The following is a 72,089-nucleotide window of genomic DNA, read 5'->3' on the forward strand; positions in this document are numbered from 1 at the left end:
GGAAGAGTACAAGAATGTGTAGAATTATGTGCTAAATTGGGCATAAATATCAATCAGGATGACATTGATCATGATTTGGAGAGATACAAGGTGAGGTGTGAACATGTGGCCCAAGGATCAAATAGAGGGAGAAGCAGTGGAGATAACGCTAGGTCCTGGAGGCAACTGAGAGGGGGGGTGAATTAGTTGTTTAATAAATTCAAAAAAAAAACAACTTAATGCTTAATACCGGTAAACCAATCTTTTATATCGATAAACAGTTTATCAGTTAATTGCAATACCGGTAAGGATTAATGCATGAAACAAAAAGACAAAGTCATCTACAACACATAACACCAATATTTGTACGTGGAAACCCTGTAAGGGGAAAAACCACAGTGGGAAACCTTACCCACAATCAGATGATACTACAGTAGATAGTAAGTGTATACAAATGGGGTTTGCACATGCAGAAAGGCCAAGTGCCTAGAGCTCACTGCTCAAACACAAAATAGGACTCACAATGACTACAATTGGATGGTTAAATCCAATAATGATGTACTGCACAAAATAGCATCTTCATATGTTGGATTCAGTACCGGTGTAGTTCTGATATGCTTTCAAGGATATTACAATAAAACCAATTTACAAATAAATTAATGCCTAATGCAATAATGGATTCAACAAATTAGCTTAATGCATTTACAACAATAATAAATCATCTCCATATGATGCCATGCTAATCTGGAAAAGATAAAACTGTCAGTGTATAACCTGGACCTATTTGTCGGTAACATCAAATATGCTAATACAAATATGCCAATAAACAAATCTTAAAGACAAAGTGTCCAAATGATGTCTTCGACATAACCAAGTGTTTTCCATGCCATTCCAAGTGCTGGTGAGCATTATATCCTGCCAGTGTGCTAGATACTGGTGACTGTGCATGAGTCATTTGCTTGTCGGTGAATGTTGTTGATTCTCCAAAGTGCCAGAGTTGATAAAGTTTAGTAGGTGTTGACATCAATGACAAAACCATACCAAAATACCAACAATCTCCCCCTTTGGCATTGATGGCAACACAAGATGGAAAAACCATCAAAGTGCCAAAATGGAAATGCCAAATACCAAAAGCCAACAATCTCCCAAAAGAGATCATAACCAGAAATCAAAATATAGATACAAAGAGTAAAAATCTCTCCCCCAATGAATAATCTCTCCCCAAAAGATAATGTCTTTTTTATATCAATCTCTCCCCCATTGACATCAAATGGCAAAGTAGAAAAAACATTTTTTAGATACAAAATACCAACCAATTCAGTATACCAACTACTCCCCCTGAGAAGTAGCTTCCTCATCAAAGCCGGAGTAAAAGATTTCTCTGTTAATTCTGTCGGTTGATGACAAACATCAACTTCCTAAGTCTCTACTAGTGGAGGTACTCTGAGATATTCAAAAGTCTCCTTAGGCAGAGGTTTAGTGAAAATATCTGCAATCTGCTCTTTAGTATTCACATAAACCATTTTAATTTCTTTTGCTTCAACATTTTCCCTTAGAAAATTCAGTTTGATAGAAACATGTTTGCTTTTAGATTGTAATACCAGATTCTTAGATATATCAATTATTGCAGTGTTATCACAATAGATAGTAATAGGTTCATTGCATTTTACCTTTATATCCTTCAACATTTGCTTAAGCCATAATACTTGTGTACAGTTAGTTGTTGCTACAACATATTTTGATTCAGTTGTTGATAAAGATGTACAACTTTGTTTCTTACTCAACCAAGAAATTAATCTGCTTCCAAGAAAAAATGCTCCATCAGTGGTGCTTTTTCTATCATCCACATCTCTTGCCCAATTTGCATCTGTGTATGCACATAATTCAAAGTTTTCATCTCTAGGATACCATAATCCAAGATTTGTAGTGCTTTGCAAGTACCGGAAAATCCTTTTTACTACTGATTCATGATTTTCTCTAGGATTACTCTGTAATCATGAAACAATACATATTGCATTCATGATATCAGGTCTTGTTTGTGTCAAATACAGTAAACCTCCTATCATAGATTTGTATCTAGTCAGATTAATAGGTGTAGATTCATCCCTTTGTGATAATTTGTCATTTGTAGTCATAGGTGTGCTTACCAATTTAGAGTTCTCCATCCAAAATTTCTTTAATAACTCCTTCAAGTACTTGGATTGACTCAAGAATATACCTTTATTAGTTTGTGAAATCTGCAATCCTAAAAAGAATTTTATTTCTCCAATCATAAACATTTCAAATTCTTGCTGCATTTCAATAGAAAATTCTTTACATAATCCATCTTCTCCTCCAAAGATTATATCATCAACAAAAACTTCTATAACCAAGATGTCATCATTTGTCACTTTATAATATAAGTTGTTGTTAGCATTACCTTTAGAAAAACCAATCTTCAAAAGATACTTATCCAATCTTGCATACCAAGCTCTTGGAGCTTTCTTCAACCCATACAAAGCTTTCCTTAACCTACAAACCATATCTTTGTTATCTATCAAAGAAAATCCTTCAGGTTGTTCAATGTAAACTTCTTCTTCAAGGTCTCCATTTAGAAATGCACATTTAATATCCATTTGATATACTTTGTAGTTCTTGTGTGCTGCAAAAGCTAAGAATAATCTAACTGCCTTAATTCTAGCTACTGGTGCAAAGGTTTCATTATAATCAATTCCTTCTTTCTGAGAATATCCCTTACACACTAGTCTTGCTTTATTTTTGATAACCTTACCATCTTCATTAAGTTTGTTTCTAAATACCCACTTTGTTCCAATCATATTTTTGTCTTTAGGTCGGGGAACTAATGTCCATGTGTTATTTTTCTCAATTTGTTCTAATTCTTCTTTCATAGCTTTAATCCAGTGTTTATCTTCACATGCCTCATTAATTGATGATGGTTCAATTTGAGAAATAAGACATACCTCTTCATTTGCCAATCTTCCTCTTGTCATAACTCCTTTATACTTGTTTCCTATTATCTGATCTTCAGAGTGATTCGGTCTTACATATCGGGGTGTCTTCATTTGTTGTTGTTCCTCAATTACTGTGGAATTTTCAGATGATACCGGTGTAATTGGATCTCCATTCTGTATTGGTGGTTCAATGTAGGTTCATTTGTTAGAATCTTTGCTATTGGTTTAGAGTCTATGTACCTTGAAGTTCCTCTGAATTGTTCATCAATCTTCACATTTGTACTCTCAATAATTTTCTGCAATCTTTTGTTAAAACATCTACATGCCTTGCTCTTTGATGAATAACCAAGAAATATTTCTTCATCACTTCTAGGATCAAATTTGCCAATATACTCATCCCTTCTAATATAGCATTTACTTCCAAATATTTTGAAATATTTAAGAGTAGGAGTAATACCAAACCATAGTTCATGAGGGGTCTTACCGATTTCACCTTTGATGTGAACTTTGTTGAATGTATAGACCGTTGTATTTACTACCTCTCTCCAATACACATGTGGTAGATTTGGTTCTGATAACATACTTCTTGTTGCATCCAAGATAGTTCTATTTTTCCTTTCAACGACTCCATTCTGCTGTGGTGTCCGGGGTGCTGATAGTTGTCTTTTGATTCCATTCACTTCACATAATGTATCAAATTCCTTAGATGTAAATTCTCCTCCTTGATTTGATCTCAAACATTTGATTTTCTTATCGGTTTCATTCTCTACCATTACTTTGAACAGTTTGAACTTTCCAAGTGCTTCTGATTTTTCTCTGAGAAAAGTAACCCAACACATTCTAGAGTAGTCATCAATGATTAGCATAAAATATCTATCACCTTGCAAACTTTTAGTTCTAGCTAGACCACATAAATCAGTATGGATTAAGTCCAAGAGCATTATTTGATTTTTCTGGAATACTTTTAAAAGTAGCTCTAACTTGTTTTCCAAATTGACATTCCTTACATACTGTATTGTGAAGTTTGACAATTTTAGGTACATCCCTAACTACCTTAGTAGTACTGATTTTTACCATGCAATCAAAATTTACATGACAAAGTCTCTTATGCCATAGCCAACTTTCATCAATATGTGCAATCAAGCATGTCTTTTTACTGTTATTCAAATGAAAGATATTACCTCTAGTTTGATTACTGATTGCAATTTCCAAACCTGTTCTATTCATGATTTTGCATTTTGCATTTTTGAATTGTAACTGAAATCCTTTTTCAACTAATTGGCCAACAGTCAAAAGATTATGCTTTAAACCTTCAACATAGTAAACATTGTCAGTATTATGCTTACCATCAAGAGATATTGTACCTTTACCTTTGATCAAACAAGCTTTATCATCTCCAAATCTCACTAAGCCTCCATTATATTCTTCAAAGTTCAAGAATTTACTTTTATCTCCAGTCATATGATGTGAGCATCCTGAATCAATGATCCATTCATCGTTTACTTCAATTTTAGCTGTCAGGGCCTGCTCTACCAGTTGAATAGTAGGTGTCAGTTGATCTTCTGTTATAGAAACAAAAACCCATCCATTGTCTACTGAATCCTCATCAGAATCATTAGTCACTCCTTCATCAACAAGATAACAAGATTTGTCTTTATTCTTCTTAAATTTGTATCTCTGATATTCAGGGTTAGGCTTGTATGTTCTTCTAGCTTCTTCTCTTAGTCTAGCATGTCTATCAGGGCATCTAGAATCCATATGACCAATCTTATTACTGTTAAAGCATTTAAAGGGTGCTTTGCCTTCATACTTACTTCCTACTGGGCCTTTAGGCATTTTTCTTGCAAATAGTGCTTCAAGTTCTTCAAGTTCTTCATTTTCTCTCCTGCTTTCCTCACGTTCTCTTGCATAAAAGGCTTTCCAATCAGATTTTTCAAATGATGGTGCAGATGATGTTGATGCCTTAAAAGCTAAATTTGTCTTTATAGTAGCAATAGGACCAAATCCCTCAATTTCAAAAGCTGAGAATATTCCAATCAATGTATCCCTAGTTATTGATGTATTAGGCATTTTTCTGAACTCATTTATAGCAGTAACCTTCATTTCATATGCCGGTGGCAATCCTCTTAAAACTTTTGAAACAATTTCATCTTCACTTAAGGTTCCTCCACAATATTTAATACCCAAAACAATTTCATTAACTCTTTCCATAAAAGCAGAAATCCTTTCATCTTCTTCCATTTTCATATTTTCATACCTGACCCAGAAGCTTTCAAGTTTTGCAATTTTGACTGTGGAATCTCCTTCATTCAATGTTTCCAAATGATCCCAAATATCTTTAGCAGTTGATCTATCTAATAATCCCATGATTTTATGATTTGTTAATGCGCTCAAAAGTGCTTCTCTTGCTTTGAAATCATTTTCTTCATCTTTTCCCAAGGTAGGTGGATTAGGCCGACCGGGAGTAGGAGCAGTATAGCCATTCTTTGTAACTTCCCAGATGTCCTTTCCAATGCAATTTAAACGTGTCTCCATTCTGATCTTCCATATGCCATAGTTGGTTCCATCAAGTTTAGGATTTTCCTTCCTAAAATAGTTAGTAGACATTGGATCTCCTCAAGCTATTGAACTTCTGTAAAAAGAGGACTAGGCTCTGATAACAATTGGTAGGTCAAGGAGGCAACTGAGTGGGAGGGGTGAATCAGTTGTCTAATAAATTCAAAACAAAAAAAAACATAATGCTTAATACCGGTAAACCAGTCTTTTATACTGGTAGATAGCTTATCAGTTAATTACAATACCGGTAAGGATTAATGCATGAAACAAAAAGACAAAGTCATCCACAACACATAACACCAATATTTGTACGTGGAAACCCTGTAAGGGGAAAAACCACGGTGGGAAACCTTACCCACAATCAAATGATACTACTACAGATAGTAAGTGTATACAAATGGGGTCTACACATGTAAAAAGGCCAAGCGCTTAGAGCTCACTGCTCAAACACAAAATAAGAGTCACACTGACTACAATTGGATGGTTAAATCCAATAATGATGTACTGCACAAAATAGCATCTTCATATGTTGGATTCAATACTGGTGTAGTTCTGATATGCTTTCACAAAAACCTTGCTTCACCTTCAAATGATGTCTGTGTGTATAGCTCTGCTTGTTCTCGCATATACCTTCACACAATCCTTTTTTGCATTCCACATCCGATCTTACAAATAAGATCTTAAATTTATATCATAACCTAGGACCAATTTTAGTAGGTCGGCTCTAAAGGATATTACAATAAAATCAATTTACAAATAAATTAATGTTTGATGCAATAATGGATTCAACATGTCGGCTTAATTCATTTACAACAATAATAAATCATCTCCATAACGTGCCATGTTGATCTATAAAAGATAAACCTGTCAGTGTATAACCTGGACCTATTTGCCGGTAATAGCAAATATGCTAATACGATTATGCCAATAAACAAATCATAAAGACAATGTCCAAATGATGTCTTCGACATAACCAAGTGTTTTCCATGCCATTCCAAGTGCTGGTGATCATTATATCCTACTGGTGTGCTAGATATCGGTGACTGTGCATGAGTCATTTGCTTGCCGGTGCATTTTGCTGATTCTCCAAAGTGCCAGAGCTGATAAGGTTTAGTAGGTGTTGACATCAATGACAAAACCATACCAAAATACCAACAGATAAAACCAATACAAAAACAACACCTACAAGATATCTAAAAACCCTTTATATGATCATAGGCGCAATAATCCTCCATATGCCAATACATTTCTTGAGCACCAACACAATCACTTCAACAATTTTCCATACACCAATATACCGCCTAAATATCAGCATAATCATTCAAACAACTTTGTATATCGAAACCATTTCCAACCACAAAATCAATTTCCCCCTAGTAATAACAATATAGGTCAGAACCATGGAAATTTCTTTCAAGGGGGATATGGATTGATAAATGCAGAATGAATTAGGCAGTTTGATTTTTCAGGGATGATAGTGTATCCCCATCCTATTCCAAATTAAATTAGAACTGAAATACCGAAGTTCACTAGGAGCAATGCTATTTCAGGGGAAACACATTGCAAAGCCTTTGATTCAGTCATGGAAGATTTTTGCCTCCCATATGAGGATGTTAAAATGAAACTATTCATGCAGTCACTGATAGAAGATGCACGGGATTGGTTTAGAGCACTACCGGATTTTTCAATAAGTAGTCTTGCAGAGTTTAAAAGACTTTTTCTTGAACATTATGGAGATCACAATAGCCCTAAGTTCACGCTACATGAAATCATAAGCATCAAGAAGGAACCTAATGAAGCAGTGGCCGATTTCAATAAGAGATTTAACAGAGTTATGAATAAAATCCCTAATAGAATAAAATTGGTCCCTGAAGTGAGTATCTTATACTACATGAATGTTTTTGACAGTAAAAAAAACTATGGGGTCAGAACAAAAAATCATACAACTGTTCAAGGAATCGTGAAAGCGGCCATAACTATAGAAAATAATAGAAAAGTAGCTAGAACTATGGGAAGAAGGGAGGATGCAAGGTTGTTCAATCCAAAGGCCCCTAGACAAACAAAGGATGATGACAAGTTGGACAAGGTGTTGAATGTCCTCAAGGATCTGTCTGTCAAGGTAAATAAAATAGAGAAACGGCAATTCTATCACCACGATAGGTCCAGATTGCATGATATGCCTTATAATACCGCATGGAATGATGGGAAGCCAATGGACAATAATCCAAAAGAAGGTAACCAAATACCAGATCCTTTAAGAAAAGTGGTGAACTAGGTAGTTGATGAAGATATGTGGTTCGTAGCGTGTGATATGCCTCATTTCCCCTACCAATGCACGATGGAAATAAAGTTACAAGGAAGAGAGGAATAATGTGAAGAATATGTAGATGATCATGCAATAAATTTATTGTCCCTTGAGGAATATGATTCATCTGAGGGGAGCAAAGGAAATGATATAAATTCCAGGCGGATCAATCAACAGTGTTATATGCAACAAATATTCTCGGATGAGGAAGATGAAGTCAAGCTAAGGATCCCTACTAAAGAAGAATGAGAAAGAATTACCATAGTTGTTGTTGAACAGGCTAAAAGGACTTACATGCTAAGGAACAAGACCATAAACCCTAAACAAGGGAAACCATCAGGCATGTTCATAAAGGAGAGTAATAAAACATCTAAACCAATAACTAAGCCAAGTAAGACACATGAAGAGAATATAAAGTTAACTAAGGAAAAGGAGTTGCAGATTTCTAGGATGCAAAAGGGTGAAAAGGACGGGACGATGAACACTTTAGTACTACATGTTACAACATCATTTGATATTGCCAACACCTTGACACAGATGAAGGTCTTTGTTCCATTACTTGAGATGATGAAGTTCCTAGAGTACCGAGAGAAAACCTTGAAGGTGATCAATGGTGTATATGAGGAAAAGACCAAAGAACATAAACAGAATGGCCAATATAGTAATGACCCTATTCTAACCTTATATTTAGGGTCAACAATAACAAAAAAACCTTCTCAAGTAGACCCATTTGATTTAACTATGATGATCAATAACGAGATGATAAAAAATTGCATGATTGACTCAGGAGTTGCTATAAATGTTATGCCCATAGGAGTCATGAAGGAACTTGGAATGGTAGTGGACACAAATTTTGGTAAATGTTATGCCATGGATAACCGCTCTATCCCCGTGGTTGGTGTCATGAAGGATGTTGAATTCAAATTAGCAGCATGTCCAAAAGCATCTTATAAAACTGACATCACTATGGTTGATGTCCCTCCTAATTATGGCATGTTGTTATCTAGACACTGGTTGAATTTGATAGGAGGCCATGTCCATTTAGACCTATCATATGCTACTATACTGGTAAATAGACAGGAAGTAAGGATTGAGAGAGAACCTCATTTTGAATATATTATCAAGGAGGCGGAACCTGTTGAGTTGGTATGTTTCATCTAGTCAGATATTGATAACTTCAAAGTAGAGTTGACAAAAACAAGAATGGGAGGCTTGACTCCAATTGAATTTGTAGTTGAGGAGAATAAGGATCAAGTATGGAAGATGTACTTTGATGGATCATGCAGCAAGGAAGGAAGTGGGGCTGGAGTCGTATTTATTTCACCAAATGGAGAGACATTCAAGTATTCTTTCAAACTGATGTTTGAGTGTACAAATAATATTGCAGAATACGAAGCTTTACTCACTGGACTTAATGTGGCTACCAAGCATAGAATTAAATTGCTCAGTGTCTTTGGGGATTCAGAACTAGTAATATCTCAAATCAAACAAAAGTATGCCTCTAAACATCTTAGGTTGAAACAATACAAGGATGTTGTATGGGATACCATGGAACTGTTTGATGCTTTCTAGATAAGTTGGATTGACAGATCAAAGAATATCATGGCTGACTTCTTAGCCAATGTTACTTTGAAGGAAAATGATATAACACTGAATGGAGTCTCAAAGATGGAAATAAAAGTCAGGCCTTCTGTTCCAGACAACTTATACAGCTGGCAAGTTTTTCATGATGACAATGATTTGTTGAAATTTTTACACTGTGTGGATCACTACCAAGCACAAGCTATCAACTTCAATGATTTTGTAGAAATGACAGATGGGAAAGAGACTCTGTTGGGACAGGAAATCAAACAGTTAAAATCTAATAAAATACCTAGAGGACTAGTTGCACTAGAAAGAGCTTTCAACATACAAGACAAAGTCTAAATCAAAGGAGCCTCAGTCAAAGAAACTGATGTTGAGCAAATTAATTTGGGAAGCAAAGAATCACCAAGACATGTTTTTATTGGTAATAAATTGACTCCTAAAATGAAACAGTAGTTAGTAATGTTACTCAGAAAATATAAGCATGTATTTGCATGGTCTTATGATGACCTCAAAGCATACAAGGAGGATCTCTTCCAACATGAGATACCTCTTAATCCTAATGCTAAACCATTCAGACAAAAGAAGAGGCCTATAAATCCGACTTTACTCCCTAAGATAAAAGAGGAAATAATAAAAATGAAAGATGCAGGGATAAATAAACCCAGTAGATATTCTACTTGGGTTTCAAATTTGGTACCTGTCAGAAAGAAAAATGGGGACATAAGACTATGCGTAGATTTTAGGAATCTGAACATATCATCATTAAAAAATAATTACCCTTTGCCAAAATGGATAACATGTTGTAGAAAGTAACTGGATGTGATCTACTATCCATGATGGATGGGTTCTCGGGGTATAATAAGGTAAAAGTTAAAGAAGATGAACAATATAAGACAACCTTCACAACACCATGGGGCACATATGTATATGCAAGAATTCCATTTGGATTAACAAATGCCAGGGCAAAATTTCAAAGGGCAATGGATGTAGCGTTTGTAGAACTGATTGATGTAATAATGGTGGTGTGTCGAGATGACTTAACAACTTATTCAAAAAGGGTTGAGGACCATTGCGACCACCTTGAGGAGGTATTCAAGAAAGCTCTGTAAAATGGAATTTCCCTCAATCCGAAGAAATGTCATTTTGCAGTTGAAGAAGGGAAGCTCATGGGACATATAGTGTCCAAGGAAGGGGTGAAAATTGACCCTGAAAGAGTAGCTGCAATAAATGAAATACCTATCCCAAAGACTGTCAAAGCTATTCAATCATTTTTGGGACAAATCAATTTTGTCAGAAGGTTCATCCTTAATTTTGCAGATATCATAAAACCTATAGTGAGGATAATGAAAAAGGAAGCTAAAATTGATTGGGATGCAGAGGCATTGGATGTAATTATAGATATTAAAGGGGAATATCTGAGGCACCAGTATTGATATCCCCAGATTTTAATAAACCTTTTTTTATTTTTTCATTTGCATCTTGTCATAAAGTAGCAACAATGTTGCTACAAAAGAACCAAGACAATTGTGAACGTCCTATCGCATATTTCAGTAAGTCACTGAATTCATTCAAAATTAAATGACTTAAATGAAAAACAAGCTTATGCCCTGGTAAAAGTAGTAAAACAATTCAGACCATATTTGGTAGGTGCAGAAGTTATAGCATATGTTCCTTATGCAGCAATGAAGGACATATTTAGGCAAACTGAGGTCACAGGAAAAAGATGCAAATGGATCAACCAGATTCAAGAATTCAATATTGAGCTCAAGATTTCACAAGTTATCAAAGGTCAGGGATTGGCTAAACTTATGGCAGGAGCAGGGGTTGAAGAATTTCAGGTAAATGAGGTTGGACTAGATGAAGCCAGTTTCAATCTTGAAAATACAGCTTGGTATGCAGACATCATGTATTATCTCAAGCATATAAGATGTCCAGATAATATGACTGGCAATCAAAAGAGAACATTAAAACTGAAATCCACAAAATATGTGATCATCAATGGAGACTTGTATTGGAAAAATAGAGATGGGATATTGTTGTTGTGCCTAGATGAACACCAAGCGGAGAAGATCTTACAAGAGATGCATGAAGGGGTTTGTGGTGGTCATTTCTCAGCCAAAACTACTGCACACAAGATATTGAGAGTTGGATATTTTTGGCCATGTGTCTTCAATGATTCCTATGCTTATGTTAGAAAATTTGAGGCTTGTCAAAAATTCTTGGGCAAAATGAAGTATCAAGGATCACTTCCAATAAGACCGATGTAAGTTGAAGAACCATGTCAATAGTGGGGAATAGACTTTATAGGAGAAATATCAAAAAAGTCAATTGGAAGACACAGGTGAATTTTGGTTGCCACGGACTACTTTACCAAATGGGTGGAAGCAATACCTACTAAATAGGCTACCAGTAAAGTGGTGATAAAATTCATACTGGAAAATGTCATTACTAGATTCAGTGTTCCTGCAAGGATCATCTCTGATAACAGCATGGCTTTTGGGTCTGAAGAATTTAATACCTTTTGCGAGGAGTATGGCATTGTAATATCTCATTCATCCCCTTACCACCCTCAAGGTAATGGGTAGGCTGAGTCAAGCAACAAAAACATCCTAAAGATCATCAAAAAGGTGTTGGGACAAAATAAAATGGTGTGGGACTCAAAGTTGAATTTGGCATTATGGGCAGATAGAGTGATAGTAAAAAAATCTACAAGGAGGTCTCCATATGAACTAGTCTATGGTAAAAGGGCTAGACTCCCTTTGGATAACCTCCTACTCATACATAAATTCATAACACAAGAAAGGATAGAGATTGATGACCCTTTACAAGAGAGGTTGATGCAGTTGGTAGAGCTTGATGAAGTCAGGGTAGAAGCTTAGGAACAAAATATTAAAATCCAGAATCAGATGAAAAGGTTGTATGACAAAATAACAACAGATAGAAAATTTAAAATTGGTGATTTGGTTTTGATCAGTGATAACTTTAAGAAACCCCCCCTCAAAAAATTGTATAAAATCTTGGCGAATATTTTTTTTTTCCAAAAATAATAATAATGTTTATTGGCGAATCTTTCCTTTTTATAAAAAAAAAATATTAATTTTATTGGCGAATTTGTTTATATCAATTTTTTTTGGTAGAAAATATTGGCAAATCTTGGAAAATAATCATTGTATGCATTAATTACTATTGCATTTCCTTTCATTTAAAAATAATCTTTTATAAAATAGTAAAGGCATGAAGGTTGAAATCATTAATGAGTTTAAGGGTTAGACTATACTTTATTTGGTTTCTACCATTAACTTAAAATAATCTAATAGCCCTCTTTCTATTTTGTGAGATAAAATTTACAAACAATTTGTAATACTTATGGGGCCAAAAATTACTTTTAGACCATTGGTTTACATTGACGTCAACAATTCAAAAGCAATTTCAAACCCCACGAGCATTACAACTTGTAGGTACATTTTACCTCATGGAATACAATGAAGGTCATTAGATTATATTTTAAATCATTGGTGGAAACAAAAGATTGTTGATATAACCCTAAAGTAAGTAATAATTATGATACCTTATTAGTGAATTAATTTGGATTTTTACAATAAATTATAAAATGTTGGTGAATCTGATCCAATCATGTATCAAATAATATGGCGAATCTTTAAGTTAAAAAAAAAAAATTCTTTGGCAATTTAAATAAAATTAAAATAAAAATTTGTAAAATTGTGGCGATTTGCGTCACCTTAAAAGTTGAAATTATTAGCCAGATTTGATTCCCAAATTTCAAAAAATAGCCAATTGGTGAATATTAGCCACTAAAGTTTTCACCAGTTTTGATGTGGAACGCCAGGAGTCAAGATAAGGGTAAACATGGCAATTTTGAGGCTTTATGGCTTGGACTGTATGTGATTATGGATAAAGCAGGAGAAGATTCTTATTTTCTCCAAAATACTACAGGAGAAGTTCAAGAATTGCCAGTGCATGGACAGTTCTTAAAAAAGTTATTTTCTTAAAAGGGGCTTTCTACATGTACAATAGTTTAGGTTTCACTGCCATTGTAAAAACCATATTTCCTTTAAGTCTTCTTTTCCCTGTATAAACCAAAGATTCTAGATTCTTGAAGGTATCTGTAGCATACCCCCATCCCCAATCAGAGCCACTATTGAGCATCAAATCTGAATTAAGTTAAATATCTTGATTTGTGGAATTAAATCATAGAAGCCATCTATCTTTGGAAGAAATCATCATTTTCATTGATACCATAATAACCCATAAGTTATCAAGCAAGTGTAATGGCATCTTATAGAAATATCCGAATTCAAATGGTATCGATGAGACCCAACGATGTCTCATCAATATAGAAGGGCTATCAAAGAAAGGGAACACCGATGAACTCTAGAAAGGACTCACTGAAAGCAATGATTCCATCGACAGAGGATATCGAAGAAAGAAGAGATGGTTTTCATTGATGGGAAAAGGTTTTCGAGGAAACAACACCATCAGTGCAACATGAAGGAGACTTGCCGAAAGAAACATTCTTATCGAAAGAATGATATTGATCAAACAAAAGGAAGCTACATCGAAAATATATCGATAAGGATATGAATTTTGAGGAAGCTAAAAGGCATGTTACCGATACACGTGATTTTGCTGATGCAACTTTATCAATGAAGATTACTAATGAGCTCATCGATGAAAGATGATAGCGGAAGCAAGTCACCAAAGTAAACAAGGCTTCAATGAGATGATAGACCCATTCATCGATGGGGTGTAGTGATGTCAATGGAAAAGGTGTTTCGATGGAAAGATAAAGGAAGTCACCGAAGCCCAAGGTTTCTTCGACATGAAACCTGATGGACATCAGATATATATCGATGAGGAAACAACCATAATAACCGAATGCGGAATTTCAATGGAGGGAGAAAATACCTAATCGAAGTAATATTCGAAACAAAAGTGTTGTCAATAGAAACAAACAGATCGATGGACTAAAAAAATAAGTGATCGAAAGACATATCCTCATCAAAATGATTATTGATTACTGCAAAAATCAGAAACCAATCCCAGGGGAGGTCACATCGCCATTAAATTCAAACGTGTGCCCAAGTAACCGTTGTTAAAATTGCCATTATTAACTAATTATACGCCATAAGTAATGAATCGACACCAACGGACACAACATTAAGGAATTCATAGGCGACGAACTAGAAGCAGAAATTGGGCGAATTCACAAATAAAACTCAGTGATTCCAAGTAAGTTATCTACACGCAAACCCCCTTTGTAAATTTGAATGGAATCATCATCTAAGGCTAGTAAGACCAGAAAGGGAAAGGAACCTCTTGCTGCAGAAGAAAAAGCCAAGAGACAGAAAAGGGAAGGGCGTTCTATGGCACAGGACCTGATTGACCAATGGCCATCATCCAGTCTAAGGTCCAAAAAGATTAGAGCTGATGAAGAAGGCCTGGAGGACAGGTTTGAGGATCTTGGAGACATATGGACAGAGTTGAGGGGGTATGAATTATTCATATATGGGTACAACAGAAGAGTTGCCCCTCAACCTATCAACAATTTATGGCGATTGAACTTAGGTAGGCTAGTTGTGGCCAATCTCTTCGTGAATGTGGAGCTCATGAAGGCATTGGCAAACAACTATGACCCTAAAACCATAACCATATATAACTATATGGGTGAGCCAATTCTTGTAATTACAAAAGAGGTTATTGACACTGTGTTTGAATTGGACTGGGGGTTCAAAGAATTGATTGACCTCAAGAAATTGACAAGTGAATATTTTAACCTAGAGCACATTTACAAAACATGGAGACTCCCCATAAATAGACCTAGAAATGCAGGGTCCTTAGTGCCACTAGGTCAGGATGAAAAGGCCCCCTATGATGTCAACTATTTCCATCCATACTTTAAATATACTTATTACTGTGTTGCTCAAGTTCTAGGGATAAAATCCCATCCTTTGATGGATATTGCAAAAATGGTCATTTGTGCCAATTTACAGTCTAAGGACCCCCACTTTTTTTATTTTGTTGCTTATTTGGTTGAATTTTTCAATCATGGCTTAGAAAAGTTAAAAGGGGATGTCGTTAACGTGCATTTCAAGCATTATTCCTTTCTTATGCATAGGCTATTATATATGGGCCAAGATGAAGGATTATGGTCACAAGAGTTATGTGTCAGGACATATGACAATGTTGGGATGAGAAAACCAATGCAGCTATGGGTTTCTTCATGGGACCAGAGGTATGATAATAATTAATATTGGCACTTTGAGGAGTTATTTGTCAAGCCATTATATAAACTGTTGGGTTGCACGTGTGATCATGCCCTTGCACTAGAGATTCAAATATTCTTGAGACCAAAAGATTTCTCAATTGAACACAATTGGGGTGATTGGTATTGTTTTTCAGACTGCACACAAGTAAGGGTATATGGGTTTGAAGGGAGACCATACCTATTGCCACTTACAGTCCCTAACAGGGTGGCTTGTCTAGAGATTGTGAGGCAACTGTCAATAGTGAGTACAAAACATCTGACAAGCCATGAGAAACAATAAATTGTACTTGGATTGTTAGTCTTTTCAAATTTCATTGCGAAAAGTTCCAAGAGCTATAGGTTGCTGCAGATAAAGTTGGATTATTATAGCATGGCTATGGGGGATCCAAGGCCCAATTTTGATCCTGAAGGATACATAAGGACTGCCTAGTCATCACAAAAGTTGAAGGCTGGAGAGCATAAATCTTACTTGCCGGATGATCTCATTAAGAACATTGGCAGAGAAGAGGCCAGAGAAAAGAGAATAAAGTTTGAGAAAGTAATGCAGGCTTATAAATGGAAGCTTTTCAGAAGGAAAATGGATGAGAATGTATTACAAAGGATTGATGACCCATTCGAGATAGCCAACAAGCTCATGGAGCATGAATTGGAAATACGTGAAGGAGTTCCACCTCATGTCTTTGGGGAGTATATTGATACTATCAGAAGTACAAAACCTTTAGCTCATATGTCCCTTGCTTCCACATCTGGAATTGTTCCATTCACTCCTCGAGATGATTAACCTCCTGGTTATACAGAGGATACACAGATAGACTTGACAATAGGATAATTGAATGTCTGAGAAGTTGTTGATATTAGATTCTTGGAGCATGAGGATTTCATTGCTGATAGTGACTTTATTACTGTGAGGCCCTACCCCGATCTATCCTATCTCTTCAGTTATTTTCATATTAGAACTATTTTGGATGCTAGTTTTGACACACTATGGATATAGAACTTTTTTATGATCCCACGATTTTTGGTAATACTGATATATATTTGATGCCCCATTTCTATGCCTTGTGGATTATAGAATATTATATGATTCTAGATTAGGGTAATATTGTGATGATGTATGTTATTATCTGAATTTCAGGATTTGTTATAATGTTAGAAATATGTTTGCATATCTTGTAGATGGATCAAATTTTGAGGATTATGATGAATTGCTTTGATTTGTGACAAATCGTATTTTATAATGACAAGTCTTTGCAAATGAATGTATTGTATTCTAATTATGTGTTTTATATTATATGAGGCTATTGGGAAGTACTAATGTTTAAATCGAGATGTGCAGGAAAATTATCCATGTGACCATGGAAATATTATGGAGAATCAAGCCTAGGCCTATGTGCGTTAGTAAAACCAGGGGTTGTCTATTTGGAGAGACAACACCCCGTATGTATTGTATTTTATTCGTAAATGTAAAATGTTGCATGAGTGTAAATTGTATTTATCGAATTGTTTAAATTGTTTAAAGGACAATTGCCACGTGTGTATTGTGATGTGGAATTATTTTGTAGTGTCACTTGACACCTATGTAGTATGTTGTGTTGGCAATTTGTCATGTCACCTTTTTGGAGAGTTTATTTTTGTTAATTGTTATATCTCCTAATTATCCTTGAAGGAACCAAGAAATCTAGGTTAGTGAGGCACAAGGAGGGTCAACTTAGAGTTGACCCATAGGTTAACTTCAGGTGGACTTTTTGAAGGTCAAATCAACTCCTAGAGTCAATTTTAGAGCATTTCTATTAGGCCTCATGGGGAACCTATGGGTGAAGGCCAAAATTGGCCATGTGTCTTTCCCTTAGGACTTGTTTAACCACCCAAAAAAGTGCTTTTCCCAAGATGGATGAATTCCATCTATAGGAGTGCCCTCCTTGGTAGGATAACCTTCTTGAAGGGAGTAATCCCTCTTCCCCATTCCATTCCCCTTCTCTAGGTACCTAGGTTAGGGAGTGTGTAAGACCTAGGGAAGACCAATCCAATGGGGGATCCCTCACTCTATCCAAGAGGTTGGAAGGAGTGAGAGAGGCCTTCTTAGGCTAAGAATGGAAGCTTAGTGAGCTAATCACCCACTCTCCATCCTTGGAGATTTTTGGAAAATTTTGGAAGAAAATCAGTTTTAGGATAGCAGATTTGGGGGCTAAGGAATTGCAGAAAAGAATTAGAGGATTGGGCAGCTCTTCATCAAGCTTTCCCTTAGATTTCCCTTGGCAGGTCAAGGTTGGTGTTATCTTTTCCCCTCTTATGTAATGCAAAATGTAATAGAATGTTTGAATGGAAATTGCTGTAACTCTTTGTTTGTCTTGTATTTGTAAAATTTATGTGTTCTTGTTTATTGTTGTTTTATGTAATGTTGTGTTTGGGGAATGTTCAAGACCCTCCTTTCCTTGGGAGGATGATTGGTCTTGGGGGTGGAAGGAGCTTGACAGCCCTTAGGGTGAGAGGCTCTCATGTTGAAAGTGATCTCAAGGGTCTGTCCATGAGACCCTTGCTGCTTTCTTTTGTGATATGTCTCTTGGGGGTCATAAGGGGAGCAAATATGGCATGTTTGCCTCTTTGGGGGTCATAAGGGTGTAGGGATTAAGGATGAATTTTTGGTTATGCTTTCATGGGTGCCATGAGTTGGCTGTAAAGTTTTATTTAGCAGATTTCTCCCCTAGGGTACTTGGTCCACTTCCACCCTAATAAGGCATCACATTTCGTGATGGAGTTTTTTAGCTTGGGAAGGGGTGTCTCTGTTGTGTTATTTACTTCCCCTTTTCTTGTTGCATTGCTTGGTTGTAACCCCGTCTAGGTCTTGATTCTCCAAGCTCGGGGGTGGCTTCTAGTAAGCCTAGGCTGGGAGGTGAGCATCCCATGGTCACAGCCCTAAAATTTTACATGAGGAGTTACAGATTGTTTGGTTGCAGATTTCTATTTAGATTCAGATTTCCATTTAAATGCAGAAAAGCAAAAAAAAAAAAGAAAATGTAATTTTATGATTTGTAGCAAAAAAAAATGTATATGTAAATAAAGAGCTTTAGGTTGTTTTCCTTTATCCTCTGTATAAAGATTAGGAATGAAAAGAGTGGTTAGTTTATTCACCCATTTTATATATGGGCCATTGTAAATTAATAATCTGTAAGCAATGTAATCTTTACTTAAAAATTTGATGCCTAATATGTTGTTGTAGACTACATCTAAATCTTGTCTCAAAAAAAAGGGGACTGTTAACTTGTTTATTTACTGCATTATTAAAGAAAAAGAGAAAGGAATGCATTAGGTTTCATTATTACTTGCATAGTTTAAATTACTGTTATTTTATTGTTTAGACATAGTTGGAAGGGATCTAGTATTTTACATTGTTGTAGAAAGCATGATGTATGACTGTTAAAAAGAAGAAAAATAAGACCTATTCTTAATGCTATTAAAAGACTAAGATCAGAATATTTAAATGTTAGAATCCCAAAACAATATAAGGGTTTCCAGCCCTATTGTCTTAACATTTATCTGAATATATCTGTAAATATATAGGTGTATATATATATCGAAAATATATATACACTTATATATATATATATATATATATATATATATATATATATATATATATATATATTTATATATATATATATATGATTAACCCTGCAACAAAAAAGATAAAGAGACATATTCTGAACTTGTGTATCCCTGTTACAAAAAAAAAAATATAAAGCATTGCATGTTGCTGTATTAAAAATATTTCAGAATAAACTTCCTAATCCTAACCCTATATATATATATATATATATATATTCCTGCATCTGAAAACATACTCTGTGGATACCTTTAGAAAAATATATACATATATGTTATGTTCTGATCATAGCAGTGTTTATATGTATACATAAATATATATATACAAATATATATACATATATATAAATATATATTTGGTATTTTAAAAACACATCATATAAAATTTAAAACGCAAAAAAAAATGAAATATTAAAATATTTTTTAAAAAAATGTAGGAAATCACGGGCACCAAGCCGCGGGCCACTGTGTGTTAACACAGTGGACGGCCACGGCCGAGCCACTGTGCTACACAGTGGGCGGTGCTTAAGGGCACCGCACTGTGTGTAACACAGTGGAGCGATCACGGCCGCCACTGTGCTACGCACAGTGAGCGGCGCCCGCCACTATGTGTATACACAGTGGGCGGCGGTTATGCCGTCCGCCACTGTGTGTACGCACAGCGGTGCCCGGAGACCCCGCGCCACCTCCTCCGCCTCTCCCCTCTTTAGAAAAACCCTCCGTCGTGCCCTATTCCGCCCGTACCTGCAAAACACACACACACACTCACCCCAATTCAAAAAAAAAGGTAATTTAATAAACCCTAACCCATTTTGGGTTAGGGTATAAAATAATAAGAAAATAAAATAAAATGGGTATATATAGAAATGCAACCCTAACCCAATTTCGGGTTAGGGTTAGCATTTTAGGAATTATATATATATATATATATATATATATATATGGGAGCATTAAAATTTAGTTTTAATTAGGGTTAGCATTTTAGGCATAAGGGAATGCTTTATATAAAAGAATTTTAAAATTAGAGTTGGGAAATTTAATTTGGAAGTTTTAGAGTTTAGTTTTAATTAATAAATAGGGTTATTTTTATAATTGAATTATTATATGTTTTTATTCTTTAGAAAATTTAAAATTTTAATATAGTTAATTCAAGGGGGTTTAACAATAAAGGATTAATATAGTTGGATAAACTATACCCTAAATCAAATTTATTTATTTAATTAGTCAATAGATCATCCTCAATTTAATTGTGGACATTAGGTTGTATTGTAAATGGGGAAAAATTTAAAAAGGGAGATTAGAATTAAATCGTCAAAATCGTCAAAATTAAGGGTTTAGGGAAAATTAGAATTAAATCGTCAAAATTAAGGGTTTAGGGAAAATTAGAATTGGCCTTAGCTTATTGTCGGTTTTAGTGGGCAAATGACATTATAGAAATTCGAACCCTCATCGGTTGGATTTAAAGAATAAATTTGCATGAGCATCAATTAATTAATAGTAGTATTATATGATTGGGAATGATTAAATACATTAAGATAACTAATTAACCCTTATTTTTAATTAGCGACAACTTGATTTAGGTAATTGAGCTAGCCAACTAATCCGTGATACTAATTAATCTTCACTAAACAAGTCGCTCGCTCGAGTTGGTTAATTAACCCAACCCTAGTAAGTGAATTTATTTACATCCTCGATAAGACAAAACTCTAATAAAGTTATTATTATTAGGATTTATAGCGAGTTCATGTTGTCAAAAAAAAAATTTGTTGTTCCGTTTTTGTGCCCAAAAGTTGGGCACAACAATTACTTCCAAAGAGTTTACTGCATTCCTCTATTAGCATAAAGGATCGCAGATCAAAAACAACATGAAAGATAATAAAGAAGAACAACAAGTTTAAAAGCTACAAGAAGAGATGGATCTCGTGATGAAAGAAATGACACCTGAAAAGGGGAGACAATTGCTGAAGGAGGCTGGTGTGTTATTGTAATCTGGATGGGACATGAAATCTGCCCTGTTGTCTAATGGATTCATTAAGAAATAGGACCCAAATAAGTAGATGATGCTAGATGAGATTGATAAACTCTTCAGGGGGTCAAGATATGATCTAGATCAAAAAGCTCTTCTACAATGAGCTATTTATCCCAAAGATAAAAGACCTACATTGGTTGAAATAGAAGAAACTTTCAGGCATCTGATGGTACAACAAGTTGGGAAGACTGACCCTAGGATCACTGCCAAACTGAATTTGGATGTGGCTAAACTGAACTAGGATCAAATAGAGTTTCTTGTCAGAGAGAACTCTACGTACAAAAGTCTGTATGAAAAGGCTAATGAAGAAAAACAATGGCTGCAAGTGAGATTACTTCAGATTGATACATGCACTAGTCAAATAGGGATGACATATGGTGATGAAAGAGATGTCATGGATGCTTTGACAGATGCAATATATTGGAGGAACAGGGTTGAAAAGACATCTCGGCAAGAACAAAAGATACAACAAAAGATGCACAAGTTAATTCTTCAGATCATTGAACATAGATTCAGAAGTATGTTGTAGGTTGCAGAGATCTACTTGAAGACATACACTGGAACAGTTGGAGATTTGAAAGAGCACGAAAGGCTCAGGTCACAGTTGCAGGACATGATGAATGATAACAATTTGATGAATCCAGGTGAGAGAGTTGAAGCTGAGGCTTACTTGAAATCCCATGATGAATTTGTAAATAAATTAAGGACAGAGCTTCAGAGGTTGGATGATGGGAATACCCCTACGGTGCCCTCTTTTTATATTGATGGTGAGTTGGCATCGTTAGAACAGTGGAAACAAGAGTTCGTTAATGAGAAGAATCGAGCAGTGGCATAGTTGGATCAGGACAAAGACTTGTCACCTTATGTGAATCATATTCTATCCAATTATTTCCTGATGGAAAAAGACATGAGGATGCTAAACAATGATATTGTAATGTATAAAGATGACAAGTACATTGAACACATAGGGGTGTTGAATTTGTTTATCTTCCAGCTTGTTAACAAAAGTGTTAATTAATAGTTATGTGTTGAAAAGCCACGATGCTTGGTGACAATGTATACTCTCATATAAATGAGGGAACTTTTGTAATATGGACAATTATTAGAGAAAGGAGTAGATTATAGCCTCAGGCTTACCACTGTTCTATTTTGGTGAATATATATAATATAATCAGTCTTTTTTCCTTTGCATATGTGTTGCGGGTTACTGCATTTTCTGCAGGTAGTTGCTTATGATATTATCTAAAGGAGATAAGGTTATTTGTGTTCTTCCAGTAAAATTTCATGTTTCATATTATAGATTTGGATCAAAAAGATTTACTTGCAAATTGTGATTGTTCCTTGTATTTCTTCCTTGGATTGTCTCTTAAAGTTAGGTTTAAATTCATTTAGGTGGTTTACAATATAGACATTGAAGTAGAGCTCATAATAAACAATAACTAATAGACTCATCGAGAGGGGGTGGGTTTAAAAACTCTCTCATAAGTTTACACAATAAGTCCTAAATAAATATAAAGACTATGTAGCCCAAACATTAAAGAAAGGCAATAGTCATCTATAAAATACAACTCATCAGTTCATACTTTCACATTAAAAGTAATAGGAGTAGCTGAGTAGGAATTCTAGAATAAATTAGAAATAGTGTGTATATATATATATATATATTTCAAGCACAAAAATCAAATAGCTTCTACAAAAACAATCTTGAACTCACCTGCTATATCTCCATCCTAGGAACTTATGTCATTCTGAGATAGGAGGAAATCAGATCAAGACACTAAATCTGCTATAAAAAGCATTAGTTGAAGGAACAACTAGTGAGTAGGTATACCCACCTAGGTCCTGTAGAGCCTAAAGTGAGAGAGTTAGTAACCAAATAGGTTCACTCTATAAGTTGGCCAAGTCAATTGGAGGGTTTGATAATAGGAGTGAGAATTTCCTTAGAACCAATCCAATCTGTTGATTTGAGACCCAACAGATCCCATCTCAGAATCCTCAATCTCACTCCCATCTCGGTCAGAGCTACTCATAGACTCGGTGTATCCACCAATGTCTACATCTCCCTCACTATCCTCTCACTCTACCTCTGCTACAGCTACTATTGCTATCAAACCAATCTAACCTCCACCTCGTCCTCCCCCTATCTCAGCCTCCCCTATCTTGACATATTTACACTATAAGCATCACTGAGGCATACTGGGGCAAAACAATTTCATTTTCTTTGAAACAACATCGTCTCGACATTCTGTCAAAGAGGGGAAAATGTAGACACTAAAAGATGTCTTTTTCATCATGGACTAATTATTCATCCTAATTAATTAAGTAATTCTTTAATTAATTAATTAAGCTAATTATTCTTCTAAAACTGACTCAATCATCACATTCAACATTATTAATATTTCAATTTCTATTCCTTAATCAATTCATCATCAAACCCCTTTCTTAAATATTAATTAAAAATTAATTATTTAATTAATTATGATTAATATCCTTAATTAAATAATCTTTATTATTTAATTAATCATATTTCTAATGTTTCAATAATTTCATTTAAATTATTAAAATTAATTAAATTATTCCTCCAATTCCCCAAATTCAAACTTCAAATAATTCCATCTAATTTCACAATTCCCCAAATGTGGATTTTAATTAATTTCATCTAATTCCACGTTATCAAATTCACATTTCACCAAATCTGAATTTTAGTTAATTTCATGTGCATTTCAGCATTCAAAAGTCCAAATTCAAATCCAAATTGAAAATGAAAATCAAATTCAATTTCAATCTCCTACAAAACATGTTGAAATCAAAACTTATTGATCAAATCAATTGACTAATTAGTTAACTCAGTTAACTCTCCAATCACCCCTTTTCACTCCAAATCACCTTTTCTGACTGATCAGTCAATCCACTTATCTCAATCAATCCAGTCTTGTATTCAATCAACTCAGTCAACTAACTAATTAATTGAGTCATCTGGCCAATAAACTTAATTGACTATTCAATCTATTGAGTTAACAAATCAATTATGATGAGTTCACTGATCAATCTAAATCAGTTCACTCTCAATCAGAACTTGAGTTCAAAATCCCTCCCCATGTGTGTTGAAAAACTATATAAACAACATCATTTACTCAAATCAATCTAAAATTATGTGTGTGAAAAAGTGGTCTATAGTTACACAACAACACTTCAATTAAGTCATTACATATATGGTTAGTAAATCAATAATCAATAAGTAATAAACCATAACAAAGCGACTAATTGCCTTCTAAAAGATGCGAGTATAAGATTTCTCTTAGATTTTTATAAGCAATACCAATGACTAGACTACACCAAGATGAAGGATTTAATCTATATGATATTAACTATATGGATGCAAGATGGATGAATAATTCAACCAAATAACGAATTCAAGCAATATGGATGAGTAAAACTAAATATGGATGCAAATAATTTAAAAAGCACAATGATCTTCAATGACTCCAGAGCGAAATTAGCATGATAATAATCTCCAAGCATGTTCTCAAAAATCTCTGGGGTGAATTGAAATGAGAGCTGAAGGCTGAATTTATAGAGAATTACAAAAGAAAAGCTCAATTTAGGATTAATTGAAAATAATTGAGAAATCAGGTTCAGTTAACCTTGAGATAGATTCCAATTATAGTTTAATTGAAATGCATTTAAATTAGAAGTTCAAGTCGCATTAGAAATAATGTTTAATTAATTCCATGCATTTGTGATAAAAATAGATATTTCCATGCATATATTTGATTTATTGAAGAAAAAGGTCTTTTCAATGCAACTGAACTTCTTTTTCTGAAAAGCTTTGAGTTCCAATTTTAGAGAATAATCAATAATTCAATTTAATTGCTTTTTTGATTTCAAGTTCTAAATTTAGAAAAAGAAATAATATCTCAAGTTTGATTTCTCTCTCAATTCAATTCTTTTTGTTTAATTTTAATTCAACTCTTTCTTTGTGATTAATTCCTCTTTTGTAATAAATTAATTTGTTTTGCATGATTAAATGACAAATTTATTAATTAATTAAATATGCAAGGATATTTAATAAATTAAAATAGGATAATTTATCAAAATGATATTCTTGGAAATGATTCAATTAATTAAATAAATATTTAATTAATATTGAGTAATTGATTTGCCATGTGATATTTGATGATTAAAGAATTAATAATGTGCCCAAGGTTGATTTAATTGCCTTTGGTTAGGACCTTGGTGATGTTGTCGAGATTAGGGGCCCATAGTTTAGATGACCATTTTTAGGGTATTGCATTTTCCCCTCTTTGAGTTAATGTGTGAGCAATGTGTTGGTTCAAAGAATATGTGATGTCTAGGAGATGCCAGTTTTGAACTTGATTTATCACGAACTAGATGAAGAGCAAGGTGTTTAGCTTGATTCGAAGCGATGAAGTTGAGTGAAGTCTGATTAAAACAATACCGATCCTGAACTTGATTGAACTGAGGAATGATAGAAAACAAAAGATATTGAACTTGAACTTGATTGATCAAGAAGCAGATCTTACTGATCTAGAACTTGATTGATCTAGACATAGCCAGTGAATATAAAAATCAATCTTGAACTTGATTGATCAAGATACGATGAGCAAAAAATAAATTGTCCAGCTTGATTCGAAGCGATGAAACTGAACACCTTCTTAGATTTAGCGTGTGATCAAAGATACTCTTTAAACTTTTGATTAAGTTTAAACGAATAATCAGCTTGATGAAAAGCGATGAAACTAATTAACGTTAAGAGATTGATTCAAATGAAAGACAAGTATCAGCTTGATTTGAAGCAATGAAACTGATATGCCTCTAGCAATTGATTCAATTCAGATGATCGAGAGATCTCAACTTGATATGAAGCGATGAAGCTGAGATGCCCCTTTAGCAATAACAATTGATTTTCTTTAGTTGAAAAGATTTTTGCTCGACTTTTGATAAAGATAAAAAAATATTCTCAACATATGAGATGTGAGGTCATAAGGTTGTGAGTATGCCCCCTAAGGAATGAAATCGAAAGATAACAAGGGTACATTATAGGCAATTGTTGGCGATGATAAGTTATTTGGGCACAAATTGATTCTGAGGAATTTTTGAAAATTTGGCGATTATGTTAAATTGATCGCAAAGTTGTTGTGTAGAATAAAATTGAGATTCAACATTGATTCATGAGAAATTGAGCGTAATTTGAAGAAAGAATGAGCATTTGATGAAAACCGCTAAGTGGTCCAAATTTTGAAATTGACTAGTAAAATGATCTCGAATTTCGATTTCGATCCCGAAAATGGAATCAGAATGATCGATTTATGAGCTCTTGATTTGATTTCATCATACTTGTGTTGATTCGTTTATGAGATGCTTTCTATATGCTTTATTCTATATGTATGCATTTCTTTTTAGTATGCAATGGAAATGATTATGGATGTCTATTTTTGTTTCTTTTCATATGTAAATAGATGAATGTGTAATGAGTAATATGAAATGCAATGAATCTATATATAAAATGTTTATGTATGCAGCTAAACATCTCAAAACACAAATACTCGATCAAAGAAATGATGATAAATAGACCACTTAGCATAAGAAATGATGATGCTTTTAGCTCTCATTCAGAAGATAAAGAGATTATTACCATACTGAAATCACTCTAGATTCACAAAAATGCAGAATGATATGCAAAATGCAACCTAAACCTAGTCACTGGATTTAAAATGCTTAAGATTCATCATCGAGCATAATGAACACAACAAGCAGGTTAGAGTTCCTTTCTTTTTCAATGTGCAATATTTATTATCTTGTCCGCAATGACCCTTTTTCGTTCATATCCTTGGATAGATTTTGTAGGGACCCGAATTGCATCATAAAGAAATTCCCTCAAAAAAAACAAAGAAATGATGTGGACCTCCCTGTAGCATACAAATAAGTGGAGTCGAGGTATGTGAGGCAATTTCACCTTGATGTGAAGGCTCTTATCACAGACACCCAGCTAATTTAGATGTTTCCAGATCATTGGGATCATTCCTACAAGAAAAAAACAAAGAAAATATTATGCCCCTAATCCTTGCTCCTCTTAGTCACAATAGACTTCCTCGAGTTACTCAGAGGGATAATAATCGAAAACCAATATAAAAGATAACACACAAAGAAAATTTTCATTCATAGCTCAAACTGTTTAGTGATTGTTTTCCGTTATGTTGTTTTGCTTGTTTACGTAGTGATAAAACTCTTTGGTAGTGAGGAGACAGGTGACTGAATCGAAGTGGATGACCAGGTTTCACTGATGGAAAGATGACTTGGTTGACACTACTTAGGATATGTGATGTGCTCATTCGATTAACCTAAGACTAGGACGTTGATCAGTTTCAAGTCATGAAGGTTCCAACGAACCAAGATGTCACAAAAGTGACTGAAATATATATACAAGCGAAAGCAAAGATGCATGAAAGCGGGAAATGCCAATGTTGCATTGATAGATGGAGCGCTTGAGTACAAGAGGCACCTGTTTGCCAGCTTTTCACCTACTTGGCAGAGATTCATTTTAATTTTTTACCAAGGTGCATGTTTACCAAGTTTTCACCAGGGCATTTTCTCTCTTTATATTTTTTTTATTTTTTATTTTATTTTTGTATTTTTCAGAACTTTTTTCAGTTATACATGTTGATGGCACAGAGAATGCTAAGTGAAGAATTTCTTCAAGTGGATGGTGTTAATCAATTCACGGAGTTGTTCTCCTTCCGAATTTGAGAGTTGATAGGCACCAGAGCCGAATACAACAATAATGATGTAAGGACCCAACCAGTTGGGTTCAAACTTCCCTTTGTTGTCTCGAAACTGCTGATTTTTGGGATTTTCTCTCAGAACTAGGTCACCAACCTGAAATTCTCTTTGTCTAACTTTCTTGTTATATCCTTTGGACATTCTCTTCTGATACACTCTGAGATGATCAAATGCCACTTGCCGACATTCATCCAGCAATTCGAGTTCTTGCAATCTAAATATTCTATGATCTTCATCTGTAACAAGACCTTGCAACGAAACTCTTAGAGATGGTATTTCTACTTCAATAGGTAGTACTGCTTTGGACCCATACACCAAAGAGAAATTATTAGCCCCAGTAGGTGTTCTGATACTTGTTCTATAAGCCCATAGTGTAGGGTTGAGCTACAGATTCCAATCCTTCACTGATTTTTTTACTGTTCTGTGCAAGATAGTCAGTAGGTTTTTGTTAGATGCCTTGGCTTGTCCATTACCTTGAGGGTAATATACTGATGACTAGTGTTGTTTTATTTTGAATTTCTCACAGAGCTCGTCTAGATCTTTATTCTTGAACTGTCCTCCATTATCAGTCACAATGGACGAAGGTATCCCATACCTGCAGATGATATAGTTTAGGATGAACTAGGCGACTTGTTTACCAGTTGCTTTGATGAGTGGAACCGCTTCTACCCACTTGGTAAAATACTCAGTGGCAGTTATGATAAGTTTATGTCCATTAGATGATGCAGGATATATCTGACCAATGAGATCAAAGGCCCATTGCTGAAAAGGCCAAAGTGTAGTGAAGGGTATAAGATCCCTTGCTGGATCATGTATGGGATTTCCGTGTAGCTGACATTTTTCACAGCTCTTAGCAAATTTAATAGCATCTTTCTCCATGTCTAGCCAATAGTAGCCAATCCGTAATAGTTTCCAAGATAAAGTAAGACCATTCGAATGAGATCCATAAATACCTTCATGAACTTTCGATAATGCACATTTAGATTCTTCAGTTTCTAGACACCTAAGAAATGTACCGTCCAAACCTCATCTAAACAGGTCGTGAGCAATGATAACATACTGTGCAATGTTTCAAGTTAGGTTTCTTTTCTCATTATGAGTAAGGTTTTTAGGGATAATTTGGTCTCATAAATAAGAGTAGATGTGACTATATTGGGATGAGTCATGTCCAATAACAGAATAGACTATTTGGGTCTCAAGAGAATCATAGGTCGGGTAATGTAACTCTTCCACCAGGAATTCAAAGTGAAAATTGGATTTTTGTAACTCAGGTATAGATGCCAAGGTGGCCATAGCATCTACTACTCTGTTTGCAGATCTAGGAATCTATTGGAATGATATAAAAGCAAAATACCTCTTAAGATCATCAACCATTCTATTGTAAGGCATCAGTTTCTCATCTCGAGTCTGATATGTATCATTGATTTGATTGACTACCAGCTGAGAATATCCATAGATGTGTAATTCTGCAACCTTCCATTCAATAGCTAGCTTGATCCTGTTCACCAGAGCCTCATATTCTGCAATATTATTTGTGCAAGGGAATAGAATCTTATAAGACTTTGGGATTGAATACTTCTGAGGAGTAATAAACAATATTCCAGCACCGGAACCATTTTGAGTAAAAGACCCATCGAAGAACATCTTCCTGGGTTGTTGAGTAAGATGCATTATTGATTCATCTGGAAACTCTATATGTAGCGGTTGAATCTCCTCAAGGGGAGCTTCAGCAAGTTGATCAGTAATTACCTATCCTTTTATGGCTTTGCATTCCACATATTCAATGTCAAACTCTGTAAGGATCATGACCCATTTTGCCAATCTTCCTGTTAGTGTTGCTTTGTTGAGTAGATACTTGAGCGGATCAATTTTAACCACCAGCTTGATTGAATGTGCTAACATGTAGTGTCTCAATTTTTGTGATGCAAAGACTAATGTCAAGCATGCTTTTTCTATTATAGTGTAGTTCATTTCATAAGACACCAATGTCTTGCTGATGTAATAAATAGCTCATTCCTTTTTGTTGTCATCTCGTTGTACCAGAAGTGCCCCTAGTGATGATTCAGTTGTTGATATGTATAAGATCAATGGTTTACCCTGAATAGGCGGCATCAATATTGGTGGATTGGATAGGTACTCTTTTATCTGTTGAAGGTGTTGTTCACATTCCTGATCCCAATTGTATATTATTCCTTTCCTCAATACTTTTGTGAGAGGTTGAGCTTTGTCTACTAGCTGAGAAATGAAGCGTCTGATGGATTGGAGACGTCCCTGTAGACTTCTCATTTGACTGATGTTCTTTGGAGGTGGAATTTTCATTATAGCTTGGACCTTTTCAGGATCAACCTCAATTCCCTTCTTTGAAATGATGTAGCCAAGTAGTTCACCAGATGTTACTTCGAATGCACACTTCTTTGGATTTAACTGGAGTTTAAACTTTTCCATTTTGTCTAGTATAGGACCTAGCTCTTGAATATGTATTGATCTCTTTATAGTCTTCACTAAGGTGTCATCAACATAATCTTCCATGTTCTTATGCATCATGTCAAGAAAGATAGTTGTAACTGCTCTTTGATAGGCCGCCCCTACATTCTTTAGCCCAAATGGCATGACATTCCAGCAAAAGTTTCCCCATGCATAGGTGAAAGTTGTCTTTTCTTGATCTCCGATAGCTATTTTGATTTGATTATATCTGGAGAATCCATCCATTAGGGAGTAAATCTCATACCCAACAGTCATGTCGACTATCATATCAATATTTGGTAATGGAAAGTCATCCTTCGAACAAGATTTATTAAGATCTCTGAAGTCAGTGCAAACTCTGATAGATTTGTCTGCCTTCGACATGGGTACTATGTTTGAAATCCATTCAGCATAATCTATAGCTCTAATGAATCTAGCTTTTAATAGTTTTTCTAGCTCAGCCTTGACCAGTATTGCCACATGTGGGTGCATCTTATGAAGTTTTTGTTTGATTGGTTTAGCTCCTGATGTGATAGAAAGATGGTGCATGATGAGACCAGGATCCAGGCCTGGAATATTAGAGTACGTCCATGCAAAGTTTATTTTCTTTTCTATGAATAGATGGGTGAACTCCTTCAATTCTTCTATTGATAGTAATTGAGCTACATGAATGATGTGTGGTGTCTCTTGACTCCCAATGTTCATTGGTTGAGTTGTCTTGATCAATATGGAAGACCTTTCCTAGAAAGGACTTGGCAGTACATCAAGTATCTCACCTTCAGTCACCTCAGAGAGGTTTTCACCTTTAGGTACATCCTTTATTTTCTCTTTTTTAGATTCTGACACCACCACAATGTGGTTTTCGCCATCAGATCTTTTATTTTTATTTTTCTTGTTTTTGCAACTAAGATACTTGATATCTACTTCAGTCATGTTTTCACTTTGTTCACTGGTGGAAGAGTACATAGGTTCAATTGCATTGAGGTAATAGGCTAACGAATAGTCATTGGCAAAAGTAGGTATATTCATGGGTTGGTTCTGTAAAGTACAGTCAATTAGTTCTGGATGTAGTAAGGATAAATGTTGGACAGGTTCGAGAGCATTCACAGTAAAGTCATCACAACTACAAATCAAAAAGTCGAGTTCCAGAAGGATACCTTGCGTAAGTGTCTTGAGACCAAGAAGAGTCAGAACATGATTATTAAAGTTCATGTTAATATTCAATTGACCTAATCCAATAGACATACTTGTAGCATTGTTCCCTACGTTGGACTGGACGTCATATTGTGGTTTGACAGTGATAAGATCAGTAGACAGATTTTCATTGTTTGTATCAGATGATTCAGAATTTGAGGTTGAGTAGATATTGTCTTGAATAAGACTGTCATCAGAGTCATCAGAGTCATCGGATGAAGTTTTCGAGTCTTCTTCAAGTGATTTAGTAAGTCTATGTATGGTATAAACACCAACATCTTTAATGTTGCAAGTTCCTTCATGTTGTGGTTCATTTGTCATTTGTATCTGACACACCTGTTGACATGATCTTGTTGTTTATGTGATTTCTTGTCATCTACTCCATTCAACTTCCTCTGGACTGATAACTGGTTCTTGTTTTATAGCTTCTAACTCTTCTTGTGTAGTGATATACCTGATTTGTTCTATTTTAGCATAGGGGTACATAGATGAGAAGCTTTCTGGTACTCTTCCTTCCTTCAGTCCTTGTTCATAGTTCGCTCGTCTCCTTTGTCTAATTTCTTGTATTTCCTTCTCTAGTTTTATGCGCATCATCTCTTGAGTATCATCCATGACACCGCTAGACTCTTCTGGAGTTTCTGTAGTGGATGTGTCTGAGAGGTGGTCAGGACCCCATTCATACTCGTTTGAGTCAGTCTCTGAATCATCTACGTTTTTCCTACTAGTGTATGTGATTGGAACTTTTAGTGGTGCAAACAATTCTCTTATTCTTACTACTTCATCTCTTATATCTTCTAGGACCTCAACTTCCTGTATTATTGTAGCTAACACCATCAAAGCTTGAGCACTGACTATTTCTTCTTTCTTGACTATCGATTCCTCTTTCTCTTTTATACACTCTACTTTTGTTTGTTGAGTGTCTGCCTCCTGTAATGTTGAAGGTGATATCCTTTTCTGCCACTTAGACTTAGAAACATGTTTTTGATCTGATGTCTTTTTCAGATTATACCCAACTCCAGTCTTATCATTTGTGGACTTTGTTTGTAGTTGAATTGGTTCAATAATACCTTCTTGATGTTTACCCAGGGGACCAGTACCTGGATATCCCATGCGCTGAATCATTTTGTAGCCAGGACCATATTGGTTAGAGGAAATCTCACAATGTTGTACCTCCTCGTTTTGACTATCTTCCTTAAAGAGCTAGTTAAGAATATCATCTTCTTCCATTTCATCTTTTAGGGAGGTAGAGGACTGTACAAAGAGACCATCATATATGGTATTCAGAGTTGAAGTTTGTGTTCTCATAGCCTCTGATGGCTTGCCCAACTGTTTTGGTGATGGAGGGAGAGAGACTAATGAAAGTACCAATTCTATCGTGTAGCCATCCATGTCGGTATTTGTAATCTTCAATCTCTTTTCTAAGTATTTCATCAGTGTTTATGGATCTTCATTTGTAGAGGCTGCCCTATTATGAGGCACAAAATTATTTGCACCTTTTGTCAATGCATTATAGATGACATTTGTATCAGCAGGAATACTGACTTTTGTTCCATTATAAGGAAACTTTAAGCATTGATGGTATGTTGATGGAACTGCCTTCATTTCACGAATCCACAGCCTGCCCAGTAAGATATTGTATGACAAAGGAATATCAAGTACCTAGAAAAGGACATCTCTTTCTATGGGTCCCACTTTGATAGGTAATGATACCAGACCTTTAGAGGCCTTTCTTCTTCATCATAGGCTTTTATTGTTATATTCTTGTCGAGATCTATGAAATTTTCAGAGAATCCTAGTTGTGTAAGCAGACTGTAAGTACAGATATTCAACCCCGCGTCTCCATCTATCAAAAACCATTTGACTCTGTGTTTATGGATCATGGTTTCAATATGCAATGGTTGGTTATGTGGATGATTTAGCGAGTTGTCATCTTCTTCAGAGAAGGCCAGATAGTGAGGTGAAGTCAGATGACCCACCATAGACTGAAACTGATCAATGTCTAAATCTTTTGGAACATTAGTGGTGAGCAATTCCTTGTCTAGTATATCTTTGTGAGCAAATGAGAGTTTTAGCAATTCAAAAATTGAGATTTGAGCATTTGTCCTTTTCAACTGTTCAACAACGCTATATCCGGAAGATGATGATGAAGTCAACCTTTTAAATTTATCCAAGGTTGATTCTTTTTATTTGTTTGATTGGGCTAGTGGGTTCCATGTTGTTTGAGCTGGGTTGGAAGAACTAGCTCCCTGGAGAGTGACTTTCTTCCAAGAACAGGTCAGAGCTTTTGCATATCATGATTCATTCGGTTTATCTTGGACTATAATCACATTGCAATGTTCTGCTTGGGAAGGCTTAATCATGTTAATGATGTTGTCATTGCTGGTATAAGTATAATTTACTTTGGCACCTCCTTTGGTCTTTGAGGAATCACCTTGTTCATAAATAGGTAAAGGGTCCTTAAATGCTTTATGATCAGTATTGGTCAGATGATTCCCAACAACAACTTTACCAGCATCTATGAGATCTTGAATCTCATGTTTTAGCTTCATGCAATTGTCTATATTATGACCTTTATTCTGATGGAAGTCATAGTATTCATTTTCTCTCCACCATCTTGGTTTGACTTCTGGATCATATGGTCTAGAGTTATCTGGTAGTGTTATCAAGTTATTTGCCAACAGAGTTTTGAAAGCGGATTCATATGATTCTTCAAGAGGAGTAAAATCATGCTTAGGTTTGGAAAGCCAAGGCTTTTCTTTGAACCATTCTTTTGTTTTCTTTGGTGGATTTTTTGTTGTAGCCTCAACAGCTTTAAGTGCTTGTGTACCACTAGCCAAGTTGAATATTGTGGGCTTTGAGTTAGTTTTAACAGAATCTACTACTCCATCATTAACAACATTCTTGTTGTTGTCTTTGCCAAATTTCCAATACTTGTTCTTCTCTTTAGAGCTAGATCTTGGTTGTGTTTCTTTCCAAGGTGAGATATCTCCCTTCTTTATGAGCACATCTTCCATTCAAATGGCATTAGCTACCATTTTCTTAAATGATGGGTGTATTTGCATTTGTACACTATACTTCAGTTCAGGGACCAACTTATTAACAAATATATCCATTTTCTCAGAGTCTAGGATAGGTCAAGAATACCTAGAAAACATCTTTCTCCAGCGTTGGAGGAAAGTAAGAAGAGGATCCCCTATTTTTTGTTTAGTATTGCAAAGCTTGATCATAGTCACAGGATGTCAAATGTTGTATGAGTATTGTTGTAAAAATAGTTGGATTAGTTCTTCAAACATTTTTATTCCTTTGGGTAGACTTGAGAAACATTCCATTGCTTGACCCCCTAAACTCCTTGGGAAAAGGCGCATGAAGTACGTTTGATCATGCATGAACTCCATATAGGTGACACAAAACTCTCTGACATGATCTTGAGGATCTGAGGTACCATCATATTTGTCAAATTTTGGGATCTCAACTCGTGAAGGAAATGGAGGCATGTATAGATTTTTCTCAAATGGAAAGGGACATATTGTTTCCAAAGAATATTGTTTTGGGGACTTATCCTTATTCCTCAGTTCTGTGACCTCCATCCATAAGGCTTGTAATTGTTTGTGTACCATGAGTATAGGTGATTATTCCTTTTTAGTAATGAGTGTCTGAACATCATATCCAGTAGGAAGTTTGCCACCTTGTTTTGCTAGTTCTAAGAAATAGTATTCCTTCTCTTGAGCCAGGATAGCTTTCATCATTTTTCTAAAGTCTTTGTCCTTTTGACAGTCAAGAATATCTTTTTCTAGGGGTTCTATTTCTTCTTTAGCTTCACTTGATGAGGAATCATTATCGGTTTCGTGAACATTACAGTTGTTTTTGTTCTTGTCATTGTGTTCTATCTCATATATAGTGGGAGATTCGGGTTCATCAAAAAATGGTCTGTCTAACGATGAAGGTATGTCAGTGAGTGGATCTTCCACGTAAAATGGGTTGTCTTGATATGAGAAGGGTTGTCCTTTTCCTTTGGCTTCTTTCTTGCGAGAACTCCTGGTTTGAGTTAACATATTGTTTGAGAGAAACAACTGAGATGTTAGTCTGGTTTCAGGAAAGATCTATCCTATATAAGATGTCTATCTAAGTTGATTCTAAGATTAGTGTAAGATTCAGTCTAGTTTCAGGAATGATTTGTCCTGTGTAAGACGTTATCTAAGTGACTTAGCTTCGATAGGTAGTTGATTGAACTAGCTGAAAGATGATCGACCAAATCGTGCAACACAAATGGCAGAGGTACACTGTCTTGATCTGTTTATGCTTAGGATAATGATAACTAGTATTATGTTCATTGTAGACTATTTTTAGGCAAGTTTGACTATTCTGTTCTGACAAAACCAGAGACTCGTGCGACGAGATTTTTTGAACCGGACGATAATTTAGCAGATATAGGACGACAATAGTTCTATTTCGTATGAGTTGTTGTGTTGTACCATACGACAGATGGGTATGTGCAGGATGACAAAAGAATCAATGTAGTTTTGTTTCATACGACACAAAATTTAGCTCCAAACAAAAGAAGAAAAGACTCGTACGACATAGGATCTGGTGCAGGACGACAAATTAGAAGACTCGTACGACACAAGATTTTGGTGCACGATGACAATTTACCAGACTCGTACGACTATTCACAGAGAAGAGACTAAAAATTCTGAGTTTTTTTTCGATTGCTTAGTATGACCAATTCTGAGATGGATCGATTTTGGACCAAGATAGACTAGTTTTGAACAGAATTTTGACTTAGGATGGACAAGTTCTAACATAGACAGAGTTTCAACTTAGGATGGACAAGTTTTGAAACAAACAAAGTTTTGACTTAGGATGGACTAGTTCTAACACAGACAGAGTTTCAAGTTAGGATGGACTAGTTCTGACACAGACAGAGTTTTGACTTAGGATGGACAAGTTCTGACACGGACAAAGTTTCAACTTAGGATGGACTAGTTCTGATATGGACAGAGTTTCGACTTAGGATGGAATAGTTCCGACATGGAAAGACTTTCTAATCACTGAGTTGGTTTCTTGTCTTCTGCAATTTTGGTATTTCAGTTTTTGTTTCAGGGATGAAAACATAGAAAACACGTAGTATAAATAGTAACTCCAATTACAGCATGAAAACCCTAAGGAATTTGGTGAGGAAAGAAAACCTTTGCTTGTAGACTGAGGTACACACCCAATAGCTAATTAGAATATGGTTGTTGAGTCTCACGCAATGGATTCTCAACACCATATTATCCAAGTCCAAACGCTAATGAGGGCACGAAATGACAAGTATCTTGGGAGAGTTACTATCTCTCCTGCACAAAGATTAACCCCCTTTCTGAGGTGAACCGGGTAGCTTCTAATTTTAATTGGAACTAGTAAGGGATCCATTCAGCGCGTCAAGGTATAAACTCAATTAAGAGGTCTCTCAACCTTGAAAACCAAGGTTTAATATACCTGAAGGTACGGAGGAGAGCTATTCTCGAGCACTATCATTGACTTGATTTTCATCAAATCACGTTTATTTTATAGTGGGTTGGAGTACTTGGCATTTAGTCGTTCCCACTTAGTTCGTTCCCCTCACACCGGTCGTAATGGCTTTAAGAGTTTTTCAACCCCTCGGGATGGCAGACCTGCTAAAGATGTATAAATCTCAAACAAAGAAAAAGCCTCAAGGGTCTGGATTTCTGATTGTCTAGAAAAAGACAAGAGCATACTCTCCTACCTCTCAGAATCTTCTAAAAACACAAAAGACAAATTTGTTCTTTAATCAGATAGCAAGTTAGGTTCCTAAAAATGAATTTAAAGAATACATGATGTTTGGTCGATTCTTTCAGGCAACCTGCAAAGACAACAAATCAGTAGTCATATTGTCTTTGTGCGACAAGCATTTTCTTCGACAAGAGTTCTGCAAAAAAATGATTAGGCTGTGAAAAATTATGAGATAGATAGACAATCAGTTAGGGTCAGTCGTCAAAATAATCAATTTGAATCAAAAAACCAAAATCATGAAATTTGCCTTTTTAACCAAAAAATACAGAGTCGTACGATAGAGTTTTAGCTCGTATGATATAGGATTCTTGCTCGTACGATACCTGCAGTTTCTCATTTCAGCCTGTAAATATTGTCATATGAGATGTACAAATGAAAATCCAAAAAATCTAAAAACTGGAAAATAACAAAAAAATAAGCAATCAGTCTTGGAGGCCGAAAAATGTAGTCTTCTGCCCCACAGTGGGCACCAAAGATGTGTGTGTGAAAAAGTGGTCTATAGCTTCATAACAACACTTCAATTTAGTCATTACATGTTTGGTTAGTAAATCAATAATCAATAAGCAATAAACCATAACAAAGCGACTAATTGCCTTCTAAAAGATGTGAGTATAAGATTGCTCTCAGATTTTTATAAGCAATACCAGTGACTAGACTACACCAAGATGAAGGATTTAATCTATATGATATTAACTATATGGATGCAAGATGGATGAATAATGTTGGTACTTTGGTATGGTTTTGTCATTGATGTCAATACCTATCAACAGTTATCAACTCTGGCACTTTGGAGGATTGGCAAATGTTCACCGGCAAGCAAGTGACTTTATGCACAGTCACCGGTATCTGGTACACCAATAGGATATATTGTTCACCGGCACTTGGAATGACATCAAAAACATTTGTTTATGTCAAAGACATCGCTTGGACACTTTGTCTTGGAGATTTGTTCATTGGTATATTCATCTTTGCATATTTATTGTTACCGGCAAATAGGTCCAGGTTATACACCGATAGGCTTATCTATTCCAGATCAGCATGACATGCTTTGGAGATTATTTTGTTGTTATTGTAAATGCATTAAGCCGACATGTTGAATCAGATATTGCATCAATTATTGTTTTACTTTTAATTGTTTTATTATAATATCTTTTAGAGCCGACCTACTAAAATTGGTCTTAGGTTATGGTATATATGTAAGATCTTATTTATAAGATCGATATGTGATTGGGATAAGAAATTGTAAGAAGGTATATACGAGATTAAGCAGAGCTATACACGCAGACATCATTTCAAGGTGAAGTAAGGTTTTTGTAAAGACAATTAGAACTACACCGGTACTGAATCCAGCATATGAAGATGCTATTTTGAGCAGTACATTCTTATTGGATTTAACCATCCAATTGTAGTCAGTGTGACTCCTAATTGTGTTTGAGCAGTGAGCTCTAGGTGCTTGGCCTTTCTGCATGTGCAGACCCCATTTGTATACACATACTATCTGCAGTAGTATCATCTGATTGTGGGTAAGATTTCCCACTGTGGTTTTTCCCCTTACAGGGTTTCCACGTACAAATATTGGTGTTATGTGTTGTGGATGTTATTGTCTTTCTGTTTCATGCATTAATCTTTACCGGTACTGCAATTAACTGATAAACTGTCTACCGGCATAAAGTTTGGTTTATCGGTATTAAGCATTAAGTTTGGTTAAGTTGTTTTGGTTTGAATTTGTTTGACAACTGATTCACCCCCTCCCCCCCACCCCTCTCAGTTGTCTTTGGGACCTAACAATTGGTATCAGAGCTGAGTCCTCTTTTTACAGAAGTTTAACAACTTGAGGAGATCCAATGTCTACTAACTATTTTAGGAAGGACAGTCCTAAACTTGATGGAACCAACTATGGCATATGGAAGATCAGAATGGAGACACATCTAAATTGCATTGGAAAGGACATCTAGGATGTTACAAAGAATGCCTATATAGCTCCTACATCCAGTCAGCCTAATCCACCTACCTTAGGAAAAGATGAAGAAAATGATTCCAAAGCAAGAGAAGTACTTTTGAGTGCATTATCAGATCAACAAATCATGGAATTATCAGATAGGTCTACTGCTAAATATATTTGGCATCATTTGGAAACATTGAATGAAGGAGATTCCTCAGTCAAAATTGCAAAACTTGAAAGCTTCCGAGTTAGGTATGAAAATTTGAAAATGGAAGAAGATAAAAGGATTTCTGCTTTTATGGAAAGAGTAAATGAAATTGTTTTGGGTATTAAATGTTGTCGAGGAACCTTAAGTGAAGATGAAATTGTTTCAAAAGTTTTAGAAGGATTGCCACCGGCATATAAAATAAAAATTACTACTATAAATGAGCTGAGAACAATGTCTAATACATCAGTAACTAGGGATACATTGATTGGAAAACTTTTAGCTTTTGAAATTGAGGAATTTGGTCTTGTTGCTACTATAAAGATAAATTTAGCTTTTAAGGCATCAACATCATTTGCACCATCTTTTGACAAATCTGATTGGAAAGGCTTTTATGCAAGAGAACTTGAGGAAAACAGGAGAGAAAATGAAGAACTTGAAGAACTTGAAGCACTATTTGCAAGGAAAATGCCTAAAGGTCCAGTTGGAAGTAAGTATGAAGGTAAAGCACCCTTTAAATGTTTTAATTGTAATAAGATTGGTCATATGGCTTCAAGATGCCCTGATAGACATGCTAGACTAAGAGAAGAAGCTAGAAGAACATACAAGCCTAACCCTGAATATCAGAGATACAGATTTAAGAAGAATAAAGATAAATCTTGTTATCTTGCTGATGACGGAGTCACTGATGATTTTGATGAAGATCCAGAAAACAATGGATGGGTTTTTGTTGCTATAACAGAAGATCAACCAGCACCTACTGTTCAACCGGTAGACTAGGCCCTGGCAGCTAAAGTTGAAGTTAAGGATGAATGGATCATTGATTCAGGATGTTCACATCATATGACTAATGATAAAGGTAAATTCTTGAACTTTCAGGAATATAATGGAGGTCTGGTAAGATTTGGAGATGACAAATCTTGTTTGATCAAAGGAAAAGGTACTATATCTCTTGATGGTAAGCATAATACTAACAATGTTTACTTTGTACAAGGTTTAAAGCATAATCTTTTGAGTGTTGGTAAATTAGTTGAAAAGGGATTTCAGTTACAATTCAAGAATGGAAAATGCAAAATTATGAACAGAACTAGTTTGGAAATTGCAACTGGTAATCAAACTAGAGGAAATATCTTTCATTTGAATAACAGTGAAAAGATATGCTTGATTGCACATATTGATGAAAGTTGGCTATGGCATAAGAGACTCTGTCATGTAAATTTTGATTGCATGGTAAAAATCAGTACTACTAAGGTAGTTAGAGATTTATCTAAGATTGTTAAGCCTCACAATCCGGTATGTAAGGAATGTCAATTTGGAAAACAAGTTAGAGCATCTTTTTAAAGTATTTCAGAAAAACCCAATAATGCTCTTGACTTAATTCACAGTGGTTTATGTGGTCCATCTAGAACTAAAAGCTTACAAGGTGATAGATATTTCATGCTAATGACTATTCTAGAATGTGTTGGGTTACTTTTCTTAGAGAAAAATCAGAAGCACTTGGGAAGTTCAAACTATTCAAAGCAATGGTAGAAAATGAAACTGACAATAAAATCAAATTTCTAAGATCATATCAAGGAGGTGAATTCACATCTAAGGAATTTAATACATTCTATGAAGTGAATGGAATCAGAAGACAGTTATCAGCACCTCAGACACCACAGCAGAATGGAGTTGTAGAAAGGAAAAACAGAACTATCTTAGATGCAACTAGAAGTATGTTATCTAAAGCAAATCTACCACATGTATATTGGAGAGAGGCAGTAAGCACAGCGGTCTATACATTCAAAAAAGTTCACATCAAAGGTGAAACTGGTAAGACCCCTCATGAACTATGGTTTGGTATTACTCCTACTCTTAAATATTTCAGAATATTTGGAAGTAAATGCTATATTAGAAGAGATGAGTATATTGGCAAATTTGATCCTAGAAGTGATGAAGGAATATTTCTTGGTTATTCATCTAAGAGCAAGGCATATAGATGTTTTAACAAGAGATTGCAAAAAATTGTTGAGATTACAAATGTGAAGATTGATTAACAATTTAGAGGAGCTTCAAAGTATATAGACTCTAAACCAGCAATAGAGATACTAACAAATGAAACTACATTGAATCCATCAGTGCCAAATGAAGGTCTAGCTACACCGGTATCATCTAAAAATTCCACTATAACTGAGGAATAGCAGCAAACGAAGACACCTCGGTATGTAAGATTGAACCACTCTGAAAATCAAATAATTGGGAACAAGTATCAAGGAGTTATGACAAGAGGAAGAATGGCAAATGAAGAGGTATGTCTTATTTCTCAAATTGAACCACCATAAATTAATGAGGCATGTGAAGATAAGCACTGGATTAAAGCTATGGAAGAGGAACTAGAACAAATTGAGAAGAATAGCACATGGACATTAGTTCCCCGGCCTAAAGACAAAAATGTGATTGGAAGAAAATGGGTATTCAGAAACAAACTTAATGAAGATAAGAAGGTAATCAGAAATAAAGTAAGACTAGTGTGTAAGGGATATTCTCAAAAAGAAGGAATTGATTATAATGAAACCTTTGCACTGGAAGCTAAGTCAGATTATTCTTGGCTTTTGCAGCACACAAGAACTACAAAGTATATCAAATGGATATTAAATGTGCATTTTTGAATGGAGATCTTGAAGAAGAAGTCTACATTAAGCAACCTGATGGATTTTCTTTAACAGATAATAAAGATATGGTTTGCAGGTTAAGGAAAAGCTTTGTATGGGTTGAAGCAAGCTCTAAGAGCTTGGTATGATAGATTGGATAAATATCTTTTGAAAATTGGTTTTTCTAAAGGTAATGCTGATAGCATCTTATACTATAAAGTGACTAATGATGACATCTTGGTTATAGAATTTTTTGTTGATGATATAATCTTTGGAGGAGAAGATGGATTATGTAAAGACTTTTCTATTGAAATGCAGCATGAATTTGAAATGTCTATGATTGGAGAGATAAAATTCTTTTTAGGATTGCAGATTTCACAGACTGATAAAGGTATATTCTTGAGTCAATCCAAGTACTTGAAAGAGTTACTAAAGAAATTTGGGATGGAAAACTCTAAACCGGTAAGCACACCTATGACTACAAATGACAAATTATCACTAAGGGATGAATCTACACCTATTAATCTGACTAGATACAAATCTATGATAGGAAGGCTATTGTATTTGACACAAACAAGACCTGATATTATGATTGCAGTATGTATTGTTTCAAGATTTTAGAGATCCTAGAGAAAATCATGAATCAGCAGTAAAAAAGATTTTCTGGTAATTACAAGGCACTACAAATCTTGGTTTATGGTATCCTAGAGATGAAAACTTTGAATTATGTGCATACACAGATGCAAATTGGGCAGGAGATGTGGATGATAGAAAAAGCACCACCAATGGAGCATTTTTTCTTGGAAGCAGATTAATTTATTGGTTGAGTAAGAAACAAAGTTGTACATCTTTATCAACAGCAGAATCAAAATACGTTGCAGCAACAACTAACTGTACACAGGTATTATGGCTTAAGCAAATGTTGAAGGACGTAAAGGTAAAATGCAAGGAACCTATAACTATCTATTGTGACAACATTGCAACAATTGATATATCTAAGAATCGGGTACTACATTCTAAAACTAAACGTGTTTCTATCAAATTGAATTTTCTGAAAGAGAATGTTGAAGCAAAAGAAGTAAAACTGGTTTATGTGAATACTAAAGAGTAGATTGCAGATATTTTCACTAAGTCTTTGCCTAAGGATACTTTTGAATATCTCAGAGACCAGCTTGGGGTCATACCCCCACCAGTAGAGACTTAGACAGTTGATGTTTTTCATCAACCGACAGAATTAACAGAGAAATCTTTTACTCCGACTTTGATGAGGAGAGCTACTTCTCAGGGGGAGTAGTTGGCATAATAAATTGGTTGGTATCTTTATACTTGAACCTGGCTTTTGTATTGGCTTTGGAATTTGATGTCAAAGGGGGAGAGATTGGTATGGAATAACACAAGGAAAACACATGTTACTCTCAAGGGGAGAGATTGTTACTTTCAGAGAGATTGATTACTCTATGTATCTGAATTTTGATTTCTAGTTGTGATCTCTTTTGGGAGACTATTGGTTTATTGGTTTTTGGCATTTCTGTTTTGCACTTTGATGGTTTTTCCATCTTGTGTTGCCATCAATGCCAAAGGGGGAGATTGTTGGTATTTTGGTATGGTTTTGTCATTAATGTCAACACCTATCAACACTTATCAACTCTGGCACTTTGGAGGATTGGCAAATGTTCATCGGCAAGCAAGTGACTTTATGCACAGTCACTAGTATCCGGTACACTAATAGGATATATTGTTCACCAACACTTGGAATGACATGGAATACATTTGGTTATGTCAAAGACATCACTTGGACACTTTGTATTGGAGATTTGTTCATTGATATATTCGTATTTGCATATTTGTTGTTACTGGCAAATAGGTCCAGGTTATACACCGACGGGCTTATCTATTCCAGATTAGCACAACATGCTTTGGAGATGATTTTGTTGATATTGTAAATGCATTAAGCCGACATGTTGAATCGAATATTGCATCGGTTATTGATTTACTTGTAATTGTTTTATTATAATATCTTTTAGAGCTAACCTACTAAAATTGGTCTTAGGCTATGTTATATATGTAAGATCTTATTTATAAGATCGATATGCGATTGGGATAAGGAATTGTAAGAAGGTATATGCGAGATTAAGCAGAGCTATACACGTAAACATCATTTGAAGGTGAAGCAAAGTTTTTGTAAAGACAATCAGAACTACACTGGTACTGAATCCAGCATATGAAGATGCTATTTTGAGTAGTACATTCTTATTGGATTTAACCATCCAATTGTAGTCAGTGTGACTCTTATTTGTGTTTGATCAGTGAGCTCTAGGTGCTTTGCCTTTCTGCATGTGCATACCCCATTTGTATACACATACTATCTGCAGTAGTATCATCTGATTGTGGGTAAGATTTCCCACCATGGTTTTTCCCCTTACAGGGTTTCCACGTACAAATATTGGTGTTATGTGTTGTGGATGTTATTGTCTTTCTGTTTCATGCATTAATCTTTACCGATACTGCATTTAACTAATAAACTGTCTACCGGCATAAAGTTTGGTTTACAGGTATTAAGCATTAAGGTTGGTTAAGTAGTTTTGGTTTGAATTTATTTGACAACTGATTCACCCCCCCCCCCCCCCTCAGTTGTCTCCAGGACCTAACAAATAATTCAAGCAAATAATGAATTCAAGAAATATGGATTCAAGCAATATGGATGAGTAAAACTAAATATGGATGCAAATAATCTAAAAAGCACAATGATCTTCAATGACTCCAGAGAGAAATTAGCATGATAATAATCTCCAAGCGTGTTCTCAAAAATCTCTGGGGTGAATTGAAATGAGAGCTGAAGGCTAAATTTATAGAGGATTACAAGAGAAAAGCTCAACTTAGGATTAATTGAAAATAATTGAGAAATCAGGTTTAGTTAACCTTAAGATAGATTCCAATTATAGTTTAATTGAAATGCATTTAAATTAGAAGTTCAAGTCACATTAGAAATAAGGTTTAATTAATTCCATGCATTTGTGATAAAAATAGATAATTCCATGCATATATTTGATTTATTCAAGAAAAAGGTTTTTTCAATGCAACTGAACTTCTTTTTCTAAAAAGCTTTGAGTTCCAATTTTAGAGAATAATCAATAATTTAATTTAATTGCTTTTCTGATTTCAAGTTCTAAATTTAGAAAAAGAAATAATATCTCAAGTTTGATTTCTCTCTCAATTCAATTCTTTTTGTTTAATTTTAATTCAACTCTTGCTTTGTGATTAATTCGTCTTTTGTAATAAATTAATTCCTTTTGCATGATTAAATGGCAAATTTATTAATTAATTAAATATGCAAGGATATTTAATAAATTAAAATAGGATAATTGATCAAAATGATATTCTTGGAAATGATTCAATTAATTAAATAAATATTTAATTAATATTGTTTAATTGATTTGCCATGTGATATTTGATGATTAAAGAATTAATAATGTGCCCAAGGTTGAAATAATTGCCTCTGATTAGGACCTTGGTGATGTTGTCAAGATTAGGGGCCCATGGTTTAGATGACCATTTTTAGGGTATTACAAGAATCACAGTCTTCAAAACAACTGTCTACTTTATGCAAGAATCCCAGTGCAATACCTAAGAGCCACCTTCATACACAATTTAGAGAAGCACAATGGAAGCGACAATGCAAAATGGGGGAGTTATAATTGTTCAATCCATTCAATTTTACATTTAATTATATTGGTTTATGTTTGAGTTTGTTAATTAGTTAAGGATTTGGTGATTCGTCCTTATTTCCTAATTAGCTTCATTTCATATGACATTCAAGCATGAAACATCTTTTTTTTGTATTTTCTAATTTTTAGTTGATAAAGAAACTTCAAAAGATCCGTCAGGGTAACAAGAGATAATAACTAAACCAATACTGGACAACTTAATGAGCTACAAATCCAGTGGATCACAACAAGGTATTATCAATAACATCTAATCAACATTCAAAAGGAACGTTCTACTAGATATGCGAAGTCATACAACCCACACATAAACGGAAATGGCAATCACAATATCATATAATCACTCTACCATTTTATCCTCATACACCATTAACATGCACAATATGATTCATAAAACAATAAAGATTGAAAGGAAAATTTGTTGATTCAAATGGAAGAAGATACCAGACTACAAAGAACAGAAACCAAGAGAACAAGTATTGTAGATCAAGCAATCCAGAAGCTGCTTTTGTATTAATCTTTGTAGAATGAATAACATAATTCTTCAAGAGTTCATGGGATAGAAATTGCACAAAACTAAATTATCTAGCTAAATGGCCTTGAATCATCAATTTTCGGATCCTCAAAATGGCCCAGATTCTACATGAAAGTCACTGCCTGTGAACTCTAGTTAAGTGCTACTAAACTAGTACTCAAAGTCCACTTCTGAAATAGTGGTCTAGCAACAAGAACTTCGAATCATGCAAAAAAAATTATACTCCAAAAGAAAGTATAAGATGCAATGTCAGTTGAAGGCTCATTGTGGTGGTGGTGATGGTGGTCCAACATGCATTTGCTTTTAATAACTACCTGTTCATCATTCACTTCTTCTTATAGTTCTGGTAGTTGTTGATGAAGCAGTTCAGGGAAGTGGTGGGTGGATCAGCACTATGACTTATCCTAAATTTAGACTCTAATTATCTCTTTTATACTTTCTAATCTATTGGCCATTTGATCTATTATTGTCTCAGCTTCTTGACATTAGAAAATTACACATATATCTATTCATTGTATCCACAATAAACTCTATAGTATTTGCAAAATGATCAGCAACATAAAAGTTCCTTTTATTGAGTACAACCTCTTGATGGAATACATCGCCTTTCTTGAGGTTGTGGCCATACTTTCCTAATAATCTAATCAATAACTTCTCATACTAGTCAAGTACATCAAAGAGTGAAGGATGTTCTTTAAGAACCTTGATGTGGCTCTGCCCCATTATTTCCATCTTCAAATCTAAAATATCTATACATGATTTCACACTATCAATAGTCTCTCCTCCCAATAGGTCCTCTTTTGCAATCACATCCTCTTCTAATCCTTTGATCTTCTTCAGGATCTTGTGTTGTTTTGAGAACTAAAGAAATTGTTGATACCATTGTGTAGAATAGTAAATAAGAGCATTTTCATTTAAATGGGCTTCTTCAACTATCTCCATTGAATTTTGCAAGAACATTTTAAGTTTATTCTATTGATCATTGGCCCAAATTTTGACTGATGTGGCCACTTTCTTCATTTCATACAATGCCTTTATATCCCCCTGTTGAAGAGATGAGGTAGACGACAAGGTGTCATCAACTCTAGAATCAAGAGGCTTGGCTATTTTCATGATTAAACTCTTATATTGCCTTAATTGTACCTTGACTTTTGCTTTCATTTTATACTCCTCCATTCTTGTTTGGATAGTAGAAGTTGTGACAACTAGAGTGTCAATCTCTCCCCACTTGGTATGTCTACCCAAATTAACCTCTAAAACTCAATACTTAGGAGTGGCTTGAGACGTTCCCTCATAATCTTGAATTGGTGTTGTTTTGTTGGCATTTACATCTCCTAAATCTGTCCTTGAGAGATGATGAATCTTTTTGCTCTCTTCACTCTCCTCAGAGACTTAGTAATTGCATCCTACAAAGTTATGTTTTTAATTAAGGAAAAAATAGGTTTTGAGGGGGACCCAAAACCCCATACAACAGATTTTGAAGGGACTCGAAACCCTCAGATTTTACCAGGATTTGGAACCTACAATGAGACTTCTACTAAAAAGATAGGCAAATAAAAACAACAGACTACAACAACAAATCTGGCTAGTGCTAGCCAAAAGCCAGCACAACCACAATCAGAAATAAGCTAGCCAAACTAAGAGAAAATCAATACAAAACCTGTTGGCAACACAACCTAAGCCTTTAGCTGAGGTTGATAGACTCCCACAACCAAACATCAGGGATTTTTTGGGTTCCCCAACCCATATACAGAACCCGACCCATATACAAAAAATTCAGGCAACAAAAGGCTAGCCCGACCCTTAACCAAATACTAACACAATCTAAGTTGGGCCCTTCCAAACTGTTAGCATCCAGCCAGACATAAGCAAGGGGGTTTTGAAAGGCTCCCCTAACCTTTGATTTGGGTTTTAAAATGGCTCCCAAAACCACCAATAAATAGCCAATAGTCCCAAAGTAACAGATCACACCTTTAACAACAAAACACCCATCCACCTCAATAGGATAGTGACCCACCTCCATAGGGGCTGAAAAAAGGGAAATCATCCACAAAGAGACCCAATATGTTGGCCACAAATAAAAATCCAGCGACCAAAAGAAGGTACAGTGAAGCTTTGTTGGACAACTGGGTTTTGGAGAGGCACCACAACCTCAATAGGTGAAAGAGAAAGAAAAGCATAAAGCCGACCATCCTCAGTTCTCTCACAGAAATAAAATAGGGCATCAACATCTCTAAACCATCAGCATCATAACTAGCCACTTGACCAAAAAAACCACTTAACCACCCAATCACCATGCAACCACTACACGTCAATAGGAGGGCACAATACCTCAGGAGGAGAACCATGGGAGTAAGTAGTAAGAGAAAAAACCCTCAGAAAGAAACCAATAGGGAAAGCATCGAGGGTACACACAAAAGAGAAAGGTTCACCGTAGGTGTAAAAATCCATCTCCAAAGGAACAACCCCCACCTCAATAGAGGGAAAAAGGTCCATGAGAAAGAGAAGCCACACCATCCGCAACCCAAGATCCAAATAGCCTCTATCAAACAAAATCGCCTCAAAAAAGGAACATCCAACTCTAACCACAAACAATATCTCCATTACTATAGGAGATAAAACCAACATTAAAGGCATAGAGAGTGAAAAAGGATGTCAAGAAACCATTGAAACCCTAGGCATATCCACCTCCATAGGAAAGGAGAACAACTCAAAAAGATAAATAGGGGTAAATATCCAAAAGAGGACAGCGATGTAGAGGCAAAACAAAGAACCCACGAAGGGCACATAATGCACAAGACAAGCCCCATCCCAATAGGTACCAGATGGAGAAAAGGCAGCCAACATAGGGAAACAAGGGCTCTAAACCACCACGCACTTAGGAGTACCAACCTAAACACCCACCCTGGAAAGGGGTCGGGGAAGCCGAACCTCCAAAGAAATAGATTTAGACCAAACCAAGGTGGCCAGATCCACATCTTCCAGAAGCAGGATGATGGTGTCCCCAACCAAGGGGCCCATACGAGAAGGATCATCCTCATCATCATCTGAATCCTCCCCATCTACAACAGAGGTCGAAACCCTAGAACCAATGCAACTTTTTCTCCCTCTCATCGTATAAAGCTATGTTAGGGAGAACAACCTTTTCCTTTTTCTTGAAGGTAAAATTTAACCATTGAGGCATAGAGCCATCTTGCTCTTCTCCCTGCACTGTTATTTGGTGGTGATCCTATGAGCATCTAGATCATGTTCCTATTCTTCTTCTCATTGTTCTTCATCCTATTGTTCTTGTAGTTCTTCTTTTTTCTCTTGTTGATGTGGAGGAGTTGGTGGCTTTTGTTGAAATTGAGCAACCTACTGAGCAAGATTAGCCTGAAGCACCTGATCGAGAGCGAGTTGTTGTTAATTCACTAGCTCCTCCAAGTTCTCATAAACTTCCTCTTCAAATACCATTTACATTTCCTCTATTTGTCTTTGCTCATCCCCTCCTAATTGTTGAAGTAATATTTATTGGTCCTCAGGAGTAAGGACCATTCTTTCATCATGTTCCTATTCCTCATCATATATTTCTTCTTCCATAAACTGCACGTGAATTTCCATAGATTGCACCTGTATTGTTGGTTCTTTTGTAGCCATGGGTTGCTTCTCATGTTGAGTTGTAGTTGGCTCCTTTTATGGTTCTTGTTGTTTCTTTTCAACTTTCCTCTTCTTTGCTATAACTACAATTGGTTCATCATCTTGATATGAATCAATCTCAATATTATGGATGATGACTTGATTTGATTTGGCACTGAAGGAGGTGTTGATGTCTATGTAGGAGGGGGTTGTGTTTTAGTAGTTTCAGTTTGAGAGGTGCCCTCTCCTTGTACAATTCCAATAGTAGGAACAATGGGAGTAATGGAAGTGTCATGCCCAAACTTTTGGGCACGAACAAGATAATTTTTTTTTTAAATCACAACTAAATAACATTAAAATGCTAATATGAAATGCACTAGCAAGTTTTGTCTTAACTATGTTTGGGTTAACTTAAATCACTAACTCAAGTAAACAAAAATAATTTAAAATTAAATGTAGAATACTAAGTGAATAGTTTTATTATTTCATCAAAACTTGTCAATAGATTAATTAAATCACAGCTCTCTAAAATATTAGTCTTCAATAAGCATTAATTGCTTTAAGGATCTAATTAAATTAGTCCTAGCACTTTGTTTATAATGTCTAAAATTATGTTTCAATCAATAATTAAAATGTGCTTAAAATTAAAGCAACTAAAGGGTCAATTAAATTCATAATGCACTATGTCCCATAAAGTTTAATCACATATACCTACGTCTAGGTGGGCTAAAATTATTCCCTATAGTCAAATAATTTACAACGGAATTAAATTCCCTAAAGATTAAACTTCATAAATATTTAATTTAAAACATCTCAATCTTGTATATATATATATATATATATATATATATATATATACATACATATAACCATATTCATAAATAAAAGAAAACTTCTACAAATATGACCAACTTTAAATTCATAACCCTATATATATATATATATATATATATATATATATATATATATATATATATATATATATATATATATATATAATAAAAGTGTTTTAACAATGCAAACCCTAATCCTTTACTTAATATAAAATATGCCCCTTATTTCCTTTTTTTTCATTCTTTAGTATCTTCCCACATTTTACCCTAGCCCTAACCGGGCTAGGGTTCTATTTTTTTTTGTGCAGGGGCGATGGTTGTCAAGCGACGGCCATGGCGAAATCGGCAAAGGGGAGGAGAGGCAAAGGTACCGAGCGGCGCCACTGTGTGTCCACACAATGGAGGCCGCGGGCCGTCCATTGTGTGTCCACACAGTGGCTTCGGCCCTTCGGCCTCCCCCTCCATGTTAATAAAAAAAAAATTATTTAATTTTTTTTTGTTTTATATATATATATATATATATATATATATTATTTTTTATTTTTTTTTAAATTTTATTTAATATATTAATATATATATATATATATGTATATAAATATATATATATTACATGCATAACATTTTTATTTTTATTTTAATTTATGCATGTAATATATATATATATATATATATATATATATGATGTCTATGTAGGAGGGGGTTGTGTTTTAGTAGTTTCAGTTTGAGAGGCGCCCTCTCCTTGTACAATTCCAATAGTAGGAACAATGGGAGTAATGGAAGCCTCTGGGATAGCTTGGATCCCTGTAGTGATCCCATGTTTAGCGACAGTTTTCAAGAATTAAGATTCTTTCATTTTGGTGCCCAACTACCTCTTCAACTCACGAATATCAATTGGTACCGTTGCCTCCTCAAGATCGGTTGAGGTATTCTTTCTTGAATTTGTTGGCAATTGACACTCATCAAATTCATTTTATTGTCATTGATGGCAACAAGATCAGATAGAAGTCATATGTCGGCATTAGGAGGCATTTACCAATAGACATCCACATTGGAGTATCCAGGATTACACCGGCATCAAGTACTTCAAGGAAGCCGACATCGAGGAATATTTATTTAGGAAATCATTTTGTAATTATTGTCAAGGCCGACATTGAATACCTATTTTAATGTATTGTAAGACTACATAAGGCATATTGTTTGTAATAGGTATATAGCTCAGTCTGCTAGGTCATTTTGGAGAACATGACATAGGAGAATATAGTAGAACTGTATAATGTGAAGTATATGTATGTAGATCATGTGTATGCGAATTTTATATCATGCAATGATTTGTAGATAGTTTGGAAAGCATTCTTGGAGGAGAAGAGATACCGATAGTAGTGTTCAGGGTTTATGAACTGGTACAAAGAAGAGCTAGAACTGGAACTCTATTTGGAATAGCAGATGCATTTTCTGAGTTCATTTTCATTGTTTTACTTCAGCAGAAGCTTGTAGTCAGTGAGACTCTTTAGTGATGAGTAGTGTGCTCTAGGCAGTGTGCCTTCCTGCATGTCCAGACCCCCATTATATGTAATATCCTTTCATATGTATAGTGAACTGATATTGTGGGTCACAAATCCCACCGTGGTTTTTCCTCTTTGATTTTTTCCACGTATAAACTCTATGTGTTATGGTGTTCATTCATGTGGATGGTTTATTTGCTTCAAGTTATATGTTTATTTGTTTATCGGTTTATATGTGTATGGTAGAAAATAGTAAAATCTTATCTTACCGACATAACACTGATTCACCCCCCCCCCCCCCCCCCCCTCTTAGTGTTCTTGGATCCCAAAAATTGGTATCAGATCCTGGTACCTCGGAAGAAGTTTAACAGCTTGAGGAAGATCCTGAAACTGGAATCATTGAACATGGCTATGGAGAAGCAACTTGAGATGGCTCTTAAGGATTATGATGTTGAAAGGATGAAGAATTTAAAATTGCAAGATGAATTGAATTTTGCAAATGAATTCATTCTTATCCTGCAAGAAAGGTTATCATCAGCTCAAGCCAAGAGAAAGGAACTTTTGCAAAACCTGGATGATGAGGAGAAGAATGCACTTAAGGAACAATGTCAGAAACTAAGTCAAGCAAACATGCTCATGAAGAATCAAATGCAAGATATGACTATGAGGTTATCAAAAGATATTGAGGATAGAAAGAAGAAGGAAGATAATATTGTTATATCGCTGAAGAAAAAATTTGATGAATGTGGCAGATTGACTCATGAGAATAATCTGTTGAAAAATTATTTGGCACACTCCTGAAACAATGAACAAGAACTGGAAAGACAAATAACTACTCTAAGAGATGATCTGACTACTACAAGTGAGTATAAAGAAAAATTCAAAATTAGTGTTGCATAGTTGGATGACTTATTGAAAAGATAAAGGCAGATTGATGATTCTAGAGGACTTGGATTTGTACAAGGTGAAAGCTCCAATACTGCAAATGAAGATCAGACAACTGGTGTGTAGAACTTATCAGAACAAAGGAAACCGGTAAGGCAATCCAATGCTTATAAATTCAATGGTAGGTGTTTTGTTTGCAATAAATTTGGGCATATGGCTAAACAATGTAGAAATAGAGCAAATCAAAACTACAATTATGTTCCTGGTCAATGCATAAATTACAAGAAATATGGTTATAGATCAAAAGACTGCAAAATGAATGTTAAATGTCATGCATGTGGAAAGTTTGGACATTTTTATAACCATTGTAGGTCAAGGAATGACACCAGATATGTCAAAGCAATTCAAAAAAATAATGTTACATGTTATGCATGCAACAAAATAGGTCATATTGCTAAGTACTGCAGAAGCAAGACTCAACCAATTAGCAATGATAAAGAAAATGAGAAAGGAAAGAAGAAGGTAGATGAAATACAGCAAGATCACACCAAGAGATGGGTAAGAAAATCTGAAGAACCAAGTGGAAATGCAACAACACTGGTAACTCCACCGGTAGAATAGAGCATTCCTGCACTGGCAGGAAATTCCACTGATAACTGGGGCATAGGCCTTAGGGGTTGGCAAATTCATTGCAAATATTTCTTATTCCCCTATAGGGGATCAAAAGAGATCTGGAGAGTTGAGTTCATCATTGTTGAAGTTCACCCGGCATAAGACTGTGAAATCGACATCTGGTAGGGTACTTCACAAAGCATTTATGACAAAGAAAGATTAGGGTTTTATTCGCTAATAAAAAGGGAAAGTGGATTCATTTTCACTCACCCTGCATTCAAGCATTCAGAGCAAAGTAAAGGCAAAATTCAAGCGAATTAAGAGTGAGCAAAGGCATTCTGAAAGGATTTCGAGCAATTATCTGAGAAGCACTAAATCTTCCACCAACATTCACTTTCAAGTATTCTTTGAAAATGGCACCTGGATCTTCAGCTCCTACTTTTATTGCAAATCCAACCATTGTTGAAGTTAAGGATAGGCCGAGGCCCATATTCAAGGAGGTTCCCCTAATTTCTAAGAAAGAAGACTCTGTGGGAGCATTTTCTAGGGTTCCTAATAGCGTGATGTAGTTTGAAGATGTGAGGGTATACATTCACTGCACCCTAGAGAATCTAGGCACAGAGGAAATCAAAAGAATGTATCAATTTGTGGTATTGGGCAGCTTCAGAACCATCAAGATGGAATACAAAGCGATTGAGGATCTAGGGTTAACCGGTATTCTGTACATACCAAAATTCAAAGATGAGATCATCAGATATGTTCTAAGCAGGGTTCACAATGAGTTCATATGGCTGGATCGGCCTTACATGATCACCAAGGAGGCTATTCAAACATTCACCAGCTTACCCAAAGTCGGACAAGAACTTGGCAAGAAAATTTCCAACACTGAGGTTGAGAAACTCACCGGTGCAACTCCTGATAGCAAATCAATGAGGATCAGCACAATCACCGACACTAATGTGAAATTTGCAAGCATGATAATAGGTTATAAGGTAACTCAATCTAATTGATTGAATTATTTTGCTAGTTCTTGCGTTCATGTTGCATATCAGATGTTGAGGAATGATGCAAAATATGATTTATGTGAATGGTTGAGGAGTGAATTGATGTTGTACCTTGGAAAGATCAAGGGAATTAAGAAAGGAACTTTTAGATATGGAAATTTAATTATTTGTTTAATGCTTTACTTCCTGAATGAGCTACCTGGTCTAGGGAAGAAGCGTTGGGCTCATGACATACCGGTAGGTATGCAAATCAAGGAAGAAATCACCAGTCTTGGAACTGGCAAAGATGAGAAACTTTGGGGTTATTTCAAAATATTCCAAGAAAACATGAGGCAGAGGGAGAGGCTATCAAAGAACATTGTGGAAAATTACTCCACTGATATATGTTTCATGGTGAAGACCGATGAAACCCTCATGGAATCAATTGTACCAAGGACCATATGAGTTACAGAACTTGGATATGAGGTGGATGATAACATTTTGGACCTCTATGCAAAAATGTTGCTAGATGCCCCATTGGATGACAAAACGAAGCAGTTTGGCACGGTAGAAGAGAAGGCCCTTGAAGTCAAAATTGGATTCAATAGGAAGAGAAGAGAGAAGAAAATAGACAAGATGTCTACATATATATAGGATGCAATTAATAAGATAGACACTCAACTGGGTTTTGGGTCCAAATCGGCAGCAGATTCAGCATTGGCTAGTACTACAGAAGTAAAGAAGCCTAAAGCTTACATTTCTACCATCACTTCTGATTCTGACCTTGAGGACAATGAACCTCTAGCTTTCGGAAGGGTACAAAGGAAGAAAGTAGATCAGCCACCAGTAGAGCAAAAGAAGGTGGAGCCTAGGAGGAGACATTTTAGAAAGGTAACTAAACCTACTACAGTGTCACCTCCGGTAAGGAATCCTATACAAAAGAGAAAACCAGTTACATCTACTCCGGCAACCTCAAGCAAAAAGAAGAGTGATCATACTGAGTCCGGTAAGACCAAAATGACCTGTGCTGAATTAATTGATGAAATTACAAAGGATGGAATGATAAAAAATGTATCCATTTATTATGAATATTTAGAGGATGATGAGCAAAATGACATTGAAGAGGCAATTTTGTTATACATGGATATATATAAGAAAGCCTTAGTAGAAATTTTCAAGGAAATTCCTCTATCACTATACAATAAATTAGATGCTAGAAGACTTGATGCAATCAAGAGGGATAGAGAAATTAAGGAAGTAGAACTTTTGGAAATGTGTGGTTCAATAAACAATGAGGAAATGAAAAGATGCATAGATGTTGCAAACAAAACGATATTTAGTAGAAAACCCCAACAAATAACAACCGACAGTAAAAGAAAGTGTACAGTCTATACCAGCACAAACTATTTTTTAGCAAGGAAATGTACATGATACTGTGAATATTATGGATAATACTCCACCAATAGTAAATAACACTGCACCAAGTGGCGAAGCCACCAGTGCTAAAGAAGATAAGGTAAAGGGAATTGAGTCTACACCGACAGTTCATTCCCTGACAAAGTTCTTGGCAATTGACACTTCTCAAGTTGAGAAGAAACCAGTCACTGAGATGAGTCCAACTGAGCTAATGATGATGGCTACTTAGAAACTATTAAAGGAGGGATCTATAGATAAAGGAATAATAGATCAATCAGTTACAATGTTGCATAAATTAGTCCCTTATTGTTAGATTGAGAATGAAGCAAGCCCTTCTGGCAAGCTTAAAACACTAACAGAGTACATATCTAACATTTTTCAATCACTGTAGCAGATATCAGATCGGCAGGCATTAAAAAGATTTACTATGGCTAAGAAAGCCACCTTTGACCAGATCATTGAAATAGAGAAAAAGAAAATTGAATCTAAACTCATTCTTATTGAGAATTTTTTGAAACAATGTACAAATATCTATAGGGTTTGTTGTAACATAGAAATTCTTATAGCAAATGTAGATATCAGATTAAAGGAATTACATGATAAGGTAGCTAGCATTGCTAATTCTTTTGATGGATTAACTGCACTAACACCATCTGTTGATGGACGAATTTTGTCCTTGGAGAACCAAATTTTTTCTTTTGAGAAGGAGAGAGATAAAATCATTCAAAGAGCAAATAGTCTTAGAGGATTGGCGAGTCCCAGATTGGATTCACTGGGTGTACATAAAAGAGAGTATATGGACATGATTGCTAAACCCACACCGGCAAAAGTCAAAGAGGAGGAAACACTAGCACACTTACAAAGTGGACTAGAATCCATATCTAAAACTTTCAAAACCGGTTGGGATACATACCTATAGTTGTTGGATAAGGCTTACCTAGAAATTTTGAAGTTAGTCAAGCTCCAGTAAAATAAACAGTATGTATTCATTGTTTTGTTCTGAATTCCTTCAATTCTTTCACCAGTCTTTGGCATTGATGCCAAAGGGGGAGTGTATATATGTAAAAATATTAGAAAAATATCAGACATGAACATATGGGAAGGACATCAGAATATCAGAAGGAGTGCATTGCTCAGGGGGAGCATATTTCAGTTGAACCGGCAGGGAATCCATTTTTCACATGAGTGTTGCCATCAATGTCAAAGGGGGAGATTGTTGGCAATTGAAACTCATCGGATTCATTTTATTGTCATTGATGGAAACAAGATAAGATGGAAGTCATATATTGGCATTAGGAGGCATTTACTGACAGACACCGGCATTGGAGTATCCAGGATTACACCGGCACCAGCACCGACATCAAGTACTTCAAGGAAGTCGACATCAAGGAATATTTATTTAGAAAATAATTTTGTAATTATTGTCAAGGCTGACATTGAATATCTTTTGTAATGTATTGTAAGCCAACATAACACATATTGTTTGTAGTGGGTATATAGGTCAGTCTGCTAAGTCATTTTGGAGAACTTGACATAGGAGAATATAGCAAAAATGTATAATGTGAAGTATATGTATGTAGATCATTTGTATGTAAATGTTATATCATGAAATGATCTATATATAGTTTGGAAAGCATTCTTGGAGGAGAAGAGATACCAGTAGTAGTGTTCAGGGTTTATGAATTGATACAGAGCAGAGCTAGAACCGAAACTCTATTTGGCATACCAGATGCATTTTATGAGTTCATTTTCATTGTTTTACTTCAACAGAAGCTTGTAGTTAGTGAGACTTTTTAGTGATGAGCAGTGTTCTCTAGGTAGTGTGCCTTCTTGAATGTGCATGCCCCCATTATATGTAATATCCTTTTATACGGCCACTAAACTGATATTGTGGGTCACAAATCCCACCATGGTTTTTCCTCTTTGAGGTTTTCCACATATAAAATCTATGTGTTATGGTGTTCTTTCATGTGGATGGTTTATTTGCTTCAAGTTATATGTTTATATGTTTACCGGTTTATATGTGTATGGTATAAAAGGGTAAAATCTTATCTTACCGACAGAACATTGATTCACCCCCCCTCTCACTGTTCTTGGATCCCAACAAAATCAAACCTTGTCCTCCTTGTATATTCTTTGTGTACTTTAGCCTGAGGCTTATCAGTAGCTCTTCCCTTCTTATTTTCCCTAGCATTAATTGCTCGGATCCTCAAATTGAGACATTGCATTGTTTTCTCTATGACCTTTTCAGTGACAGTATTAATATCCAGTTCCTCTTGGTTTGACCATCTAATAGGAGTAACGAGTCTTTTATCAATTCAATTTTCTTTGAATAAGGAATCAATCAGTTCACCATCATCCCTTAACTCCTTTAGAATATTTGTTTCAATTTCAAAATCTTTAATATGTGGAATAGTCAACCTGTAATATCCTTTCTCCCTAGCTTCAAAGTTGTCTTGTAAGTTAGCCCAAAAATATTCTAAGGTTGGCTTATGACCTTTGTAAGAGATAAGCATCATTTGTTTTAGTTTCCCATGTGGGTCATATCTTTCTCTTGAATAATTAAATTCTTTTAAACTCAAATCCTAGAGTTCTTTCTCTGTTGCCTTAGTTGCTTGAATATTAGGACATGTATAATGCTCCAGAGAGACAGGAAAAGTAATTCTCATCTTGTTCTTTCATGTCAACAATGCTTGTAGACCAACCAATTGCCTAACATGCTCTAGATTGCCTATTTTGTTGCTACAAAATATTGGCAAAAGGAGTGGATTACCTATGAACCCGCTAACTCGAAGGTATGTAGATCGTTGGTTTTGTAAGAACCAACACCCCCATTCTTTAACCATTTGCATTGCTTCTAGGGTCAATCTATATCCAACATCACCTGTGAGCTTTATCATAATAGTATATATGAAGGCATCATTCAATCTTTTAAAATGAATCTTTGCCTGAGAGATAGGTAATTGAGAGTAATAATCCCAAACTCTTTTCTATCCAGGTTCCTCTCCAAGTTTTCCTTCCATTCTCAACTCTGGAAAATTGCCAGCACAAGCTACCACCCATATGACATAAGAGGTCATGAATAACTTCTTCATTTGGAGGATTGTGGTCAGTTGATTATGAATGTTGTCTGAAATAATTTGTGTCCAATCAAAGTATTCTTTGCCAATTAAAATTGTGGTCATGTAATGAAAAATCCATGTGCGAAAATGTTTGTAGTCTGGCTTTCCAAAGGCTCTGCTCAACATGATAATGAGATTTCTTTGAGGCTACTAGAAATCTACTCTTAGAATATTTGTAGCCTTTAGCCCTGTCTTCCTTGGATACTCTAGCCATGCTTCATTAATGTGTCTTTTGTAGTTAGAAGCATTCTTAACAAATATGGAGGTGGATTTCTCTTCAGTTATTACTAGAACCTCCTCTCTCACCGATATCCAAAAGGTCATTCCAATCATATCTCTTGAGAGATCTACAATCACATTCCCATTAGGATCAATACATATTCTGGTATTTGGTTGGTAGTGTTGGGCAATTGTCATTATAAGCTCAAGTGATTGCATAGCCTAAGGGAATATAGTCGTCTCTACCAACCCTGATCTCTTGATCCTCCTATATGGTGCTTCAAGGGCATGAGGCGCAGGTGCCAATTCGGTTTCAATATCTTCAATCTCTACATGCCAGATCTCAGTATCGGTTATCCACTGAACTTCATCTTCAATCTTTGAGGCGAGAGTCTGGCCTTGATACTAATATTTCATTGTACATGTTTCTTGTCAAGAATTGTTTCCTCTCTAGTCCTTTTCTTGCTAGGGGATGGGTCGAGGTATAAAACCCTTCAAAACAGCCAATTTTGGGATTCCATGGTTTTGGGATCTCGAGTTATAAAATGGAAAATAGAAAGAAATTTTGGGATTCCAGGGTTCTAGGGTTCCAAGGTAAGTAAAAGAATTCCAAGGATCAACTTTGGAACTTCGGAGTTTTGGGGTCCTAAGATAGGTAAAACAGTTTTAAAAAATAGACTACAAAATTCTAGAATCCTGAAATAGACAAATCTCTCAAACAAGGGACTTTGGAACTCTGGGGTTCTGGGGTTCTAAGGTGGGTAAGACATCAAACTTTTCAAGGCACAATGATTCAGAACTCCAGAGTTCCAGAATCCTGAGAGGGTAAAACTCCTATCCAATGAGCACTCGGGAATTCAGGGTTCCGAGTTGTTGAATTGGGTAAAACTTAGGCCCTTCGGGATTTCGGGGTTCCAAAGTCCCAAAGTGACAAAACTAGGGCTTCATGAGGTAAGAAAATAAAATGGCCATTTTATTGAAAGCATGCAAATTCTAATCTAACATAGCTAAAAAGACACAAAAAATGAGAAGGAAAAACAAAACAAACCAACCAACCTGACAAGGCAGCAAACCGAGAAACATGAAAACATGAAGAAGAAAATCGTCTGGAGGGAGAGCTCGAGTTTCATAGAGAAGGAATGCACAAATGACTAAAAAATATCATATCTTCCACCTATTAATACCCTCCCCTCAAACGACCGTACTACCTCACTAAACACAACCTCGAGATTCTAGGGTCCCGAGATCCTGAGACAAAACAAAGAGAAGCCTGGAACTTCAAGATTCCAGGGTTCCAAGGCTCAGACACACATGCAAAAAGACACCTCGGGACTCTGAGGTTCCGAGGTAAAACACAAAGCGAGTTTGGGATTTTAGAATTTTGAAACTCAAACCAAAACACAACAAAACACGAAGAAGTCGGGATTCTAGGATTCCAGAATTCCAAGGCTTCACAAGACAAAGAAAACAAGAATTCAGAACTTCAGGGTTCTAGGGTTCCGAGGTTTTGAACCCAAAAACACAAACAAGGCTTCAGGATTGCAGGGTTTCAAAGTTCTGAGGTCTTGGAAAAAAAATGAAGGCACAAAGAACACTTTGAAACTCTGAGGTTCCGGGGTTCCGAAGCACAAAAAATAAACAAAAGGGCACCTCGGAACTCCAAGGCTCTAGGATTATGAAGTGTCCAAAGAAAAAACACAAGAGAAGGCAAAAAAGAAATAAAACAAAAGATAGGAAAAAGGGGGACCCACATTTTCATGCCAAAGAAAATGATGGGGGTAGATATGCAAGGCATAAAAAGGAGTATGTCAACCAATGAGAGTGGTTGAGAAGGAAGTGAGACATCCCTATGTATGTAGGTATGGAGGATTACTAAATAACAATAGGGTTTGAGTGGTTGGCTACTAGCGGAGGGTTTTGGATGAGATGGCTAAGTTAACATGGAGGTCGTCGAGGACATGTGAGGAGTGGGAGAAGGAGAGAAATTATTTGTCTTTTCCACAAAAGTCATGTTGGTTTATAGGATAAACCATCCATATCATTGAACAATACCTTCCACAGAGAGTGTAGAGACAATTTGGTTTATAGTAGGATGTTGTGAGGAGGGATATGATGCATGCTTAGGTGACATTGGAGTTAGGGTCATGGGGTATTCTATAGATCCTTTATGGGTGAGATCTAGTTTGGCAAGTATGGATCCAATAGCATGGGATTCAAGTCTGGACATGGAGGATGCAAGGGTCACTCCAACATATGCAGAATATTGGGTTGAGCACTAGACAATGTAACTAACCATTCTAGTTGTGATAGGGGATGTTGAGGGGGGAGAGGATTAGTTAGTTGGAGGAGATGATGGAGGAGATGATGGAGGAAGAAATAGAGGTCAAGATATAGAGATGTCTAAGGTAGGCAGATAGGGGACAGAGTCTTATAGGTATAGGTTCCATACGTAGGGGTGCAGTTGCAAGTATAGAGGTATCCATAGGTATAGAGACACCCACATGTATAGAGACTACCACGAGTACCAATACTAAGGCAGAGGGGTGGCCATAGGGTGGGGCCTAGATAGAGGCAAAGGAGAGGAGAGATGACCCAAGAGATGCATGATTCTCTACAACAAGAGAGGGATCCATTTTCCATGTTTAGGGATGAGGAGTGTTCCAAGATGGAAAGACTACAGGTGAAGAGGGATGATAAGATATTATGGATAGACAATTTATAGGTAGCCCATGATTTAGTGGTATTAGAGAGGGATGCACAAAGAGTTCAAGATAAATATTACAAGTGGCACTAGATATAGTTATAACAGATAGAGATGCCTACAAATCATAGCAAAATATGGTGTAGGAGAAACTAGAGGAGACGAAGGGGACTAATTTAATTGAGGATATGGAGGATATGAGGGCATATGTGAAGGCATCCTGAGAATTACAATCTAGAGAAGATGAAGAGGTAGCTCGCTTGAGGGGTGTGATAGATATTGCTAGGGGGATGCTATTAGGCTAGGGGTTGATACAGGTATTTACAGATGCACTATTAGCTCAATATTATAGAGGCTCATATCACAACGTAGTACCAACGGGGCAAATAGATCCTAGTTTTGTAAAGAGTACATGGTCAAGATGGAGTAGACCAAAGGCCTAAGGGGGATCAGTTGGGATGAGGCCACCAGGACCACCACCACTAAGATTTGGGGGAGAAAGACTCTCTCAATCAAAGGGTGGGAGTATAGGATAGGTGACATGCCTTTAGGCCTTTTGATGTACATGGGCATTTTGGACCATACGAGGCATATTTTGTGACACATATGTACTATGAAACATTTTGATATATAGGAAATGCTATTTTTTTGGTGACAATCATTATTGTGTATTATGTATTATACATATGGACTACTATTATGGACTTTTATGGTGGATATTTTGATAGACATGATTATGATGGATTATTGTGCATGATGGGTTATGATTACAATTATGTATGGATTATGATTATGCTATGGCTAACATGATTAATGTAGGTAATGATGGATGCTTTTGTATGGTTATGGATGTACATATTATGCGCTTATGTATGAAATTTATGTGTATCTAGTAGTGGATGATCTAGGATGGACATGTCTATATGATATATGCTTATGGTATCTAACGATTGGTGATGTCAGATATTATGTCATGATGGATATGTTTAATATGTTTTATAAGATGTATCTGCAATTATATTTTGTGTCTAATCCAATTAATGGATATGCACCTAAGAAAAGTTGTTAAGGAAAAATGTACATAATAGGAATGATAATGAATGTGACTAAAACAAAATGAATTTAAATGATAATGAATGAATCTAAATAGATTGAGAGGATAATGGACTTCATGATGGGCTAGGATGTCACTATATGAATGTGATAAAGGGGAATTAGGAGACACTAATTCTTGAAAGAGATTAAATTTAAGACTAAAAAGTCTATATTATCCACCTAGTGAAATTAATGGATGACAAAATGTATCTAATGATAAGGAATGCACCTAATGAATAAGGTATTAAATGCAACTTAAGGGTAAGATTCCTAAATGATGATGACAATTCTTTGAAAATAAAGGGGTTATTTAAGACTAACAAGTCTATATTATGCCCCAATGCAATGAATGAGGAAATGTAACTAAAGGATTGTAAATAAATGAGTTTATTTAAGACTAACAAGTCTATATTATTGCCCCAATGCAATGCAAATGTAATGAGCTAATGGAATTAATGCAATAGATGATCCTGAATGGAATTTATGTATGCATGATGAATATGTACATGGATGGGTGGGTAATGAAATTTTTGGTGTAAGACATAGTACATAGTGAGAAGAAAGGTGAGAAAAGGAAGGAGAATAAATTGGATCCTTAAGTAAAGTAGATAATGTGGACACATAGCGAGGTAATAAGATAGGGTAAATGGGATGAGGGTGGATTGTGTAGAAATGTAGGGGAGAACGGATATTGTTATGCTTTTATGAGGAGAGAAATCCTAGTTTTGATATAGAAAAAGAGATTATGCACCATTGGTTATAAAAGACAAGGTCATACAATTTCATTTGCATGGACTAGACTCTCAAACAATAAGTTATCTAAGCATGTGCAAGTTCAGATATAACCCAGATGGGGTATATGAGGTGTAAAAATATGAAAATATCCTTATGCACAAAAGCCTTTAGTAGATACTTGGTGGGTATACACAAAGAATGATCCTCATAATTATACCTACACACTCTGGGTTATAACTAAATTTGAATCATGTATAAGATAACCAACAAAATTCCACATAGCAAAGACTATGCCCCAATATACACCAATCAAGATACACAAAGATATAGAAAGATTTGGGTGACCCCAAGTAGGTGTGGTATTAGGAAAAAGATAAAAGTTAATACAAAATACTAAACAACAAACAATTCATACAACCAACATATCTCTTACCAAGAAGGAGGATAGTAGATTTGATGGTATGATGGTATGTTGGTCATGGGAAGGACACATCCCTATGGGCACAGAATGGATTGGATTGGTCATTGTGGAGGCTAGGAATTGTTTTTGGCAAGGTCTCAAGTCTGTTTTTTTATAAAGCACTACTAGAGTGTGTTTGTAACGTGTGTAAGTCGAACAAGCTCAGTTTGGTGGGAAACTCAATGTGATGGGATTAAAAATCAGTGTGATAGGATTTCTTTATTCATGGTGTTTGAATTACTCATCATCTCATTAGAAGTAGGATGGAGGTGGAGTGAGTTTAACAAAAGGATATGTATGAAAGTGGATATGTACAAAAGTGGTATGAAGTGATGGAAAGATGAAAAGGAGGGAAATAACTCCTACACAAATGTTGAATGGATAAAGTGTGATGCATATTTGATGGTGGATATGGGATGAGGTGACGTAGCTGAAACAAGTAACCAAACAGATGGTGGATTTAGCTTATTTATACATGGTGTCTATAAACAGGTTTTCACCAAGGCACTTGACCATAGCACCACAAAAGTGGTTTTTGCTAATGGAGGATTTATTTCTCTTTATTATTTTTGTAGTTTTTTCATTTTTTTTTTAAATTGTATGTTATGGTTTTTTGGAATTGGTATACCTCAAGGATTATGCATAGAATCATTTTACATGGATGATGTTCATAGGCTCATCCAAGGGTTCTCCTTCTAGTATTGCAAGTCGATAGACCCTTGATCGATACATGGAGATGACAATGAAGAGGCCTAACCAATTAGGCTCAAATTTGCATTTCTTTTCTCAATCTTGAAGATTTGTTTGATTGACCTTGAGCACAAAATCACCAACTTCAAACTCAAATTTTTTGACATTTTTGGTGTAGTTGAGACAAAGGTGATTTTGATATGTAAGAAGATGGTTCAAGGCATGGAGGCACCTCTCATCTAACAATTTTAACTCTTAGAGTCATGCAACCCAATATTCTTCCTCAAGGAGGATGTGTTGAAGTAAAACTATTAAGGAGGGTAGCTCTATCTCAATTGGCAGAACGATTTTGGAACCAAAGACTAGTGAGTATGGTGTGGCTTTAGTAGGTTTGCATATTCTAGTGCAGTAGGCCCAAAGGGTGGGATGGAATTCTAGGTGTCAATCATGACCAACTTCATTGACTATCTTTTTGAGGATTTTAATAAAGGTTTTATTTGAAGCCTTAGCTTGATTGTTTCCTTGTGGGTAGTAAGGGGTGGAGAAGCACTGCTAGATGTTGAACTATTGGAAAAATTCACAAACATCTTGGATTTTGAATGGTTTACCATTATTAGTTATAATAGCCTAAGGGATGTCATAGCGACATATGAGATAATTAAAAATAAAATTAATAATTTATTTTCCAATAATATAGGTAAGGGGGATGGCTTCAACCCATTTGGTGAAATATTCAATTAAAGTTATTATAAATTTATGACAATTGAATGAGGTAGGATGGATTTTTCCAAAGACATCAAGCTTGCACTATGAGAAGGGCCAGCATGTGATAATCAACCATAATGCCTAAGAGGGTGCATGTATCAAATTGTCATGTTGCTGACAAGGTAAACACTTCTTCACAAAGTGATAGGCATCTTGTTCCACTGTAGGCCAATAATAACCATTATAAGGAGATTCTTTGCAAGAGTAAGATTTCTAAAGTGTGTCGCATAGGTTCCTTTGTGCACCTCACATAGTGTTGTTTGAGATTTTTCCTTATCTAGAAACCATAAGAGGGTTTCATTGAAGCTCTTTAAATAAATATTATCACCAAAGTATAGCAAGACGAATGAGAAACTAAGGTTTTTTTTGTTTTTGGTAAGGTTAGGGGGAATGGAGGTAGGCGTAGATATCTTGATATTGGGGAGAATCGGGACTTATAATTTCACATACTATTTTTGGATCTAGAACATCATATGTTGGAATTAGGAGATGCTCAACCAAGAATTCACATTCATGACTATTTTTAGGAATCTCTAACAAAGACCCAATGGATTCTATGGCATGTATGAATCTATTATTTTCTTGTGGAATTTTCTCAAATTGGATCGGAGTAAAATGTTTGTTGAAATCTTCAACCATTATTTTATACAAGAGCATTTTGTCATCCTTAGTTTGATACTCATCATTGAATTTTTTGATGATTAATTGGGAATCACCAAAGACATATAGATCAACAATTTTCCATTTGATAGATATGTGTAATCTTATGATGAGAGCCTCATATTTTTCTATGTTGTTGGTGCAAGGGAATTCAATCTTGTAAGACTTTGTTATGAAATCCCCTTGTGGTGTAGCAAATAAGATACCTTCCCCTAAGGCATGTTGAGTATAAGATTCATGAAAGTATAATTTCTATTGATTTTATTGTGTGGTGGATAATATAGCATCATCAGGAAATACTCTGATGAGTGGATGATCCTCTTATAAGGGAGCTTCTACTAACTGATCTACTATCACTTGTCCAAACTCACTCAGGATCATGACCCACTTATTTTTTCTACCTATTAGAGTCACTTTTGAAAGAAGGTACTTGAGTGTGTCGATTATAGGAATGAGCTTTGTCTTATGGTAGAGCATGTAATGTCCAATTTTTTGAGTAATGGATACAACTTGCAAGGAATGCTCATTCTATAGGTGTGTATTTTACCTCATATCCCACTTAAGTAAAATTGATGTAATAGATAGCTCTCTCTTTTCCCTATTCATTTATTTGTGCTAAGAGTTCCCCCAAGGCAATGGTTATTGTTGAAATCTACAATAGGAGTGGTTGACCTTGAATAGGAGGCATAAGCACTATTGATGATGCAAGGTACTCCTTAAGTTTGTTGAAATCCTTTTGACACAAGCAATCTTATTCAGATTTTATCTTTTCAAAGCAAGTGGGAAAATGATTGGCTGGTTGGGTGATGGAATGATAGATTACCTGAAGATTTCCTTGTAGACTGCATAATTGCTTGAGATTTTCAAGAGGTGGCATATCAAGTGTATCTTTGACTTTTTTGAGATCCACCTCAATGCCTCATCTTGATACAATGAAACCTAGAAGTTTACTAGAGGTGATCCCAAAGACACATTTCTTAGGATTTAACCTTACTTTATATTTCTCAAGTCTCTCAAAGATCTTTTCTAGTACAAGGATATGTCCACTTGTCTTTGATTTACCCAACAGGTCATTTACCTAGTCTTCCATGATATCATTAAGGAGATCATGAAAGATAGCAGTCATTGCACATTGATATGTGCCCCAAGAATTTTTCAATCCAAAAGGCATGAATTGATTGCAGAAATTTTTTGAAGGTGTTGTGAAAGCTATTTTATGATGATCTTTAGCTAAAATTTTGATTTGGTTATAGACAAAAAATCCATCAATTAGTGAAAGGATCTCATGTCCTACTATAAGGTCAACAATTATATCAATATTAGGCAATGTGAAATAATATTTAGGACATTCTTTGTTGAGATCTCTAAAGTTTATGTGGATGTGGATGCCCCCAACTGGTTTACCAATTGGTAAAATGTTAGAGACCCACTCTAGGTAGTCGACGGGGCATATGAATCCTACATCCAATAATTTTTTAAGTTCTTATTTGAGCATTAAAGATATCTATAGATGCATCTTTCTTAATTTTTTCTTAATTGGTTTTGCATTTGGATAGAGTGCAAGGTTGTGTACCACAAGATCAAGATCCAACCCTAGCATATTAGCATAGGACTATACAAAATTTTATTGTACACTTTGGACAAATGCAATCATATTTTTTGTTTCTTGGTTACTACGATATTTAGCAATGAATGTGATATTAGGATTCTCAAAAGTTCAAAAGTTGACTTCTTTAATTTCTTCTATTAGGATGGATGACCTTTCTTGTTGTGGAGGTACTATGAGAGGAAAGTCAACTTCCTCATCTTCTAGCACTTGATCCAAGTTTTCTCTAGAAGATACATCTTTTTTTTTTTTAACTTTTTTTGTGTTCGATAGCGCCTCGTTGAGGTTTTCACTACAAGACTCTTTATTTGATTTTTTATTATTGTGACTAAAGGAATTTACTTGACTGCCAAAGTATGCATCCTCAATAAGTTGTAATGTATATGCCTTGTTCTGATCACCTAATTATTTGATTTCCAACAATTCTACTATAGCTTCATCGATTTTAGATATGTGTAAAGAAGGTGGTTCTTGTTGGTCCCAATCGATTAGCTCAAGGTGTAGAAGTTGGAGTTCGAATGAGATGGATAGTATGATAGTGAAAATGTAGATGAAGGAGAGTATTTCAATAAGGTATTTGAAAGGTTCTTGTCGACACCTAAAATTAATATTTAATTGATTTAAGCCTATCAACATAATTAATTGACTTTATTTGTGTTATCCTTATTCCTCTCAGAATCAATTAAATCTAATTTAATTAATCATGTCACTATAGTCCAATAGTTAATTTATCAAATAAATTAATTATTCCCCTATTCTTCTAAAGTCCCCTCCAATAATTATTTCCTCTAAAACCCACTCAGTTAATTAATTCTAATTAATTAACCTAGTCATGTGATTCCTACAAATCACTTTTCCTAATCCCACTCAATCTAATTAATCCTCCTTGAATCTCTCATAATCATGCTTATCATTATTCTCCAATTTTTAATTCCCACTCATGTCACATCAAACTTTGAACCTCTCAAATAAATTCAAATTTCTTTGAATCCCTCAATGCATCTTTATTTTGGAATTTTTAATTCTTGAAGTTTGAAATTCAAATTTCTCCCCCCTTTTTCCAAAAGAATTTTATATTCCTGTTTATTTTCCCAAGGCACCCTTGATCCATGCTTTCTATCTAAAATCAATCTCAACCCTTCATAATCAAATCAATCTTGGCCCTCCATTGGCCTTCTCCAATCTATAAATTGGAGCCTATTATCCTCGCAACAAGATTGACTTCTCATAGCATCCTCATGCTGCCATTTCTTCTCTCATCCTCTTCTAATCCTCTCTCAAATCCATCCAATTCATAATCCATCACTCAAATCCAATCCAATAATCCTTAATCCATATTGTTGAGCACAAAGGAGAGCATTCCACATCACAAGCAATCAAAGGAGCACATCAAGTGGAGCATCATGAACGGGCCTTCACTTCATCAAGCTCAATTCGAAGGAGAAGGTAAAATAGCAAGGTGAAATGGTCTCTTTATGTTTTTAGCATTTTCATTTTTATTTCATTATGTTTTGATCACTTTCCCTTCTAATCCATTTTCCCCTTTTCAGTTCTTCATATAATTCCTCTTCGGTATCGTCAACATTGGAAGAACCTTGTGGATGACCAACAAGGTTAAATTTATTCTGTTTTTAGTCATATCTTCTTTATCTTAATTCTGTTTTCCTCCAAACTTCACTAGATCCCCCAAAATTTCATTTTGCGTATTTCCTTCCTTGGGTGCCTTATCCCAAAATCCACTTTTTGAAGCCTGAAATCCCATATTCCTCTATTTTTAGGGTTTGCCATAACTCCTTCCACTTTTATCCAATCACCTCCAAATTTTCCCATATTGTCTATCTCCAACTTTTTCTTCTTTGTCCCTCTTGGACAAAATTTTTCATTCCTTTACCTCTCCTCCAAAATCCCCATTTTATGCTTGCCTATCCCTTGGAAAGTGGCAAAACCTAGTCAAAACCCATTTACCCATCCAATTTTCCTCCAAATCCACATTTGTCATTAGTAGACAAGTTTTTATTCATGTTTTTCTACTCATTCCTAAAAAATCAAAAAAAAAAAATTTTTTGTCATTTTGTTGTCTTTTTGCAGGACGCTTGTTGAAGACTTCATTTGCAAACTACTAATCAAGTTGTTTTTCAGGTTGCCTAAGAAAATCCAACCAAACATTGTGTTTTTCTTAATTATTTTATTCTAGGCACCTAGATCTAATTAGGGGTAAAAGAACTCTTGCTTTTTGTGTTTGAGGAAAGTGTAGAGGTAGAAGAGTATGCTCTTGTCTACATAGACAATCAGAAATCCTGAACCTCGAACCTTTTCTTGTTTGATTGCATGCTTACCCTTAGTGGGTCTGCCCTCCCAGCTTTCTCTTTGAGAAGGTAAGAGGGGAACAACCCAAGTGAGTACACCTAGACCTGGGGTTCCCAACTCACTATAATAAATAGGCCATTGACTACGAAAGGGTCAATGGTTGGGGCTATATGAGAGTTCACTCTCACATTGGGTGCTTAGTAGGATCCTAGAGATATCAATCACGCTTGCATGACTACTAAGTTCTTGGTGCTTCGTTGGGCTATAGGCCTCAATTGTGCTTGCGCAACTTCGAAGGGTAGCTCCTAATGGGAAGACTTACTAAACACCTTGTTCATAGTGGCCAAAAACCTTCTAGTCATTGGTGCAGGAGGTCGGACCTCCGGAGCCGCCCATAATTTTATGGCCCTTAGTAGAGACACAAAGTTATCCGTGAGGATTTTTCATGGGAATTGATGCTTGGCTGCCCCGAGAAGTGAGTGCCATGGAGGGGAGCCAGTGGGGTCAAGCATCTAAGTGTCCTCTCTAGGTAAGCGTAGCTAGGAAACCAATTGGGATCCATTGACTATTGTCTTTTCTCGCCATAGGATATGTTGTGAAGGAGCATGAGTGTCTTTTGAGTCTAACTTATTTTGGCCATTGTGTTTTCTTTACTTGACATCTCTTGCCAAGTCCATCCCCCACAACCAATAAATCATCCCTCTTTCCAAATCCCATCTTGCCATCATCAAATCTTTAATCCATTTCTTTCTATCCAAGAAATTCTCCAATCCCCAATCCACTTTCATCCATTCAAACAATCATCCTTCCTCAACCAATATTTTTGTCCAAATCATTCATCCGCCTTTGGGTAGCCTCCCCCTTTATTCTTCCTTCTATCTATCCATTCTTCCATAATCATTCTCCCTCTAATCCAATCAAACCTCCAAAATTCCAATCAATCAAATCCATCCATCTTCCTAATCCAATTCAACCTAATCCAATTTAATCCAATCCATTCAATCCAATCCAATTCAATCTAATCCAATCCAACCAATCAACCAATCCAAATCCAATCAAGTCCTAATCCAAGGACTCATCTAATTCAATCAAATCCAAATCCAATCAAGTCCTAATCCAAGGACTCATCCAATTCCAATCCAAATCAAATTCAATCCAATCAAACCAAGTCCTAATCCAAGGACCAATCAAATCAAGTCAATCAACCAATGCAATCAAATCAAGTCCTAATCTAAGGACCAATCCAATCCATTCAATCAATCATCCAATCCAATCAAATCAAGTCCTAATCCAAGGACCATTCCA

The sequence above is a fragment of the Cryptomeria japonica genome, chromosome 1, assembly GCF_030272615.1.
Source record: "Cryptomeria japonica chromosome 1, Sugi_1.0, whole genome shotgun sequence".
In the NCBI taxonomy this organism is placed as follows: Eukaryota; Viridiplantae; Streptophyta; class Pinopsida; order Cupressales; family Cupressaceae; genus Cryptomeria; species Cryptomeria japonica.